General features: G+C 39.6%; 1 long non-coding RNA gene across 1 annotated transcript; it reads left to right on the top strand.

Annotated features, from left to right (window-relative positions):
• The first annotated feature begins 1,114 nt into the window (after positions 1-1,114).
• On the top strand, positions 1,115-40,242 carry LOC129784899 (uncharacterized). Its single transcript, XR_008748110.1, has 3 exons — positions 1,115-1,390; positions 37,253-37,456; positions 37,700-40,242. It is a non-coding gene; the product is annotated as an uncharacterized LOC129784899 (long non-coding RNA).
• Positions 40,243-60,948: the final 20,706 nt, after the last annotated feature.

Here is a 60,948-nt window from a genome sequence, read left to right as displayed (position 1 = left end):
TTAAGCACCAGCCAGCCGCTCGCTCACTCCCCACCCAGTGGGATGAGGGAGACAATCAGAAAGGTAAAAGTGAGAAAACTCGTGGGTTGAGATAAAGACAGGTTAACACATAAAGCAAAAGTCACACACACAAGCAAAGCAAAACAGGGAATTCATTCACTACTTCCTTTGCCTGGCCAGTGTCTTCCCAGTGCTCAGCCATCTCCAGGAAAGCAGGGCTCCATCACAGATAACGGTTACTTGGGAAGACAAATGCCATTACTCCAAATGTTCCCACCTTCCTTCATCTTCCTCCAGCTTTTTATTGCTGAGCATGACATCATATGGTACTGAATATCCCTTGGGTCAGTTGGGATCAGCTGTCCTGGCTGTGTCCCTTCACAGCTTCTTGTGCCCACCCAGCCTGCTCGCTGGTGGGGTGGGGTGAGAAGCAGAAAAGTCCTTGACTCTGGGTGAACCCTGCTCGTCAAGAACGAAAACATCCCTGAATTATCCACAATGTTTCCAGCACAAATCCAAAACATAGCCCCATACCAGCTACTATGAAGAAAATTACCTCTATCCCAGCTAAAACCAGCACATCAATCTACATACTTTTTGTGTTCAATTATATGAAACTATGACCTTTTGTTACATTTATCTCTGTGGTGGGTTAACCTTGGCTGGCTACCAGGTGCCCAAGCCCACTCCTCAGCAGGACAGGGAGAGAAAATAAGTTAAAAAAACCTTCCAGTTGCAATAAAGGCAGTTTAATGAACAAAAAAGGATGAAGGAAAAAATGGCAAAGGCTGTGGGTGGAAGCAAAGCAAGAACAAACAAACAAAAAGATATTTATTCTCTACTTCCCCTCAGCAGACGATGTTCAGTCACTTTCAGTAAAGCAAGGCCTCAGTATGTGTAGCAGCTGCTTGGGAAGACAAAAGCTTTAATAACAATTGCTCCCCCCTCTGCTGCCCACTTCCTCCTTTCTCTTCATTTTTATTGCTTAGCATGACATCATATGGTGTGGAATACCCCTTTGGTCAGTTTGGGCCAGCTGTCCCACCTGTGTCCGCTCCCAACCCCTTGCCCAGCCCCAGCCTCCTGGCCTTTCTGGGTGTGTGGTGTTGGAGAGACAGCCTTGGTGCAGCATCAGCGGCCAAAGTACTGGTGGGTTATCAGCACCCTTCTAGCCACAAGTGCAAAGCACAGTGCTATATGGGCTGCTATGAGGAATGTTAACTCCGTCCTAGCTGGAATGAGTACAGCAATAAAAAGTGACAGCCCTGTGTGGGTGGTTACATTTTTAAATTGTTATTATTAAAACATGCATCTAAATGCTCTGGATCCATGACTTTGCCAAAATGATGCTGCATCTCTCCTTGGTTGCATAACCTTTGATTCAGCAAGGGTAGGTACACTCATTACCAAAATTGTTGCACGTGACTTTCTATCCAAACTAGATTTCATATGTGAGATGTTCTAAATAATCTTCATGGCTTTATAGATTTGTCCTTGTATGCAGATAAAATAGATTGCTTTGGACAGAAGAGTGAAAAACTGAGTAAGTCTCATTGCCATTTGGTTCCTGGGGGAGGTCACTGATAGTGAGCTTACTCTTTGCAGACACTGGCCTGTATGCACTGGTAATCACTGTTGGAAAAAAGAAAGTTGTCATTGCTGTGGGACATTCAGGTCCGTCACCCTGGAACAATAAATCTCTTCTCATAAAGCTGCTATAACGAGCAATCTGTTTTGCAGTCAGAGGGTCAGGTGTGGTTGTCTTATCAGGTGGAGATAAATCATTTAGTGCTATGCTGCTGTGGTAACAGTAATGGGAAGGGAAAGTTCAGGAGATTTTCGGTTGCTGGATATGAAGTTTTGTCAGTTTTGCTATTGTTGCTGCACAGCTCTGGGGTGAATAGGGAAGTAAGCAGAGGTCTGCACAGCTATTTGAAACGTTCAGGAAGCTCCTAATTCAGCATTCAGCAATTGCTGTAGCCATATGCTTGTCAAGTCCTTATAGATACAGAGGCAGATCATTCTTCCTGGTATAAAGACAGAGCTAGAGATGTAAGGCATTATCACTAGCAGAAGAACTTCTCAAGGATTTAGCCAAAGGCATGCTTTTGACAAATATAGTGCTAAATGTTGTCTTTCATATTGCCAGCTGATGGCTTTCAGTTAACATTGCTGATCAGGGCTTGCAAATCTGCTAAGTTTCATCTTTAAATTCTAGACCATATCATAAGCCAAGGTTAGCTGACACCTCCTCCAAGCTGTATGCTACCCTCTGAGAAACCTAGCCCTTGATCTGCTCTGTATCTCTACTTATTCAGTGTTGGCATATTTTATGACCCTGCCTTGGAAATGGAATGCTTGACTGTTTTATGGAACTCTTGCTAACAATCAGCTCTGTATTAAAAATCACCCCTGCCAGGGCTCAGAAATATTTTACTACTGAAAGAAAGCTTATGAGTATTGAATGTGGACATTTTGTAAACAATGCTAGGATGTTTAAACATTTTTTATTAAACTTTTTTTTTTTTTTTTGTCTAGAGGATGGTGCTGTTTGTGGCTTTCAAGGGACCTATATAATAATAGCCATGCAAAAAAAAGAAGCACACTATGAAGATAATTGCATCAGCACAGACATGTAGTAAACCCTGGAGGTGAAAAAAACCTGTGAATTAATTTCACTTGACAATTATAACGATGAAAAAACCATACTAGACATGAGGCAATTTAATTAGTGAAATTAAATAGTTAAACCACCAATGCAATATACACCCTTACATTTTATTTCCTTTTCTTTACAGTAATATACACTATTGGAGGCCATAGTATTAACTGAGATTCAATGCCAGAATTCTAACTTTCTAAATCACTGTTTTATTCAATTTTTTCTCTTCCCAGAGGAACCGCTGAACGTTTCATCTTGAACAGTACCTTTTGCTACAGAAAAATAGCTGCAGCTATCCTTCATACTGCTAGATGGGCAATCTTTGGACTGAGTGGCATCTGGGGGCCAAAAAGCTGGATAAGGAGGGTGGAACTAACAGGTTTACTGTGTGAAAGCTATTTCTGGACAGAAAGAGCTGTTTTTCAGTGATCTCAGGTGGTCACTACAGAGGAGGGCAAGGAGCTGTAACTCAGTTTCAAGTATAAGATTGTTAACATTAATGTCATTTTGTATATAATGATGAACTTCATCCTTAGTTGCACCTATAAACCTCAGGGAAGCCAGAATTGCACCTAGCAAATTCTTATGGAAATTCATTATTCTGTATTTCCAGCTTTCCCTGCCCACCCCCTCAAGTTCTATCCTGTTTCCTTTATGTATACTTCTTTGTCCCTCCCTCAGATTTCTGCAGATAATTCCCCCCCCCCCCCCCCCCCCCCCCCCCAGTTCTTTTATATCTTATCATTTAACTAGCCAGATCTGTCCTTATCACTTAGTTATTTGGGTTAAAACTCTACTGCATGATTGTATTTTCCTCTCTCTTTTTCTGTTTTCCTTTTTATTTTTTTTTTTACCATGAGTAAATTCTTTAGTAAATCTGGGAAGATGTTTCCCCATGTGATTGTATGGGAATCTGGGATTAAGCATTTATAGCCAATCTGCCATAGTCTGTGAATCCATTAAGACAGACCTGTATGAAAGGTCAGGAAAAGTAACCTTTTACAGCTTAACCACTCCTTAATCTCATTAGCTACCTCAAAAAGTTGTGCTTTCTCTTTTGGTAGGCAGGTAGCTGTATTATAATATCTGTCTATAAATAGGTCTTAAATAAGGTGCAAGTGGGTAAAGCATTGTCCCTGAGGACACAAAAGCTTCATGCAATTTCTGAAACATGCGTTTTGACCAGTTTCTCAGAATTGGAAGTAGTGGGGAGAGGGACACTAATGAGGCTCAGCTTACCAGCTGGTGATCCAAATCTCTCATGTCTGACTTTTTTGCAGATTATTCCCTTGGCCATCATCTTTCTGTGGTATCATCTTTATTGAACAATGAACAGATTTCACAATATAATGCATCTTTCCTGAAAACTTGGAACATTCTTTAAATAGAGGGCTATTTGGGTGAAGCTACTTAAGTTAAAATGTTATTTACTTGTTCTTAGGCTACACTTTCAATATGCCCTTGGAAAATCTACTTTCTAACATATTTCATGCATGCACTTTTGCTTATTCCTTTCTTGGGTTTAGGGACTTTCTGCAGAATTACAGTCTAATCAAAGCAAGAGGATTTAAAGTAGAAGTTGAGTGCATTTTAGAGTGATAAGATATTAAGCTTACCTTCAAGTGATCAAAATCTGAGGTCAGATTTAAGTTAAGGCTCCATCTATAAAAAAGCCTCTTCTGTGACTGTACTTTGTTTAACTGTAGCACTGGTCAGGTTTTGGTGGTAATTGTTGTGTATTTGATTTTTTTGTTTCTTGTTCTTTTTGGTTTTCCAAATAGCACTTATCATGACAGCACAATTTTCAATGTAAGAGACCCTGACATAGCAAAAAGTCTTTTGTCTCAGAGAAAATCAGGATTAAATATTTCCTGTTGGGTCTGCCACTCCCCTCGCAGAATAAAATGTTCATCATGCGTAAGTGTCAAACAATGCTGTAATTAATACAAATGGAAAGCTGGTGTGTCACACTGGTGGCAAATATTCACATATAAGTAGTTCAAAATACAATCTTCTATTTTTTTCTGGCCAAATCTTCAGCTAGTAATTTGACTCTGATTTAGGTAGGCTCTTGGACAACTGTATTATTCAGAATATCTGAGTTCATTAAGCAATAAGATTTGTGTCACGAATTGCATTTTTTGTTTGCTTTTTTAATCTCATCCTTTCCCCAGGGAGACAATCGTTTGTGAAGGAGATTGCCTTTGAGGGTTCTGTCTTGATTATTTTATTTATAGCACTGCTATAACTATGTATTCTAGTCTTCCCTGTATCTGGACAATTAGCACCTGTTCTAATTGCTGAATGTTACTTAGGCCTGGATGTCATCCATTATTCAAAACCTTAGTGCCTTGAACCTCCATTGCAGAGCTGTTTTATGAGCATTTTACATTTCTTGTGTGGAACAGTAAATTCCAACAACTTTTACATGAGGTGCAATGTAGTATAAGTGCAGGTTTAGGAGTATAATCCCATTCAGTGTCATATTGGAAGAAACGGTTTAAGAGCTCTGTCTTTGAATTAGCTCACAACTCTGCCCTAGTACTTGGAGAGGCTATTCTCATCTAAAATGTTATTTCCACCGAATTCAGTGAATTTACATGTACTTCCTATTAACCAGGTTCTGGAGAGGATTAATCAGGTTCTGGAAAGTGATCTATTGACATTTGAATTCTGGGGTTTATTTGGAGCTGTGGTTGCTCATGTTTCTGTTTGCCCTGAAGTCTCTGGTAAAACCACAGCCTGAAATAAGAGTGGAAAGAGAAAGATGCTTGTGTAATTGCGAGTGAAAATATTCCTCCGAATAGACTTAGCACCAATATTTGTGAAAGTATATTTCTATATCAGTGGAATGAGTAATGAGGACCAGGAGTTTCTGTCTTCATCACTGCAATGCATTTTAAAGTATTTTATAATAAAAGCCCTGTGTTTGTCTAAGAATAACAACTGTTGTACAATGTGACTTGTGGAATTCTTGTACAGAAACTGTCACTCAGCATCCTTCTGCTACTTGAAGTGTAGGCCTATGTATAACAAGACTTTGGATTCATAGCTTAGTCATGTGAAGGGCTTTAAAAATATGGTTTTAATATTGAAAGAATAGACTGGTCATGAGTTTCAGATGTGTTTATACCCTTGGCTTCACTGTCTGAAACTTCAATTACCTTAAAAAAAAAAATCAGATACATGGGATATTTTAAGCTCTCAGTTTCGATTTCTTAAGGGGAAAGAAAAAAGCATATCTGTGAAAGAAGGGAGGATAAAGAAAGAAGTATTGAATTGCAAAAAGCTGATGGAGGACAGCAAGGGCTCATTTTTATTTGTTCTGACTTTATGAAATGTAGATTTTACGAATGTGTGGCATTATTTTGCTGTATTAAAAGAAATAAGAGACCATCAGTTACGACTGACCTGTAGGTTTCAAGCAGTCTGGTGCCATTAGCAAAATGCAGAGGATTTTCTTTTGCTATTAATTTTATACAGCTCTCATCAAGTGTGCATGTTGAAATCTGTTTAATTAGAGATCTCAAATACTATACTCAAAAATTATAGCTATTTTATGTCAAGTTCTCAGCTACCGTTCTTCATTATCTTTACCCTTTGTATGCCAGTGATGAAAATTAATGATTTCTATACCGCAATGTAAACATTATTTTCTGCCTGCTCTGTCATACTCTGCCTCACAGATACAAATGGCATGGTTCTTAGTCAATATTGTGTTTAGTAAAGCCTATGAGAAAATGTTTTCCTATTTTCGTAAAAAAAAAAAAAAAGACAGAAAATAGTTTTCAAAAATAAACCTATTTTTTTCACCTTCTATATTCTTTCATACAAGGCTTTAAAGAAATTCTTACATATGCCCAAGGCTTCTGACATTACACATTGTCTGGGCTATGAGAAAGCTACCAAGTGGTCTCTGCAAAGAGACAAATGTATGGCAATATTATGGAGAGCTTGTAACCGCAGCAACAGCAAACATATGTGATCCTATAGTCTTGGTTCTTCATTACTATATGCTTGGGGTACAGTAGATGTAAGCTTTGTCCTTTTTATGCCCTCAACCACTTCAATCAGCTAAGGATCTGGCTGTGGCAGGATGGATTTTTTGTAACTTATAGTTTGGGTGATAGGCATCCCCCTCCCCCAAAGCATCATCATGTAAGGGAAGAATTGCTGGCTATAAAGTCACTGCAGCCCTGTTTGTGTGCTGCTCATTCCACGTTGTAGGACACTTGCTTAGGTATGGGCACAGGGGGTCGGAGGGGGCAATGAGGTCTTCATTATCTGGCTCCCTGATTACTTTGTGGTGTCAGATGCGTGTAGATGAGGAGACAAGGTCCTGGCTCCAGCTGAGGACTGCAGGTTCACAGTTGCAGGCTGTTACAGAAAAAGCAGCAGTCTCTCCACGTGGTGTCAGTAAGGCAAAAAGCCTGTTTTTCAGGCCAGCTTGGTATGTTTGGCATAGTAAGCCCATGATCACAGCTGACATTACATCCATTCAAGGACAGGGATGCACACAGGACCTACTTATATCCAGTACATCACAGTACCAATCAGAGCCAGCTCCTGAGGCTGCACCTCCTGGCTTCTAAGCAAGGCAGGGAAAGGAGCGGGGAACTTCCTCTTGTTCCGCTAAAGTCACTGAATGATGATAAACAGTCTTTCTCCTGCTAGAGAACAGAATAGGAGGCTGTGTTACAATAGGCATGCACAAATCACTCACTAAGGTCAGTGACGACAGTCCTTGCCTTCTTAAGGGGTGCATCAGCTTTCACTTGCTCTTTTCATAAACACAGAAGAATTGGATTAGAGCTTGTCTTTTGATAGCTTAGAATTTCCCCCCTGTCTTTTCCATCATCTCCCAGTCTACCCCAATGCTGTCACAAGCCCCACTGTGGGGCTGACTCTTATTAGCAGAAATGTTGCTGATGCCAGAGAAGAGATTCAGATCAGCAAAATATCCCATTCCAGGAATATTGTGTCTTCAGCTCTGGGTTGTGATGCACAAGTGTCTTTACTGCTTAGCTACAGGAAAAGTGGATTTTGCTGTGACATTTCTATTCAGCATCCTGGCCAGCTGGAAAATATTAGGGGTGGAAATAGCAGCCTTTTTTTTTTTCCTCTTTTTATTTTTTTTTAAAATTTAATTATTTATTTAATTGGCCTCTCTGGTAAAGAGATGCAATGAAAATGCTAGCTTCTCCTCACAGCAGCCTGCCCCAGTTGTGCTGACAGAGGGTGATGGGTTACTGCTTCTAATACTGTATCCCAGACTCAGGCTTCTTGGGAACCACAAAAGTTAAAGTTAATGTGCAATTCAGGGATTACGCTTTTGTTGTTTGGAAGCTGAGGAGGATATCACTGCTGCAGGACCCTGGCAGTGGCATTATGGAAGCAGAGATGTTGGGACCTTCAAAAGTTTCCAGTAACGGTAAGCTTCCTTTGTTACACCTGTGAACAGGAAATATCAAGTAGATAGAAGAAAAGGAGATTCCTGACTTTCTTTTCAAATTTTATGTTGGGTGAGAAGTAATGAAGGTTTTAAAGATTAGCTTTTATGCTGGGCATGACTTTCAATTGCATAAATCTAGAAAACATAAACTAACACACCCCTTGGGTTCATGTTGAGTTATGATGTCTCTGTCAGGCTCTTTGGTACTCTTTGCTCTGATAGGTAGTCAGGGACTTGTGTTAGAGCACTAGTCTTTTTTTCAGCCTCTGCTTGACATTTAGATGGGTAAGGACTGGAGAAATCTTTTCCCCTAATTTAATCTGCTTTCCAAGGATCTCCCTGCATAGGGGGCTAATGCAGAGCAGAGGGCTGGAGAAGGATGGAGGAGTAAGAGATGCATTGAGGGACAGACCTGAAACACTGAAATTATTCCAGGTAATATTCTGGCCCGTAAGAGGAAGCAGGTTAGGAGGCTGATTTTAGAGAAATGTTGGTATTGGCACAGGAACCTAGAGGTCTTTGAGAAAGCAGTTTACTTTGTGGGAACAGCTCAGAATGGGTATTGCACAGAGGACTAAAAGTGACCTTAATTTCCTTGCACGCAGGAAGATGGTAGTGAACGTTGGAAGTCTACATTAAGTAGAGTAGAAAATGCAGACCCCTGATTAAATTTGTGAGAGAACACAAGCAAGCATAGTAATCACACGGTTTACACTTGGGTATGATTCTCATACACAAATTGAGAGCTGAAACAGATCACCCCAGAAAAAGTATTAATTTCTAATTGCTGGGATTTGGGAGATGCTCTATGAAATACGTAGCCATGCTTTCTCTGATTTTTCCTTTTTCCCTAGTCATAGTAGAGGCAGAACTGCGAACCAGATGAATGTCTACCCTGAGCTGGTAGGACCACTTCTGCATTATTGCAGTGGAATACAAATACCAGACTTCCACAGTTTGGATGTTTTTCTTCATAAGGACAGATCAACAAAAGAAAAAAGTCATGAAAACATGACAGAACTAAAGCATCATGAGTAATCTTAGTCGTAGGTAAAAACTTTTTTGAAAATGCAGGAAAATAAAGCATATCCAGTATTATTGGCTTTCCTAGTGTATTTCAGTATGGATGAGCCTGAAATATCTCTTTAGATAAAGAAGACACATCTACTGTAAATGAGGGAGATAGAAGTTTTTTTCAGAAATGCTTAGTTCTATTCCATAAGAATGCAGAAATGGATGAGTGGAACAATAGTTTTCTGGAACAAGATGATGGCCATTGCATAGCTTGTTGATTTAACATGCAGCTTAAGCGATGTCTGATTTCTATAGCTTCGAAAAATAGTTGAATGTAGTTCTACCTAAATTCCTTTTCCTTGTGTTTGAAACAACAGAGGGAGGGAAGAAACGCCAACAGAACTTGCAGGAAGACAATCTAGGATGTATTTTCTGGAGAAACTTGAATGAAAGGTGTGGGATTTGTGCGTTAGTTCAGAGCAAGGAGCTGCTCTCATGAAGAAAGCAATCTGTGTCTATCACTGAGGATGAATCATGTGGGCTGTCAGTTCCAGAAGCACAGTCAGCTTTGACCAGAATTGCTGTACTGCATCTGATGAGTGGATTTCACAGTTCCTGGGAGCACATTTTTAGTACTCTAGTTGCAAACCTGGCAGACTGCAAGGGAAGAGCCATCACAGCTTCAGGGAAAGAGAACAAACTTTCCAGTGGGCACCATGCATGAAAATATTTATACAATTTCTTAGAAGACACTTGCATCCGATCTTTTGGTCAGTTGGAGTTGGAGCATGCATAGGAAGAAAGTATGTGCACAAGAGCTGAGTCCAGGTCTTTTTTAAGGATTGTGTTGGACTCTTTAATGTATTCTGTGCTATATGTAAACCAGGAATGGATCAGGATAGTCTAAAACAGAAGACATGACTGGAAGTCATGTTTCTCAGCCTTGAACTACTCCATCATTTAGTGTGACAAGATGATACAATAGCTTCCAGATGGTCTGCTCACTTGCACTGCCTAAATACAGTGTTGAGGCTGTTCCTTGGTGTAGTGGTTTAAGCACCTGCTGGGTCAGAGAAACCCCTTTCCCTGGCTTCTTTTACTCATCCTCCTGGAGACTGATATATTGGCTTTGTCAGGCACAGAAAGATCCCTGTGCCTTGGCATTTTTACGCAGCCATCTGCAGACTTTACTTTTTTACCAACAGCCTGCTTAAACAGCACTCATCTTGTGTCTTGTGCACCCAGGTCCCTTCTACAAAGCTGGCTGGTATTGGCTGCCCTTCAGCAGCAATGGCAGATGAGTTTCTTTGCCTGTTGCCATACGTGGAACTTTGCCACATGCCAAGTACTTGCAGTGTGGGATCCCGGAGCAGCTGGGCAGTGCCCCCCAACAGAGTCCTTGGTTCTGCCTCGCTGGGGCCCTGCTCTACCCTCAGGAGGTGGTGACAGCCTGCCAGCTGGGAGGACCAGGTAGCAATACTAAGCCAGTACTACAAGCTCCCACTTTCGTTTGAGCAGACATCCCTCTCCCTTGCTGGCCTTCCTGTCCTGCCAGAGCTGTAACTGGATCTTCAGACTGTCAGTCATGCATTTGTTTCTCACCCCCCCACACCACACCTGCCCCTAGCCTGACAGCAGATATGCAGGTTGCACTGGAGAAGGTAGCTACATCCACAGGTGGAGGATCTCTGCGTGCCTGTATTGCCATGGTTCTCCTTACCCCATGCCCCCCTCTGCCTCCCACCTCTGGGAGAGCTGCTGGGTGAAGTTCCCACAGCAGGAGGTCCATGTGTGCAGCCCTGCTTGGGAGCTCAGCCCCTTCAAGGGGCTGAGTGGGGAACTGCTGCGTGGTGGTGGCACAGAGGCTGTACCAGTGCTGCCTTTGAGGTTTTGGTTAGCAGGGCTCTTGGCAAGACTGAGGATTTCAGGTGAGCTTCCTCTGCTTGGCCAGGGGCTGTGTCACAGGGCTGGGCACTGCCCCAGCAGACCCTCATGGGGAGCCCCAGCCAACAGGGAACCGCTGGCCCCTGTGACACCCTGACGAAATGTGAGTAGACTTTCATGTGCACAATGGGACACAGAGAGCACTGAAGCCACCATGGGTTTGTTGGTGTGGACACAGTTCATGTATCATGACATGGTTGTAACATGCCAAGTTTAAAAATGTGCCTACTGAGTGGCTGTGGAGATGTTTAAGTTGTCATGTTATATGCATCCTTGTGGGTGTATGTAGCTTTCTCCTTGATGAGGTTGGCAGGGATTTCTGGAGTGGAGGGAAGGGAGAGGGGAGGAAGAGGTTGCCCTTCTTTGTACCATGGGACATTCTTCTTAACATAATTTGAGAACTTCATCTAGCAAGTTGGTTGTAATTGTGGGGAGCTGTGACAAACAGAAACAAGACACAGAGTTGTGTTTTTGTGTGGCCCATTGCAGTGGACATTTAAAAGCCACATTAATGAGGCCTGTATTTGTGCGGAGGTGGTAGGTAGTGTAGGTTGTGGTGGCGCATAGGGAAGACATTTTCATAGCAGTTTTGGGAAAAACTTTGCTTTCCTTTGTGCGTAACTGGACTTGGTGGTTCAGGTGATATTTTCAAGCCACATTTACCCTGTTCTAAACACTACACTGCTGTTAGCTGCAGGCTTGCCTGCCTTAGACAGTACTTAGACCAGGGGACTCATAATGCAGCTCCATTAACATATAATGTATTTCCAAAACAAGAAGTTCACAGGATAAGGATTACTACTTTGGTTTCACTGTACTATTTAATGTACTATTTTTCACTGTCTTGTATCTTCTCTTCTTGTGTAGAAGTGTAGAAGAAGCACACTTCTGCATTTCTCCTCCTTCCCCCCCCCCCCCCCCCCCCCCACCCAATCCTCTCTGTGCCTTTGGCAGAAGAAGGTGGTAGGTCAGATCCTGCAGACTTCAAAATTCATTTGATCTCCAAATATTCTTTCCAACTATTTTCTGATTTTTTCACATTGCCCTTGATAACCCTGACAATGCTCCAGGTTAGATAACATGCAGCCAGGGAATTTTGCAGGTTTCTGTTTTGAAATCAATCACCGCTAATAAATTAATGTAGTTGCAATGTACAATGTGGCTTTGCAAAGGTACGTAACACATTAGGGAATATGTCTGAAAGGAGTGCAGTGTCATTTTTCTTCCTTTCTGTGAGCTACAGGGAGTGGCAGGTTCATCAGTTGTTTCACACATGTTGGTAGAGACAATGCAAACAAGCCTTTCTAAATTTCCGCTCCCAGTAACACTCCTGCTCCTCTTTCACTTGGAAACAATCTTGCTTTACTGCCTGTTGTTTTACTCTGTGCTGTTATGCCCTGTTTGTTTCCCTCTTTTTTGTCACCTTATCTGTCCCAGGAAATTGTGGCTTTCTGTTTTATTACATCAACCAGGAATATTTCCAGGATATGTACAGCTATGCTCTTGAACTTGTGACATTTAAAGGGCAATAGAATGCTAATGTGACTAATAAAACAGAAAAATGGCTTTATATAAGCCAATGTGAAAATGGTTCAACTTATCCTTTAAACGGACTAATTTCAACAACATTCATTGATATGGGCCTGGAGGGAGGCTGCAAAGGTTTGTGGATTGACGTAGAACTGTAGACACAAAGAAAGCTCTTGTCATTCTCTTTTGACACCTTTAAAAGTGATTCAGGCAATTTTTCCTATTACAGGGACTCTTTATCATCTATTTTCTGCAGATGATAATTCACAAGGGTAATTGGCCATATGTTTTTGTTTTGTTTTCATTCTGCCATGAAAGATGTTATAATCTAAAAGCAATTTTATTGAATTTCTTTAACATTGATTTTGGGATTTTTATTTGAACATGTTCAATAAAAGTACTGCATTTTATATTCCAGTATTTCTAGCTAATGCTATCAGGCCTAGCGAACAACTATATCTATAATATTTGCAGGTCATGTCCTTTCCGAACGCTACTAAGGCTGTACTCTTTCTGAGTATATGCCATGTGGCCACTGAGTCCTGATTTGGTGCGTATGGGTAGGTAACAATGGAAAGCATCCATCAGCTCTACCTTTTTGACCTTTTCCTTTCCTCATTAATTAAAGTTTCTCAGTTTACATGAGAAAAAACACCAGCATTTCTGGATTATTAAAACAGACAAAAGACATCAAATAACAAGAACTGTTTGTGATTATAACCCATAGGAATTCTAAGGTATATTGTTATTCTGAATAGGATTGGTTTATTTAATTAAGAGTATACTAATAAAGGAAATATGGGTGTTGAATGTTGGGAGTATCCCATGTATGTTTGCTAAAGTTTTCTATTTGCATTAGAAGGATTATAGGTATTTTTAGTGTTTCTTTAACAACAACCACAAAAAACCTCAACTAGTCAGAGAATTAGCAGATTCAGATCTTATATGACAGTTGTTTAAAAGTACTTTTGACTAATTATAATTAAAAACTTATTAAAATATTGTTTTCTTCAATGCAAGTTATATTCTTTCATCTTTTCCCGTAATGCATCATCTATTAAAACGTTTTGATGTGGAAAATTAGTGCTTCAGGTCTGAAGAGAGTGACAAGAATAATGTTTGAGTTATAATTTCAAGATTAGTAATGCGGATTCACCCTTCTTAGTGGAATAGAAATGTGGTCACCTAATGAACACTCTGTGCTGTAAGTTTTGTCTTAACTCCAAACAACTGCTGACATTCAGGGTTTCTTACGCTTGGATTTTGCAATCTATAGGAAGCGATGTTCTGGCTCCTTTTTGCTCCAATACCTCAAGCTTCTTCGTGCCCTCCCCTCTGTGTGCCCTGTTGTTGTTCTAGCTTAAGTGCTCCCTGCCACCGAAGGAGCTTGTTTTCTTGGTCTTTCCTGCTTTGCTATCCCTTGTGGTCCCACGAGGTTTGTGGGTGCAATGCCTTGCTGGCAGGATGACTTAGCCTAACGTGCCTGCACTGGCCATCCTGTGAGAACTAACTTGGATACTGTGGTTCTGCAGCTCAGGATCTTGGAGCCCTGTATCGACCTATATGAGAAATGTGTGTATGTTAATAAAACTACACTATTAGGTGTGGTCTTTTTAAAAGACTAGCATTTCTGAAGCATATTTGATCACATAGGTGATGTAGGACACCTGTTCACTGAATTGTCATGTACAGTGTAGGCCCTTCATTGAAGAAATTCTTTGAAACTGAATCCTTTAATAAAGCTAGTAACTATTTTTTTTTTTTTTTCACTACAGCTGTTTGTCCCTTTGCCCAGTATTTGTTATATAGGAATCCTTTCTTTTACCGGACAAATACGTCTTCTTGATGTCTCCCTTCTTCTCTTGATAGCTACATGCAGGTTGTTTCCTCTCCTTAATGCAGTTCTTTTTTCCTGTTTTCCATGCCCAGGCTTTTCTCTGGGAACAGGAAGGACAGGTGAGAATGATTACCTTGTGCTGGCTTTTGAGATTGAGAGCACTGTAGGAGATTTTACTGCAATCTGCTCTCCAGTTGAAAACAGCTGGCATAAACTCTCTGTAGAGGTAGTGGCAATTTAAAGATTGCTCATACTTAGTCTTGAAGATTTAAGAATCCTCCAAACTTTTGCAGGAAATCTTTATTGAACAAAATAAAACTAACAAAAATTCATTGTTGTTCGGCAATATTTACCTAGGAAGACTGAATGTCATTCCCAAGATGGGTGGAACTCTAAGACTGCAGAAGAAAGGAGGTTTTCTCCCTGTTGTGTTACAGGGAGGAGAAACTTATCCTGAATTCATGTGGGGCTTTACAACTTAAATACTACTTTTTAATGTCAAAACCAGTCATCTTAATCTCCCCTGGCAAATCTTTTCCATGAAATCTGTTTCCTATCTGTATGCTTTCCATCTTAGTATGCCACAGACATTCTACTTCCCACACCCACAGCTTCATGATGACAGTCCATCATGCTGCAGTCCCTTGAAATTGATTTGGCTGCAATACTAGACATTTCTGGTCATGTCAGATGCTTGGCTGCAATAAAATCAGGTCTGGACCATCTTTGTTATTTTGCTTTGCTGGAAATTTGCACAAGAACTTTTATTCTTCCTCTCCTATGGTAAAAAAACTACAGATGTGATCTCTTTAAAGGGAATTACAAAGACTGCTCAGCATTAAGAAGTTAGCAAACTGATGGATACCTGCTTATCATTGGCTGTGTGATCATCTATGATCTGATACGTGTGGGTGGAAGTGTCCACCCTTCTGTACTTGTTGCACACATATCTGCTGAAGGAAACAGTCAGGTCTAGAAACTTTGTGGGAAGAAAGACTGGGACTTTTACGCTTTGCTCATGTGGCTGTAGACACAACAAGGAAAGGGCAAATTCAGCCATATTGTAATTACTGTGTATAACTTGGTGCATTTTCTGTGGTTTTTAGCCACCTAATCCTAAAATAATATGGTTTTTGGTTTTACAGTGTCGTAAGAAAGAATGGCTTATTATTAATTACGCAGTATCCAGTTTTTCCAGCCATGTAGCAAATATTAATGGCCTCAAAACTGTAACATACATGGGTGATTATTCATTGTAGCAACATCTTTGCTTGAATCTTTCTAAAATAATTTAGTAATTTAGGAACTGCAGATACCATTGATCTTCCAAAAGAGTAATCTCATTTCCTTAAGATCTTTTGTGCCACTACATCTTTCAAAGGTAGATAGTTTTAACAGAGGTGTAATAGTTCTACTTTAAAATTTGGGCAGTAAAGCCACAGGAGATAAACTGGAGCAAACTAGTTATATACTTAAACCATAATTTTTGTCTAACAGTGGTAAGAATCTGAAAGTCCAAGAAGCCCTATGATGAGCGTGTATGTCAACAAGGCAGCAATTAAAAAAAAGGAAAAAAAAAAAAAAAAGAAAAAAAAAGAAAAAAAGAGGGCAATGTGGTTGGCAAGGAGTGCTAGGCTGCAGGAGGAATGAGTACATTCCTGTGAGAAAGCAGCTCCTGGCTGCCAGCCCTGAGAAGTTCAACAGGAGCCAGGCTGAGGCTTGGAGTGGTAACTGTGCTGTGCATTTTATTGTTTTCCTTACTGGTCAAGGTTCATATTTGATTTACTGCACTCACTGGAGCAGGAAGATAGCAATAAAGTGTAAGAGTTTTGGAACCTTCTCAGTTATATCCTGTTTCTTATAGGAAATCAGCTGATGTGATTTTGCTGCTTTTCTGACCCTAGAAATAGGTGGGGCCTTTCAGCCAGTTTTGACAAAGCTTAGTTGAAAGAGGGATGGGAGTCTCTAGCTTCCTACCTACAGTGGAAGTTTTGCAGGGAGACTGAGAATATGGTTTGGTATTGAGGTAGGAAGTGATGTTCTGGGTAGGAAAGATACAATTTGTAGGAAGGCAGACTTTACTAAGTCTACTGTTCATGAAATAACATACAGATTTCTTCTAAATATTATAGTTCATGAATTTTCATGGCTTCTTAAATTTCTTCAAAGAAGAAAAATAAAAAATACATTTAAGGATAGTTATTTTTGTATTTCAGTACTGCCTTATTGAGATCAGTGCTATTTATTTGTTCAACGTTGCCTGAGTTGTGCTCTAAACCTTAATTAAAAGATTGTTATTTAACTTGGCTCGTATTCAGCCATACTCCAAATATAAGCTATGCTACAGATTATGGTTCAGTTTGTTTTGTTTTGTTTTCTATTGTTCTGCTAGGAAATAGGCATCTCATAGATACTTAACTACTTTTTAGCAATGAGGTTTGCAAAAGAGCATCTCTCTTTTGCTGTCTCACCTGTCACTACATTTGCCTCAGTCAAACGTGTCTCTCTGTCATCTTATAGTTGGTGATAAACCTCTGCAGGGTAAGTGCTATGTTTTTGTTAACACATCATCTAATATAGTGGGGTTCCAGTCAGGGAACTCTTGCTATTTTGTTAAGTCCCCATGATTGCTCTGAACGATTGAAATGAATAGCTGTCAGGCTTCAGGGGTGATAAACCAGTGCTTCTGCCTTTTTTGCTCTTTCCTTCCTGACCATGTGAGCTTCTCAGCTGAGTTTTTCTACAATGTAAAACTGGTGCTTTTTTTGTTTCCTTATTTTTATTTGTCCTAATAGTTCAGTTATTTTAGAAAACCTCTATGCTTTCTATTTGCTTAAGCCAGATAATGCTTATTTAAATTATGTTTGTATAAGTATATGATGTATACATGTATATGGTGCTCCTAAGTACCTTAACGGTACCCACTAGGGAGAGAAAGTTTAAGTCGGACCATCCTGATATTGTTCACAGGGTCTTGCAGAGATCAGTGTCCCCTGAATCTTTGTTCGAGATCAGGTTTCCAGACGTTAATTTCTCCATTTGCAGTGTGTCTAACTTTCCCTAAAAATGAAAGGAAGAGACAAAGGAATGTAAATACATTCCAAATACTGTAACTTCATAAACACAGTTTTCACAGGGTTTTTTCAGCTGCCCTTAATGAAGGTGCAGCTGAAGGATGGGTTGTTTTCCAGAGTATGAGGAAGGTCCAGAGTGTGTCAGCAGCTGAGTGACAGGAGGTCATCCTCAGCTTTATGCATACCTTCATGGAGTCACCTGGTGGAGAGCTGCATGGGAATTTTTTCTTTATTTAAAGCCCACTTTCCATGAATAGCTTCTCCTGGCTGGATTACGATGTTGAAGAGTTAGAGCTCAGAAAACAGTGTGTGGAAAGTGAGGGAACGGATGTGGGAGAGTTGTCAGCTGCAGCAAAGTGACATGGACACACTAAGGTCAGGTGAATCATAATGACATCCTCAAGAGACACTGTCCTGAAGTCATGTTTTCCTGTGGGGGTTAAAGAGACATGCCAAGGATAGGAAAGACATTGTCCACATAAGCCTGATCTTTAAATAGCTTCATCTGAGTGCCATGGACTTTTTGATGGATACTTTAGTTTTGAGGAAGCTGCTGCACACTGTTATTATGCAAGACTCCCTCAGGGGAGCTGTTAATCCTGCTTGTTATCAAGGCTGCTAATCAAAATGGAATAACCCCATCATGCCGATAAATATGGTTACACTACAGGGCCCTTTTCTCCAAAGAAAAGTGGAAACGCAGCACTATCACTTGAAAAGACCATGCGTGGGGAACAGGACCCTAGAAAAGGCGTCCAAGGATGGTGAAAACTATTACTGTACTGAGATAATACCTCAGTGTTCAGGTACATACTTTTAGGAACAGCCTGATGAGAGAATAGCACACTTAGGACAAGGAATGAAAACCCCAGATGCACAGGTTTTTTTAATGTATCGTTTTACAGTCAAATTGAGCACTGTTTTCAAAGTGAATTAGCTTTCTGTGGATACAGTTTATCAGAAACTGGAGTTATTACAAAAACAAATAAAATACATGAAGGTTACCTTTTTTCTACTGTTCCCCAAAAGAATATAGCATATAAATGTAAAAGTGTGTTACATGTGTAGCAATTAGTCTTTAGCTCACAACAGGGAAAGAGCTCACTTTAACAGGATTCGGTAAAAGCAGCTGCATCTTGCTTTAATGGACAGAGAGGATTTTATGCTTCTAGAGTACCTTGATGTGCTGGTAGCAGATGAGGTCTCATGTGGGATCTTAACTGTAATCCAGAACACTTTTTGCTTACCAGATATGCAGTGGAAAAGATATGCAAAAGCCAAGTTTTCAGGTACTGTGACAAAGTCTCTAAAATTACATCGTTAATGTTATCACGTGAAACTCCATCTATAAAAGTTGAATTTATTTTTAATTGTTAAGAAATAACGTATAAGAAGTTCCCTGCTTGTATCATACTTTGGAAGCCAAGGTAAGCTGTAAGAAGAGGTTTGCAAGTAGTAAATGTGGCTCTGGTTGGTAGACTGTTCTTTGGGCACTGAAGCTTGACCGGCTGATTGAATAACTCCAGGTGGACCTGCTGGTGGAGCCAAGGGCATTCTTGTCCCAAATGTTCTTCCATTCCTTGCTTCTACCTGACAATTTGTTCAGTCCCCAATTTGTCTTCAGTCAGGGCTTTTACCACATGTATGGTGTTTCAGGACAAGAGAATGTCTCAGTGTCCTTGTTACAGGGTTTCAGATCCCAGTCCACAGGGACAGCAGATGTATAAGTTAAGTAGAAATGTTTTGAGAACATCATTGCACCAAGCTCTAGATATCTGCAGAAGTAAACATACAAATCTGTATGTAAAGTCATATGAAGCAACTGTGATAAAAGACGTACCAAAGCTTGGAAGCTTAGAAAGAAAAGAAAAATTACAGAAGCGTATGATGCAAAGAATAAGATTTTTTTTAAAACGAATGTTATGTAAACGTACTTAAGAAAATAAAAGCACCACAAACCCAGCCCTCTGAACAAACAACAAGGCATCATGCTTTAATAATATGGCAACACTCTACAAAAAAGAGACATAAATGATGAATAAATTGTTAAATATCAACAAATAAGCTAGATTAGACAAGATAAAGAAAAAAGAAAAATAAAAAAAAAGCCAAATTAAAGTTCTGTTAACAAGAAACAATGTCATTAGGATGCTGTGAACTACAAGGAAATTCTAAGGAAAAATACTCGTTCTGAGAATTCACATTGTGTAAACATCATACAAGAGGCTGCTTTCAGCCAGTGTTTCTTTGGTTCCCTTTAATGACATTAGAACCTCTCAAATCTTTAAGGCAGTGCTCTTGTTTAGATTTTATTTAGAACAGGGGTCTATATAAAGCATCACTGAAATGTGAAGAAGTTTTTTGGTCTTTGAATAGGAAGGGCTATGAGACGACATCTGCTGCTCCTCTCTGCCCTGACAAAGGGCTGGCAGTGTCTAACCTGACATATTTATATACCCTTGGTTGAAAGGCTGCACTGATGTAGATTCCATGCGCTTGCTTTGCAGCCTGGTTTGCCACTTGATTATTCTTGTAGTTAGAGGTTTTTTCATAATATCTGATCTAATATTTTTTGGCTGTGAGCATATTTCTATTTGTCATGATCACAGTGAGCACAGGGGACCTTGCTCTTTTTACCTCTAATACTGGAAGACTTCTATCTAGTGAGCTACTGGAATGCTGTTTCCACGCCCTTCTTCAGTCTTCTCTCTCTCTCCCTCCCCCTCCTCCCTCCCTGCACATACCACCACTACCACCATGCTCCCACAAAGCGATTTCTTTGTCTTTCCTAACAAAGAAAATCCCCAAAGCCCAACAAATTAATGTATTTCATGTGGCACATGTATTGATACAGTGCAACAGCCTGTCAGTATTTGAAACACTGCTGCCTTGCTAGTTATTTCCCATTTTGTATTTGTGAATTTAGCTGCTTCTCCATGGATCTAAACACTTACCTTTGTATTATATTTTTTCTTATTAGGAGAAGGAGAACAACATTTAAACAGGCAAAAGACTGTGGAGACCAGATGGCTCCCCCCAGTACCAATGAGGAGATCATCAAGAAGATGAGAGCCAGACTCTTAGCAAAGATGGGAGGATGACAGGCAATGCGTATAAGTGGGAATAAGAAAGGCTGAGACTGAATATATGGGAAAACATTCATAGTGAGGTCAGTGGAACAGATTGCTTATGGCAGGTTGTGAATGTAGTTTCTGCTGTCTCCATACGTGGCTTTACTCAGTCAGGTCTTGAAAATCTTTCTGAGCAACCTGGTCTGATCCTTTGAGCAGGAAGTTGGACTAAAGATCTCTTGAGGTCCCTTCCAATCTAAATTTTCCTATCGTTGTTTCTCTGATTCTCAAAGTCATTCTATGTTCTGACTTGCTTACAATCCTTTTCAGCACGTGACTACTCTAAATACTCTAAATATAATTTTATTTAATTTTAAGTCACTGTTGAAAATACTGAGTAGTGCTGGATTCAGCAGGTCCCTCCAAATCTCAGCTTGAGGTTAAACATTTTTAGTTAACATTTGATCCTATTTTAAAGTCAGGTATTCATGCACTGATATTTCCTTTGAATCATATTTTCCTGATGTGAAAATATCATGCAGGTGTGTGAAAAAAAATAAGTAAAAGACATAAATGTCATATTGGTTCCTTTCTCCTTGTCCTGTAGACCAATTATCCTAAGAAATATACCAAATTAAACTGGCATAATAGAATTTATCCTTGTTTTATTATTGCTTTTTGTTAGCCTATTATCTTCTTTGTCCTAGTAACCAGTAATTTTTCTTGCTGGTATTTTTGTTAAGCACTGTTAATAACTTAATTAATGTATATTGGAAAGTTATTTTAGACAGGCACCGTTGGTGCTGCTTTGCTTTTCTCTGTTTCAGAGACACTTTTGTCCTCTGACTTATTAGGGATTACTTTAGCTGGTTCCTGAAATACTTTAAGGTGAACTTCATCAGGTCCAGCTATGTTGAAAATATCTGTCTTGCCTTCATACTTTTAAGATGTCCTTTCCTTATTCTGGTCCATGTTCCTCTCCCCTTTTTTTATCACTCGTGTCATTCTAAAAAGAGAATGGCAATGTCAGTATTTCAGTCATATCTGTGTCATACATTATTTGTTTTTCTTCTATGGTATGTGGTGTACCTAATTTTTTTTCTATTCTTTCCCTTATATGCAATGAATAAGATAGAAGTGTTTCTGATGCAATCTGTGAACTTTTTCTTGGAGTCTTTTATGTTCCTTCCTAGCCGTAACTCATTTAGTATCTTCCTCTTCCTGATTTTATTCTTATGGGCTGTGTTTCTCCCTCATTCATTCTTAGTCATGTGTCCTTGTTTCCACTTCTTGCATGGTTCTTCTCTAATTTTCAGTTTATTAAATGGTTATGTGTGAATCACAAGGCAGACTGAAAAGAACTGGTGAACAATCTACTAAAGATTTACAAGTATTCATGTACATCATTCTCCCTGAATAGTCTGACAGCTAAGATGAAGCCCACCTGTCTTTCAAGGTTACTGGAAATATTAAGATGATTTGAGTATATATAGTAGCACATATAGAGGTGGTTGGGTCATAATGCCTAGATCATAGAGAACTCCTTGGGTTTTTTCCCCAAGTATATGTATGACCATTCTGGAATCAAAGCCTGCCTCTGGAAACCCAGAGGGGCCATATACCAGTCAAACTTGACCAAGTCTTTCAGAGATCTTAGAATTAATTGCAATTGCAGTTAAATTAAATTGTAATTGCCATTTGATTTAATTGCAGTTAAATTATATGTAGGCCATATAGCAAAAAGAAACAATAAAAATAAAAGACATTCCCAACAGACCTTGGAAAAAAGTAGGAAACGACCTTTCCATTGCAAATCATGCACACAGCCTCATTATTTTAGTCTGCTCTGTAGAATTCTGGGAACTGACTGATTTCTTGGACTTGAAACAGTTGTGGATAAAGAAAGAAAATATTTGGGCAGGAATGGAGTTTAAAACAGTATGATTTAAGATCACAGACCCCAGTGTATTCACAGCAGGTCTGTACAATTTACCATAAAATAGAAATTAAGCCGTATCTTACTGCCATACAAGAACAGCCGCTCGCTGCTGTTAAACTGAGTTAAAACTGTAAAGGCTTTATGAAAGAAAACTACAAAAAGCAAAGGAAATATATGGCAAACCATTTTGGGAGTGAAAAGAGATGCTACCAAAGGCCTGTTTAATCTGCAGCTTAGCAGAGCTGGGTACCACGTTTTTCTGGTGTACCAGGGCTCAAAACGATGGTAGAAAGGTTATATCTAAAAAAGTATAGAAGACTAAAGCTTGCTGCTGCTTCTACTAGATTTCCATGAGCTATAACTGGTTAGGTTCAAAATGGTCCTTTGGGACAATTCAGGTTTTTGCTGGGAAGTAGCATTCATTTAACGTACAAGCAACCATTCATATTAACCTCGTAGTGAGTAACAATACAAGTTTACTTAAAGGACAATTATATTGGGCAATCAGGAATGCAAAGCAGAAATGTAATTTTGAGGGTGGTGAAATGTGCCCTCCACTGGGAGTTAATGAGCAAGAAGGAAGAGGTCAAGAAGTTATCAAGACATCCATACAGATTTGCAAAATGTCATACAACTAAAATGACATAGGGTGTGGTGTGTGGGTGATGGTGGTGTGCGTGGGGAAGAATTATCTTTCCATCACATGAAAACCTGTTACTTGCTTCAACACAAATTTGTTTAAACTATCCATTAACTTGCAATGCCAGCTAGTTTTATCCTGTGTTTGGTAGACATGTGAGGAGTGATAAGTTTGATTACCAAAGAAGGCAAATTATTACAGTACATTTAATTTTGTTTCTCCGAAGTTATTTATGCCATTATGCCATTTTATGGACCTATACATCAAAAAGATTGGAAAAACATAATTTTAAAGACTATATAATGCTATCTAACATGTGAGGTACCAATCAATTCAAATTACACAGCTAAAAAAAAAAAAAAAAGCTCTTTGTAGCCCAGCAGCCTGAAATTGTAAAAATGTGGCGTTTTTTTTCTCCTCACATGAATGGTACAAAATTTAAAACCATGTAACAGAATGATAAATATGTAAGTAGGCCATGGTATTCCTGTTTAATTATAATGTCTTGAATAAATGTGCCAAAAGTAATGTTCTGGTGGATAGTCCCTCAATAGGGGCATTGTAGTGTGATCACATATTTATGTACAAGACGATGTCTAGGAAGTGCTGAATAAGAAGGGACAGTCAGTGGAGGAAGGAATAAATCCTGAGTGTGGCAGTGGGTTGCCTGTCACTCTTATTTATGCTAGAATGCTGAACACTATCTGTGCTGTGATTTGGACAGCTCGGCTGCTTTGCCAGTTTTGAAGCATGAACAGCACCTGAAGTGAATCCATATGCAATGGGAAGCTTTCCTCCCTGTCTCAGGCTTAACGTCACTGCTGCCTTATTCCAGTAAGGCTCATGCCTGGGAGCCACGTGCAGGTCTGGTTATTATTACCATCCCTGAATTTCATCGTTGTGAGCTGGTGCTGGTGCATACAAGCCTCATTTGCAATGTGGTTGTGCGCAGCTGAATGTTGGTATTGTATCGGGCAGCATTGTATAAACTCTATCCATTTAGTGAAGTCATCTAATATAATTATACTTTTAAATCTACAGGCCTGTTGCCAAACCATGTACTCACGGAAGACAGATGCTGTGAATTTTCCATTCTGTTCTGCAGAAAATCCACCTTGCACAGAGAGGGAGCAAGGTGCATTATAAAACTTCCCCCTTGTCTTTTATAATGCAGGAAGGCTTTAATTAGACATAAATGAGTTTGATCAATGAATCATTAACTTCCATTAAACTTTAAGTAGATTGCTTGACCCGGCTACTTCATTCTGAATTTAATCTGGTATACACTTGATAATTAGAGTTAAAGGGACAAGGGCTGGAGGCAATCGTTCTCAATCCTTCACACAAAATGGAGTTGAGTCAGCTAATAAGTTAATTTTATAGTCAGTGTGTAAGGACAGAATTGGCCATAAAACATAATTTTCCTAGAAGAATGGATCAGGAAACAGACTGCCACTTTGTTTTGCTTTCAGAATTACCTGAGGAATTACCTGCCCAGGGTCTTCAAAGCCTTCACAGATCCTGTCCTCCTCAGCACAGCATCTAGAGGATTAGGGCATGAATATACACTCAGAAACCAGGTGGCAGAGCAAGAAATCTTCTCATGGCTTTGTGAAAATACTGGTGTAGCTCTCCCTGTGGCTGAACAAATTGTTTTGGCTTGCCCAGGTCCATAAACAGTGGAAGGAGTGAAAGGATGCTGCTTTCTGGCAGCTTCCAAGGTTAGGAAAAGTAGAGTCTTTGATCTGCTGGCTTTACCAGCACCTCCATCCAGAACAGCAACTGGCATTTCCTGTGTGCGTTTACTATTTGTTTTACCATTTGGAAAATGCAGACTTGCTAGCTTGGGTGTCTCTGCATGGCACTGTGCTGTGCAGTAGGGATGTACTTTTTGGGAGGGCTGTATCAAGTCACATTTGTATGTGAAATGTTTGAATCATGAAAGCTGACTTAAAGGACTAGAATAGAAGTTCACTACTTGCCTTACTTCTACAGAAGTGAGTTGTCTAACGTCCTTCTTATGAGCATCATCTTCTCTACTTCCTGGGTTCAGATCAGGCTATACTGAGGGGTGCTGGATGATCCAAAGTGGATTCCCTTTATCTTGTTTAGAATTCACCTTATTCATCTGATATGTGTGTCTGAAAGTACTTGAGGAAAGAACATACCAGTCTGTTGAGTTGGATGCCGTGGAAACAAAAAGTAATTATGCTGACACATAAAGCACTGTGATAGCAAAGTGTCCAGCCACTGTTGTGGGCATTCCTGTTGTTGGTGTGTGCGGCTGCTCACAAAATGCTGATTTGGTGGAATGGAAGCGTTCCCCAAAGATGGGCATGAACCCATTTAGGGAAGAGATACTTTGAAACCCAGGCCTCTTCAGCCTGGTGTGAATGCTCTGACCAGTGTGATAAAGGAGAGGGCAGGCACACCGCCTCTCCCTCTGACCTTTGTAGTTATTTATGACTATATTACCACAGTGGACCACAGAGGTCAGGAAAGAGTAAGTATGGGATTTCTTCTGGAGTGTAGTTATGAGATTGCTGCTGAGAAGTGTACTGTTGCCCAGGCACAAGCTCCTTTGTGTACGTCTAGAAGCAGGTGCTTTTTTACCAGTAAAGGATTGCAGGCACAACAGGTTAAAAGTGGTGATGCAGAGGTTCTAAGTTTTGGACTCTTAAAATGGCAGCCAAGTTTCAAAAGGGCTTTAAAAATCTGGCTTGTGCCTTTCCCGTTTTTTTTCAGTCTCAGCCTTGAGATAGTATTTCTGAATCCCCTAGGAGTGCTGCAGCCTGGGGTCACCAAGAGCATTGCTCTGGGCTTGTAATGACCTGTAAAATAACAGGCAGTTCTGGGGCTGGGTTCATGTGGTACGTGTTAGCTGCTACTCTGAGATACAAGTTGAGCAAGGGCGAAAGTAGAAGCTGATTAGCTACCTATTTAAGGAGCCTTGTCCATTCTCTGCAGTCACATAATGTGACACTGAGGGAGGCTGAATTAAGGGTTGCTGAATTAAGGTCATGCGGGTGACCTTAATACTGCCATTTTGCGACTTTTGAATGCTAGATTATATGACCTTAATGGCATTATTTTTAAAGTATTTTATTTGGATGTGATTTTGTATATTTAGGTCAGACAAAATTGCTAGCAATGTTCTCCTATGGCTCAAAAATTCACAGATCTATTCTTTTTAATAGTGCTGCCAGGATGCAGAGGAGAATTCTGCTAGAGCTGATGAAGACCTCTAAAAACCAGTCCTTTTCCAGTGTTTTAATGATACTGTTATTGACATATGCTTGCTAGTATGCTGTTATTTTTTCTTTCGTATTCTCCACTGCCAGACTCCCATTATAAATGACAATAGCTGCTGAGGTCTGGTGGCAGAGGGCTCGGGGTGCCCTGTTCCCATACTGCCTGGCTCACCCTCAGCCCAAGTCAAGACTTCTTGCTGTAGACTGTTTCATGTTGCCTGTACAGCGTGAGGTGTTTGGTTCCAGGTTTCTGTAAAACAGAATTCCCAGTGCAGCCTGGTATCAAATAAATGCTTTTCCATCAAAAGAGCATCTAACTTTTGCTCCAGTAAACGGTGGCTTCTGATGTTTTGGCTGTGTTTTATTTTTTTTTTTCCTATGAGAGACCCTTTCCAGATGGATGTTTGCTGCACATTTTGAAGAATGTAATGGGGAAAATATCCACTGATGATAACCATTTTGTGCTGTACTGAGTTAAAAATATGAAGGCTTAATTCCTGTCAGTGAAGAATTGTTCACACCAGTGCTCACCGGCTTATGAATGTGAGTAGCTGTTTGCCATTGGTGGTAAGGGATTTACAGTCTGTCTGGGACTTGAGAAACTTATTCTCTCTAGGGTATTCCATCCTGAACCTTTTTATAAGCATTTAAAAGTCAATTCAAGTGATAAAACCTGTTATTTATTTTGAAGAAAACATGTTTTAAGACATCAAATCTGCTTCATTATTTGAAAGTACATTTAGAATACATACTTGCCTTCCACAGAGCTCAAAAGACAAATTTCAAGTAACAAAAGCCTTCCTAGCAGGTGGTGGATAAACATTTTATGCTTCCAGTAGAAGCCGGGCTTGTCTCTCTGCTATAAGGAGTCTGAACAGATAGCTGTTTTACCAGCCAAGTCTGACAATCAGCTACATCTGTCAGAATGCAACGAAGGAATTTCACAGGTCTGTCTAATAAAAGTAAACTTCCTTAACTATATTTAACTTTCCTTAACTATCTTTCATCCTATCATCTCTAACTTGCAAACTTTGTCTCATACAAGTCCTGTTGATTCATGGCTTCTATTTATTATTTTATTTTTTATTTTTAACCTGCAAATAAAGGTTCAAATGATTTGCTCAAAATCTAGCCTCTGCCAGAATGAAGCCTGGAATGCACCCGCACCTGCTACTGCACGGGTCTCCATAGCAGCTGTATCCAGCTGGTCTGTACTTGTGTGGTCTGGGGAGTGTTAAGCTTTGCAAGAAAATGAAGCATGTCCAGTTCAGACAGAACCCTCAGAGATTTTGCTTGCTGGGTTTTATCTGAGCGTATATGAACTGTGACATTTTGAAGGCTTGTAACTCACCCAGGTTTTGGCAGTCTTTCACAAGGGTAGGAAAAAGTGTTTTTCTGACCCAAAGCAGACCCTGTCAAAATTTTTCATATTGGTTGGAATAATTATCTCTACTTGTGTGCTCAGAAATGGCTGAATCATTTTGACTGAAGTTTTCCGCAAAGGTTCAGCTTGAGATGGATGTTGACAGGGGACACTAGCCCAAGTGCTGCCAAACAGTAACCAACTGGAAAAACAGAAAAAAGAAATAATGGAAGAAGTAGGAGGCAGCCTTAATAATGGTAGCATTAGTCGCAGCTACCACTTGTGTGAGATTTGGTGGATAGTGGCAAGTTTTGAAACACCATATTAGACTTTTTGTGGGTTGAAAGTAAAGGTAGATAACATCTTTTTAAAGCACAGCCAGCAAGTCAAAGGAAGTGATTCTCTTCTATTTAGTGATTGTGAGACTGCATCTGGAATGGCATGCCCAGCGCTGGGACTTCTGGTACTTTAACAAATTGGAAGGAATCCGGTAGATGGGTGCAAAGATGGTTAGTGGAAGCATGATGACAGGCTGAGGGAGCTAGCTAGGTTGGTTCAGGTTGACCTGTGCCTGCAGAATAGATCTGTGCCTTGCAGAAATGCTGCGCTTTGGCTTGTTGGCAAGTGCCTTTTCTTGATGAAGATGAAACAACATGACATTTTGGCTTTGCTGCCTTTCTTGCGGTGATGCTTACCTTAGTTTTTACTAGTAAGTATGACCTGGGGAAAAAATCACATATGCTAAAGACTACAGAATAAGAAGCCAGCTTTTGAGCTATGTCCACATACCAATTTATTTCTTTGATTAGAAATCACACGTCTTTTGCTGTCCACCTTGCAGTGCAATGGCGTATTGCCTTCATTTCTGGCTATAGGTTAGTTGTAAATAACAAACCACCTTCATGTGTAGTGACTGCTAGCTGAGAGGCCCTGAAAAGTGGTGAAACACTGATGCACGTGAAGCTCTTGTGTCTACACTGTGTGCATGGGCAGCTTGAGCTCAGATTGCAAAAAACAGCTATCAAGGGATGGGGCCTTTCTGGGACCTTCTCATCTTTTAGGTGGTTTTAGCTGCCATACAGTGGATATAAGACCTCAGCCCCAGCGTGGCTGGAAGCTGCTGATTAGACAAAAGAAGTTCAAAGCCCTTCCAAACAGCAGGGCAATGGGTCCCAGATCCTGTAGTATGACTGAGATTTTCTGCTTGAGAGCCACAGCTGTGCTGCCCCACAGCTGGCCTGCAGGACATGCCTGCATGTGAGTGCTGGTGGCAAGTGGTGAGCATGGTCTGCAGCCTGCTGCCACCACACTGCTCTGGCAGCACCGGTGCTGCTGCTGCCACCGCAGACAGTCATCCCTCACAGGTCCAGAGCCAGCTTTTTTTGCAAAATGTCCTCCATCAAAAGAGCAGTACCAAGGAGGGGAGTATGTTCTGCAGCTGCAGAACCGAGGGCAGGGAGATGGGAAGCTCCACAGATCAGACAGGAAACCTGTCAGAGCTGGAAGCTGAAGCCACATATCTTGATTCTTTGTTCAGTGCCTTAGGTGTCAGAGCATCCTTCCTGAAGTAAACATGCCACTGTGCTAGCTAGAGAACAGTTTTATCAATCTTCTCTTTCTAGTGTGTTTAGTAACCTTTCTCTCTTTCACTTGATGATTTTGGTTAGAACAATTTGTTTCTTTTTTTCCTACCACTTACCAATGGCATCTTCTTCTGCCTTTTGTTGTATCTGTTCCCTTTAGGCTAACTGCTCCTCCACTTTCTAGCTCTGTAATGTATACCTGTGGCTCTGGTGCAGCCAACAAGCTGTCAGAGTAGTGCTGGCAGAGCCTTCTTTTTTGAAAGCAGTCCAAATTAGATACAGCTATGGTCACAAATGGTAAGTAGAAAGCACACAAGACACCAGAGGTGAGAGATCCCTATTTTCTTTTCCTCATCCTGTCCTTCTGGCAATTTCTCATACTTTTCAGTGGACATCATCATTAGTAAAATCTCTTCTCAGGTAGAGTATGCTTCTGGGCCAATAGACAGATGTTCTGTAGCTACAGGTCTGAACCTGTGCAATGTACCTGCCCAAGGATGAAAGCACCGCAGAGCACTCCCATATCTTCTGCTCCACAGGTAAAATATCTCCCTTTGACCTCACCTGAACTAATAGCAACATGTGGTAATGCAGATTTTTCCTAAAGGAAACTATCAGTCTCCCTTGTCCTTGGCAGAGAGTGCCTTTTTGCTGCATGTGAGGATAGTGTACGCTACATCTGTCACAGCACAGATATAAAGCTACAGCATAAGAAAGGTGAGGTAGCTTGTGGGAGTGTCAGTCAAGAGACAAATGGTCACAAGGAAGCAAGAGGCTCTACGTGGGGAGGAAGCCCAGAGAGTGGCCTGACCTGGTGCTGGAGGTGTTTGGGATGACAGGTTAGGACTGCTGGTTTTCCCTTCCTGTGTGCTATTAGTGGTGCTGGTGGCAGGAACATACAGAACTGAATTGTGTTGAGTGGTGCTGAAAAGATTGTTCTTTTCTCCCCCACCAGACCTCTTCCCATCACATGCCAGAAATGCATCTGACTGACCTCTCTCCTCTCTTTCCTTTATGCCTGCAACTAGGAAATGCTGGAGTAGGTATGCCTGCCTATTTGCTTGTCATGAAGGTTGCCCAGGGGGTTCACAGGTCTGGTGTGGAAGGGCTTTGCTGTGTAACTGATATCCAGCAAAAAAGCAGGTCAAAAAGGCCAAGAAACCCTACAGGCTGTGGCCCTTCTGTGTGGGTCCTGCTCCTTTCCAGTCACTGTGCCTTACAAGGGAAGGATTTGACAATGCAGAAGGTGCTGCTGCTGCTGCTGTTGGGGTTCTGCACAGCTTGAATCCTGTTGGAAGCTTACCTGATTAGCAGGTTTGATGGCTGCATTGTTCACTGGTACAGGGAAGGCTTGTGGGCCACACTGCTGGTGCAAATTACAAGATAAGCCGACTGCGTGTGCCATGTAAACTAAAGCTCTCATTGTATTCCTTTGGAAGGAGACAAGATATTTGGCCTGTGTGAATAAACACATGAAGCCATGGGGAGCTTGGAAGCAAACTTCGAAAGCTTTAAGCTGTTTGCTTTAAAAGGTATTTTCTTCAGTAAAAATTTTGCCCAGCACAACGTGTGGAACAAAAGGCAACGCTTTGCAATATAGGAAAATAATTTCAGATCCTTAATGAAACAGGTTCTGATTTTTATTTCCTCTGCCACCCTAAATGTGACTGACCTGCTGAATGACTTCTTGAATACGTCTATTCTGTACATGCCTATGTGTCTGCAAATGCAAGCTGAGTTCCCTGTGTGTCCTATATTGCTCACTGGCGGTATTCACTTTCATAGCTGATTGCAAGCATAAGGAAATCGTGCTGAGACCAGGAGCATGCCACTGTTTTACTCTGCAGAGCATTTCTGTTTGGTGTGAGCTCTATACAATTAAGTAATGCTAAGTAGTATAACTTACAGAAGGCAGTAGAGTTGACTATAAAATACAATGTGAGTTGCCAGAGAATACTGTAAGATCAAGAACACAGTGAAAGAGAAAGTAAGATGCAGATGTGGCAGAGAGCTTAAATTTTTTAATTTTTATTAAAGAAGTCAATGAAGTCTAGGGAAAACTCAAAGCTTCAGATAATGTACTGGTGTTGGGAAGCACCTTTTTAGATGGCCCTGTTATAAGAGTAGAATGTCACCTCTGAAAACGGCTTCAGAGTATTTTCTTCCATAAACTCAGTTATTGTCTGGGGTCTATTGCACATTAGATCTAACAGGAGATTGTGGCTTCCTGGAAATCAGGGTAAAATCTTCCAGGTATGTGAAAATGACAAGTGACTTTGATTAGTAGTGACCTTGATGATCCTCTGCTATGGTTAGAGTTCTGTAGCTTTGAGTGATATTGGCAGAACAGTAGAGAAAAACTCAGTAACCATTTTACAACAGGTTTGGAGCAGCAATTTCCACCTTTTATCCATGACCATAAATGATATTATATGGACTTGGGAAGATATTTGTTGCCTCAGTTTCCCCACCTGCAAAATGAAAATCACACAGAGGAATTTCTGAAAGGGATTTTATGGAACACAGTGATCATTAATTAATTTGAAGATAGGAATTCTGGTAGTCTGCACAGATAGCTTTTTTTTTTCTTTTTATTTGTTGACAGTAGTTTCCTGGAGAAATGGACCTTTTGTAGACATACTTTGGTTGTTAAACATCTTCCTCTTACTATCTAATGATTCTTTTGTAAAAATTTGAAGCCAGCCGTATTTGTATGGTAATAGAGACCCAATAGATAGGTATTTGCAGAGAGAAAACAGCCAATAGAAAAGGAGAGTGGTCTTGACCTTAATTAAGCATTTGAGGAGTAGAAACCACATGCAGTCAGCATTTAAAAATGCTCCAGCCATGGAGAAAGCATTGACTGAGGTTTTCGTTTTTACACATAATGAAATTCAGGCATGAGGCACACATCCCTAGGAATATTGGCTTTGTTAGTTCTACTGCTCTCAGGACTAGTGTTGCTGTGAAAGCCATGTCTTGAGCAGATGTGTCTTGATGTCCCTTCTGTTGTAACTTATGACAGTAGTACCTCTGAGCGCTGCAGAAAATGGAACCAGGACCACAATTGTTCCTGGTTTCCTTTCTTCTCTCTCCATTAATGTTCTCCCTTCACTTTGCAGTTAGTGGTAGTGCTGTTCACCCAAGATGAACGTTCCCAGCTTTACTCTGACTCTTTTTACCTGCAGAAATGCCAAGTACAGGAGAAAGTCTTTCCCTTTTCCTAGGACCATAGTAGGTAGATTAAAAGTTGTCACTGCACATGAAAGAGGTGGCAAGAGAAATGGCAACTGCAAGCAGAGGCAAGATTGTTAAGCTTAGCAGCTTACCCCAAAATGCAGAGAAATAGTGCAAGAGGCTGTGGATCAGCTGTCTAGAGAAAACAAAAGTTTTTTCCTTTTATGAATGTTGTCTTAGGGCTGTGGAGAATTTCCATGGTTTCTCCTTCCTTAAAAATGTTATTTTAAAAATCAGCATCCAGATTATATGCAGGAAACAGTCACACTGCAGTGTCACACTTCATCTTTGCCACATGGTGCAAAAGGAGAAATGGAACTGAATAACAAGATCCCTCTTCACTTTTCCCCGAGCAGTCATAGCAGTGCCATGGCATAGGTGTAGAAGGCCATGATCCCATTGCCCTGCCTGAGGAAAGCGAGAATACAAATACACCCTGTTGGATATTTCTGCCTGGGATGCTAGCATGAGAACTAGCAGTGGTGCACCTGCTTCTGCTTCTTGTCTGCTCAGGGGAATAAAATGCACAGAAGGAAAGAGAATGTGAGGAATCAAGGCAGCTGCTGCTGGGCAGTAAGGGTCTAAATGATGCTTCTGGAAGTTCTGAGCTTCATGCATAACAGCAATATGTCTGGAAATAGTACAGAATCCTTGTCTTTTGAATTCATTACTGCTGCCAAGAGGCAGCTGCACCAACTGCAGTAAGTTGACATCCTCTTTCCAGGTATAATTGGGCTCAGTACACGTGAAGCTTATTGATATTGCATTGTTTGGCATAAATGTTCCACTGAGGACTATGTTGTAGCAGCTACAGATGCAAATGCTTGCACAGAAGTAGATCTGAAACTTGTTTTATCTCCTCATTCAGACTAGAATACATGTGTCTATCTTTACCCTGTATTGCTTTGGCTCCACATTGTTGCCAGTCATATATGCTCAAGCACAAGAGATGCTTTGATGTGGTGTAGGCTGGCAAATGCCTGCAGAATAACCATTACTTGATTCACCCAGTCATTGCAGATACGTTGTTTTGACTAAGATTTGCCACACACAGACTGCAAACCCTGCAGCCTTTCAGAAGAGGAGATAGTCAGCCTTAAGATCCTTGTAAGGTTGTTAATGCATCTCTAGAGCATCTAGGCCACGCACTGTAGTGCTGGATGAGAATCAAGGTGTGAATCTTATTTTATTACCTTGTTACACAAAACCTATGCTGATTCTTATAACATTTTCTAATCGTTACCCAGGATGAGAGAGGGCTGCAAATTATCCTGTACTGAAAAGTAGGTAAGGTCTTTTCCCATGGCACACTGCTACAGCTTTTCTTTCTCATTTCTCCCTATAGGTCTCTCTTAGTCAACGGGCAGTTCTTTCCAACCAGCCTTTTTTGAGACTGCTTGAAATTATGCTGCTGGGTTTTGCCCTTACATCTACTAGCTGGAGACATAGTTCAGATTTGGGTTGTGGAATGGGTCTTGAAAAAGCACTGGGTAACGGAGTGTGTTATGGGAGACTCCTTGTTTGCAAGGAAGAGGTGGAGATTTTCAAATGATTTGTTTGGGGAAGGAGTGGATCAGAAGATAATTAATCAGGTAGGAAGTTGCTCATTTAGCACCTTGGTGAGATCAGAGGTAAATGTAGATAAAATAATTCATTACTGCTTAATGAATCAATGAGAACAGCTAACTTATCTTCTGTCCATGCTTAGACAGGGCATTTGCAGGGTTAATTGTGGCTGACTTAGTATGTGGCATTAGCAATAAAACATAAAATAGTGGTTTAAAAAATGTCCCCGAGAAAATAGTTCTGTATCCAGATCTTATCCTATGACATGTGTTTCTGGCACTGTCACAGGACTTACGGAAACTAGCTACTGTCATGGAAGCCAGCCCAGCTTTAAATGATGAAATTGCATAGTAGAATCTCCTTGATTGCAGTACTCGGTACCCTTGTAATCGGGATGCTAGACAATTTAAAACTGGCATAGGTCCATGGGTGCAGAGAAATCTCTGTGACAAACGTGCCAATATTCTACGCCATCATGCACTCGTTGCCAATGGTAAGTAATGTAGAACATCTTTCAAGGTGGATTGATCAAGAGGAAAAAAAAAATCAGCTGTATTTGTGAAGATTTCATTTCTGTTGCAGGCTGAAAAGGAAAATTTATGCCATGCTAGTTTTCATTAAAAAGAAAGTCTACACTAAAAAATAATAAATAATAATCACCCTGTTTAGTTGGGTTTGTGGTGTTTGGTTTTTTTTTTTTGTTTTGTTTGTTTTTTTTTAATACAAGAGAAGATATTCAAGTTACTGGCAATTGATTTTAACCCCTCATGACATTAGGAGCAGTCTCCTCCTGGAGCTCTGGTCTTGGGATTTGATTAAAGAGAGTTATAATTTTTCAATCCCAAGAGATAGTTGTTGCCCCAGTATGGACACCCTTGATCAACCTCTGAAAGATTGAATACACGAGGAAAAGTGAACCATGCCACAGATTCTAAAGGCAGAAGGGCTGCCAAGATAGCCAAGGTGCTGACCCATGACATATGAATAAAGCTGAAGGAACTGGCCTGGAGAAGAGGACTGGGGGAGATCTTGTTGCTGTCTACAACTACCTGCTTGCAGGACACTGATAAGATGGAGTCAGACCCTTCTTGGAGGTACCCAGAGAAAAGGTGCGAGACGGTGTGCATCAGTTGCAAGATGTGAAATTCTGACTGGGTGCTAAGAAATCCTTTTCGTGACGAGGGGGATCAAACATGAATTGCCAGAGGAGGGGAGGGAATCTCCATCCTGGGAGGTGTACAGGACCCTGGACAAGGCCTTGAAAAGTGTGGTCTGGCTAGATCTGCTTTGAACTGGGGGTTGGTCTAGATGGCCACTGGAAATCCTCCCAACCTAAATTATTCTCTGAGTCTGTGATTAGAGATATTTGGGATTTAGCACAGTATGTGCTTAATGACTTTGCTGTGTCATACAAGATTTTGAATATGTGTCAGTCTAGAACGGGGTTTTCTGCCAGTTGTTGCTTTGTGATGAAGACTATTGTATTCACTACTGGCAAGAAATGTCAAAGGAGGCAATGATCTAGTATCATTCAGAAAACTGGGACAACTTAGCAGATATCCAGCCCTGCCTGCTGTAGGCTGTATGCTATTCAGAGCAAGGTATGATTGAATGTGACGAATGAGGATCAGGGACAGATGACAGTGTGGGGTATGTCAAGAGGATTGCTCCACACTATGCACTTCAGGCTAACTGCAACACTGTGTTTACATGGTGCTAAACCTGAGGTAATATACCTTTTCCTTGGATCGAGGTATTTTTCTTGGGGTTCCTACTGTGCACATTAAAGTTGAGTTACCTTTTGTTGGTTCAGGGTGACATCACAGCAAGCTTGGAAGTATCTTTAGTGACTTTGTGTGGCTGTTTTAGATACTGTAGCCATGTAGTAAGTAACATTCCCTAGACTTTGAAAATACAATATTTTTGACACATTGTTAGGTTTCCTGTTGAAATGTTGATTATACCATGTCAAGCGGGGTGGTTTATAAACAATAAATGGCAAGAGAAAGGAATAATGACTCTCATAGATAAGGAAAGCCTGGAGGAATAAAGCAGTCTGCGCAATGTCACACCAAAAGTGGATGGAAATGCTGGACACTGCATCCAGAGTCTTGAGTTCCTGCTCTGGGCTCTGACTGTTCTCTGGAAGAGAATAAAGTCCAAAATTTGGAATTACATTAGCATCACACAAATCAATACTGCAGTTCTCATTAACATAATAGTGCAGCAAAAGACTGCATAGATCAGTTATAATACTGAATTTTGCTGATTATTTCATTAATAATTTAATCTACTGAAAGCAGGTGTTGGGTTGTTTGAGGTTTTTTTACCTTCAAGATGCATGAACATAAACAAACTTCAAAAACTTCCTAATGGTTTATTTGCTGTTTTTAAATAATTCCTCTCTTGATTTTGCATCTGATGTGGCATGTTTTCTGATGCCTCTGATTTTTGCTAGGAACAATAAAATGGCTACCCAAAAAGCCAGCAGCTGATCCTCATATTCTATGTCAGCCTTAGCTCAGATTACAGAAAGCTGGTGTAACTTCTGTCATGTATGATCTCTAAGGAACCATATAGTGGCTAGGGGTTGCTGCATTGCTATGGTTTTGGGCCCTTCACACACCTTTTGGGGCTTTTTTCTTGACTCTATTGTCATCTCTCTCCATCAAAATACATCTCTCTGTAGCAGCTGCTGTAGCATGGGGAGTGTAAATAAAAGCACTGATGTGTTTGTGGCTTTTCTGTCTATTCCTCTGCAATTCCTTGAGGAGCAAAAGATTTTCAGCAGGACACACTTTGTTATGCAGACTGTAAAATGGAATTCAGGTAAGAAGATGAAACATGATGGTTTCCATCTTGGAAATGAACACTTTTATTCTGTTCATTTTTCTCTTTTCTATTCTTCCTATATTTCCTTCCTGACTGCAAGTTTGGCTAAAGACTGGCCTAGCATACGGAGCTGAAAGTTTTGCTCTGCAAGTATGGGTTCACTGCAGAAATGTGAATGATGTTCAACTGATCTCTGGTTCTGAAATCCAAAAATAAATATTATTGATTTCTTTTCCCCTATTGTCTTATAATTTCAGAGCCATTCTAATTCATGGAAATGATCAGGAAAAAAACAGAAAACACAAACAAATACAGAAATATTGTTCTTTTCCCCACCTCTCTGCTGCTTTTTTTATATGACCTGTTAAAAAGAACATGGTTTTCAGAGCATGGAAATGGAAACCTTGTTGTCTGCTAACTGTGTGGATCACTTGTGATCAGCAAGATCAAGATGACTTCAGGTAAGCAAAGAGGGAATCCATGCAAGATATTTACTTGGGGCATGTGCTCCAAACAGGTAAAGGTCTGGGCTGCAAACAGATGTTTACTTTGCTGCAGTGCACTGTGCTGCCCAGCTTGTGACTTACTTCCAGGTCATAGGGCTCAATTGTGGAATCTCAGAGTATAACTTTTAATTAGCCTTTATTATATAACCTCACTAGGCTCGTTCACACTTCTAACACCGAATGGTCTGTCTTTTTCAGGTGAAGAACTGAACTGAAATCAAGCTCTGGCTTGTGGTTACAGCCAGGGGTGTCAACTCATTGGATCTGGCAGCATGATTTTATACACCATAAAAAGAGAAAGGAAAAAGGCAATAATCTGTGAAGAATGATTTTAACAGAAAAGGGACTGAGAAGGATTAAATGGCTGTTATTCAAATGCCTGTGAAAGTTACATGATAAAATGAATTAAGAAATGGGATGTTTATGTTTTTTCTTGTGCTTGTTTTTGTTTGGATGAGTACAACTGTTTCAAGTCTAAGTTTTGGGTCTTTCAGAAAGAAAATTATATTTGCAAGAAGATTACTTTAATATAAAAGAGATTAATTAAAGGCTACTTTGCTGCTGGCCGTCTAGAAAAGCAAATGTCTTGACACTCCTGATTAGTCACAAGCATTTTAATTTTCCGTAATTTCTGTGACTATCAGATTTTTAAAAGGTTTTCTGTGTATTATTTTGTTTGCTTGGGCAGAATGTGGTAATTGGGAATAGATGCTGACTTCTAAGGGCACTGCTGCAACAAAGCATGTTAATATTTCATTGCTTCTGCCTCCCTTGAAAAGGCAGAGAAGGTGGCTTAATTCTGAACACTTGCTGAATTATAAGCCTTTGTATGTGCTACACTGAGCTGAGATGCTGCTTTGTTCTGAAGTGAGAACGGGAACTTGATGTTGTAATATCATCAGTGAGGGGGTCTGTCCTGAAATAACATTGAATTCAAATCTTTTGGTCATGATATTGCATCATGACACAGTCCAAGAGCTGAGGAAGAAAGGGCTGAATTCTTGCAAACTATCCAGAAGAAGGAATATTTTCAGTGGCTTTCAGGGGCACTAAAAGGAATTTTCTACAGGGTGCCTTCGAAAGTGTGGTATATGTGTATCAGTTTTCCAGAGCAGACTCCCTTATGGGCCGTCAGTGGAGTATATTAGCACATGACTCTCCTTTTAGCTTTCTTCTTTCAGCGATATGCACGGAAGGGGTAATGCAAATTTTTCACTGGGTTTCCAGTACTGTTTCTGATGACCACACATCTTTTGCAGCTGCTGAAGCACCCTTAGTACTGACCTGAAGCCAATGCAGCTTTTCTGTGAATAATGACAGTTCCAGATACCCCCTTTACTGATGGGATCACGCCAATACTGTGGCGCCTGTATGTCTTCAGGAGAAATCTTGAGCTTGTCCTCTGAAACAAGTGGAGCTGAGCTTTTCTAGGGGACTATCAGGTGTGCTGTAAACTAATATTCACATGGAGATACTAGATCTACCTTGGCATTATGTGGTGTGAGTATTGTCAGTGAAGCAGTTTTGGTGACATGAGGTGGTGGCAGGTTGGCATATACATGCCAGGTAACGTGGTGAATAAAGATGCTGCTGGAATCTGCATCTTATTGACTCCCTACACCTGTTACGTGGATTAAAACTATAATATAGCTGCAAAATTTGCAATATCACCTCTTGATTTTGATTGTTGGCTTTTCTTTGTCCTTGATCCATACAGCAACTTCTAAGAGGAAAAAGTTAGTAGAGGTTAAATCAAGCCAAGACAAAGTTCATTAAAAATTGGTATGCTAAATTAATGGATGCTAAGAAAGATGCTTCAGGTGTAGCAGAGTATGAACAGACAGGTTTTTCATTTCCTTTTATTTGTTTTGCTTTGGTATGCATCTGAAGCACAAGGTTAACTACTACAAAGGCTGCATCTTTGTTTTTTAAGACAGATATGTGATTGTTTCTTCCGAAAAAAACCCAACAAACCAAAGAAGCCTTACCCCAAAACACAAAATCCTAGAACAACAAAACCCCTAAATAAAAACGAACACAAGCAATAAAACCTAGTTTTGTCTTGACACCTTGACACCATGTTTTAATCCTCTCGTGTAAGGGATTACTTAAGCGCAGGGTTCTAGCTTCTGTGTCCATGCAGCCTTTAGCCTGTTGTATACCCGAGCAGAGTGGCAGCTACTGCCATCAAGAAATGGTCATTTATGTGTTGCATAAAAGTAAGGAAATAGATGTTGCTACTGACTGAGGTCTCATTTGGCAATTTATATAAATTCTGTTTGCACTGTGTTCACAGAAACTTGTTCTGTTTTTTTAATTCCCTCCTCCCACTCCAGCTTCTGATCAGGAAAAAAATCAGTGAATAATAAACACTTTGTTTTGCATATATACTAAACCTAATTTTTAAAGAGATATGGTAGAAAATTCAACATTCTTGATGTTAAACCCAACAGAATGTTTTGATCCTTGCCTGTTACAGTTTTTCTTTGTTCATTTCTGGTTCATTTTTGTTCATTTCTTGGATTAAGACCTAACATTAGTGCTTATTTCCCTGCTTATACCATTAAAGCAGAAAAGTTTGTTAACATGAAATAATTTATGTGTAACTATATTTTTGGAAATGGCTCTAATAAGTTTTATAATAAGGAAGATTTGGTAGTTCAGGAGATTAGGAGTGAAAATATAGACTATAAATAAACTCTAAATATAAGGATTAATATTGGGATACCATTCCTACCTTGTAATAGCCTGTTGGTTTTTTTTTTGGTTTTTTTTTTTTTTTTTAAATTCGTCTAGACACAGAAGATCTGCTGTTGCTATTTAACATCTTAATTTGTTCCAGGCTGACAAGTATGACTTCAGATTTTACAGTGAAAGCATAACTCATGAACAATGAATCAATATTTCTATGCTCATGGTTAAGTAAAAATGGGTTTCATATCAGTAAGCAGATCAAATTAATGCTTACATCTGTAGTTTTGTAAGCTACCAGCTACTGCAATTTTAATTGTCACTGGGATCCAGCCAGTGAATGGCTCTTGGTCTGTCATATAAACTTGCATGCATGAGGTTAACAGGTGAGTTTCGGTGTTCACAAAAGATAACTAATACATAAACCTCTCTGTTTTAGAGAGAAATTTATTCAAGGATGCATATGCTTTGATTTTTTTATGTGTCTTTTTTTCCCCAAAGCATTGAGTAAAATATGGGAGGATAACAAGTCGGCACCATAGCAGAAAACATTACAAGGAGATTGATGGATAATTTCTCACTGTGCAGAACAAACACTTTTGCAGATGTTAGTTCTTGCTTTTTTTTTTTTTTTTGAAAGTGTTGACAATGAACACGATGAACTCCGGCTTCCATTTTTCTTCAGCAGAATCTGACACAGGCAGCTGTTATTGTACATTTTATATTAATTTCTTTTAATTTTTGAAAACCCAATGTAAGTAAAGCTTTCCTTCCCCTCTTCCCTAGCCTAGTTCTTTGAATTTCTTAATTGTTTGATTGTATTCTGAAATTAAATGGAGACCCACATGTTCTGTGCTTTTCTGGGAAATGAAACTGTCTAATACAAGGCTATATTTTCTATTGGTTGGGTAACACTGCCTATCTATTTAGGCAAAAATGAATAATGCAAAAATAAATCAAAGTTGCTAGAAGACAATTCATATATGCTGTATTTGGGCATGCAGTACATTGCTTGTACTAAATCACATTAATTTTTTTTTTCATTTCAGTTTGCAGTATTTTTATACTGCACATGTAGGGAGGGTAAGGCCCACATGCTCCTGCATCTATAGCAAACACATCTTTAGAAGTCCAGGTGAAGGCTATGTGTGGGAAGGCCAGCTAAATACTTTGTTGTTCTACTGGTGTATTATGTAGCCTGGTAAAAATAATCTAGAAGAACTGCCAAATCTTGGAAGAAACTGTGCATCAGGTTTACAAATCTACTTGATATTTTATATATATATATATATATATATAATTTTTTAAAAAAAAGGGAAAAAAAAGGGTTCAAGTAATCTGAGGAGTATGTACTCAATGAATGCTTTCAAGGTTTCCTCTATGATTACAGTGGCAAGAGTCCCTTTGTGTTCCTCCAGGACACGAAAACAGATTTTTGCAGAATCTTTTGGTTCGAACAAGTGATTCCTCAAGAAAAGCATGAAATATTTCACAAGTAATGGTAGGTGAAAACCTGTCTGTGATGGGATGACGCTTGGATAAACTAAACTGCAAATTTGTTTTCCATTGAAGAATTGGCTGCTGAATACTGTTTAATACCTAAATAGAGTATCTGAATACTAGCAACATAGGTACAGTGCTGTTGTGGCAAGTTCTGGTGTTCAGTGAAACATAAAATCATGAGCCATACAGTGAACCTCACAAGGTATCTTATTGCAGCTCTCGGCAGCCTTTGAGTGTGAAAATTAATTTAGATGGCTAAATGTCTTTACATATGTGAGAACTGTTGCCTTTTAGCCTGAGGGAAAATAACACTGCTGACTAAAAGGGTGTTTTGGGTGTATTTGTTGCTTAATGTTGCTACAGGGCTGAACACTCTCAGTCTTTAAACATATTTCTTTTCTGATTTATTCTCACTTACCTCACTTTTCTCCTTTGACCTAGTTATCACAACTGCCCTTCCCACCAAGAGAATCCTTCTACCTGTTTCAGCACAGTGATGAAAGCCATGTTAAGGTATTTCTGACGACTGTCCCTAGTGACTAAGCACCAAACTCAGTTGCGCACACGCTTGATCTTGTGTGATAAAATGCTACATCTCGTCTTCAACTCCAGTCTCAGGTTTCATTAAGGTCAAAATTAAATTGAGCAGAATACAGTAAAGATGGAAACATATTTACAAAGATTCCATTTTGCAGTGAAGTATGTTAAACATGATGAAATATATATGTGGCAAATCTTGCTTATTTTCCCAGGAATATATAAAGTAAATTGAACCCCATTACTCTTGAGGCTCTGCGTAAATTCCCATTGCCAGGTCTTGGCTGCAGGGAGTTCTTCTGACTTCATCATCTTGTATGATATACAGAACAAATGCTGTGGCAGTGATGAAAATACACAGTAACATTAGCTGGCAAAAATGTTCTCCTTCTCCCTTTCTCAGACTTTTGTTTTTAACCATAACTCCTACTGCACAAGTGATATCCTATGTGCCTGTGTGGATAATGATCTGTGCTAATAATGTTGCAGTATTTGAATTAAATGTACACAGAAATAGCAGTCTCAGTACCGAGGATAATTCAGAGAAACGAGCTCAGATGTTTGCTGGTTTCTTTCAAATTCTGACAAAATTGACAATTTCTAGTAAATAAATCAGTACCATAGTTAAGACTCTGAACGTCTTCACAGTTCAAAGGGTTTACTTAGGTTTGCATCTTACAGTTTCAACTCACTTTCTGTTTTTATTTCAGATGTGTCTCTTTGCTTATCCTAAGTTTGTTTGACTCAGTCCTTTTAAAAAACTAAAAATAAATAGAGAGGAAATGTTCTTAGCTCTGAAAGTGAATAAGTGCCTTAATGAAATTACAGAGAGACTCAACACATTTATGAACTCTTTTCTTATGTAAGCAGTAATGAAGAGTACAAGGAAAGTTATATATTCTGAAGAGTGCCTGAACTGCACATGTTTTCCTTGATGAAGGGCCTCATAACCCTGGAGAGACAGTGAACTAGAAACTGAATGTGAGCACAAGCTATTAAAGAAAACTCTATTCAACCAAGAAAATATCTGAGCCATACAGGACAGTAATAACTTCCATGACTACTCAACATTTAAGAGAGAAGTTACTTAACATGTTTAAAAAGGCTTGGCTTTCTCATCTGAATTTTCCATTACACTAGATAAAAAAGTTGACAGATCAATTTTGTTTATGGAATAAGCTGCACAGAGCTTCATTGAAAATTACTATGAGAAATTTTTTTCTTAGGCAAGAGTTCTGGGTATTGTGAAAAATTCTGAATGTACAGCACATGGCAAAGAAAGACTCCACTGCTCTCTGCCATTCTGTAGCAATCACATGAGTATACTGGGTTACTGCTTATGAGAAATTCACATTTAAAGCAACAAAATAGCTGGAACCAAAGAGAAAAATCTTAATTTGTGTGTTGGTGGGTGTTAGTTTTCCCAGCTTTTATTAAACATAATTTAAGATGAAGTATGTGGGAAGCTGGATGAGAAGTTTTCTTTCTAAAATACATTAAGGTGCACATTTGTCTTTGGTTACTTAAAATGCCTTGCCCAGCCTTCTGGTGGTTTAATTGCCTTTTGACCTAGTCAGGTCCAGACAGCCTAAATGACACTGAGCTGTCTCTTCCCCCTAGTCAGATTGGTGCAAATTAAGGATACTGCAATCCCTCAAGATTAATTTGCCAGTTTTGTTCTTACTCATAGATTGTCCCTATATCTATGCAAAAATGGCACCCAGGTAACCCATCCAAACTTGACAATCCTGTAATTCTGTGCAAAATGTGAAGTAAGTAAGAAATAGGGTAGTGCAAATGCTAAGAGATGTGATGTCCTCTAAGCAGCTGAAGAAACCAGAGCAGAAATGCTGTTGTTAGACTCTGAAGAAACAATAAGGAGACATCAGCAATATGATTTCTGAATAAAGGAAAACACTGTGTAATTCAGTTTTGGTGCTCGATGAAATCAGTTGCCAAAGATTAATGAACTGACTGGCATTAGGATCTATGAGAATTCCTGGACTGTATGGTTTTGTGGTATCAGTAAACAACTGTTTACCTACTGTAGGAAAATCACTGATTGAATTGCTACGAAAAGGTAAAAAATGGGTCACAGGAATGCCAAACTGTGTGGTGCAGCTACACAAAGGTTTGTGTATTCTGGTATTGTTTTATCTGTGACCTTGTCTTGTGGTGCCTTCCTCATGGGACCAGGAGCTGTGATCGCACACTGATTGCCAGATGGCAGCGGGAAGCCCAGAGCGCGTGTACTGACAAACGGTGGGGAAAAAACAGCCGTGCAGAGCGACTGCATGCTGCCAGTACAGAGGCAATGAGCTAGAGCCTAGAGAGAACGTTAAGATATCTGCCAAGACTGAAACCCCAGGTGTGAGCAAGGGGCTGCAGATCTTTTCCAAATGACACAAGGAAAAATGGACCAGCTTTAAAATGTGCATGTAACCAGGACAAGTAGCTATGGACTTGCTGTTCTCCTTGTTGATCTCTGTAATGGGAAGCTTACAAATAAGCTAAATCTGCATGTGGAAATGCTATGACTTTGTGTGTATATATGTAGGGCTATGTTTTCTGACATTTAAACTAGCCCCAGACAGGGAAGGGTTGGTTTGTGGAGCATGGAATAAAACCCTAACAATCTCCTGTCTGTGAAATGAAAGGCACTCTCTTAACAGTCTTTGGTCAGGCAGTAACTTTGTCCTGATTGAATGACACTTCTAACAGGTGACTATTGGTTCATTATATCCGGGGTTTCTGGAAGATGGCATTTGTGAAGGTCGGAACAATCCTGGCAGATACAGAAAAGTGTCCTTATTTCTCCTAACAGGGCAGGTCACAGTCATCACTTCATGTTAATGTAATCTTTTGGTTTTTGGAGACCTTTTCTTGCTTCTCCAGGAATATACAGTGTAAATGAAGGGAACCAGAGAGGTTGAAGGGGAAGCTTACAGCTGTTGTGCACCCTATTCTGCATTCCCATTTGGTTATCTGCATTTTATTCTGGTATCCTAAAAATCCATTGTAATTGTATGAGTTATTCCCCTGTTGCTCCTGCCTCCAGGAGCATCCAGATGATCTGTCTTCATGTGCAAGACTACTCCTCTTAGTGCATATTTTGGTACTCTATTTGCAGGCAGCAGTTCCCACAGTATCTAATTGTCTTCTGCTAACATAAAGAAAGTGTCTTTCCCTGAGCTGTTCAGGTATTTCTTTTTGATTCTGTAAATGTCACTAGGTTTGATCCATCAAAAAGAGGCATGTGGCACTGGAGTGGTAACATTGTTGTCTGGAGGGAAGACTTACTTCCCTGGAAAATGTGGCACATGAAGATATTACAAGTTCTTCTAAAAATGCCTTTGCTTGGCACCTACAACCTGCCTAGAAACAAAATTTTAACAGCAGTAGAGAAATTAAACTTCTTTTCACTTTGCTCCTTTTCTAAATGTGAGTTTTATACTGGTGGGAAAACATCAGACTGACTCCTTTATAACCTCCACACAGCTTATTCTCTAATAAGCTTGGGAGGGGAATAGGAGGGGAAATAGAGCCACCCGAGTTTCTAGAGAGACTCTTTTAGAAAAGCTTTGGGGAAATTGGTTCCCTTCTGGAAATATTCTCCAGTTTCTCTCTGCTGCTTTACTAAGTCCTTAGTTGTCAGTTGTCTTTTAGCTCTTATCTTTGGGGCTGACCTATGGATTGCAGAGAATGAACCCAAAAAGTTTATGTGCCTGGATTAGATGCAAACTCATGCTGCATGTGGCGTCTCAATAGGCGTATAGCCAGCATTGTGCAGCTGGGAAAACATGGCTATACTTGCCTGTCTATAGTTAATGAGGCAGTATTCAAAGGAAAATAAACAGTTGACTACCTGAAGCTTTCTTTTTGTCCATGAGTCAGATCATAGCTTTGACTTCTCTGATGAGAGAAGGAGCAGAGAAGCAGCTCTAACTCTGCTCTTGAGCCCATCCCACTTGGGCTCAACCTGAAGTTTCAGGTTATTTTGGGCTCAACCTAAATTTTCAGGTTATATTCAAGTACTGTTCAGACTGGACTTCAGCCTAAAGTAGAGGAAATGTTTCTTTCTAGTGCTAATCCTTTGAGACCTTTCTCTTCTGTTTCTTCTGATTTAGACAATCACCAGTATAACTTAAGATAAGAAAATAAGTATTGATTTTGCCAAAATTTTGTATATATCTTTAAAGCTTAAAGTAATCCAGCCTAGACTATGTAAAGAAAGACAGATTATCTGATAGTACGTGCTGTTATTAACTACTCTTAGGCTTAAAAAAGTTGTGGGCACAGCTTAAATTGAATAGGAACTAGGTGCATTGAAATTTTTTATCCACCAGCCATATCAGTTCGGTCCTTGCTCTGAATATTGAGCTGGGTTGATTTAATCGAGAGTAATACAATCCTACTCTAACTGTATTTTGCTCCTCATGACACTTGTGCAACCCCCACAGACATAGGTGCATTTCTTCAAGTGTAATCAATTTAATTTGCACAGCAATGCTGTTGTTCCAAAGGACAGACTATGCCTAACATTTCTGTTCACTGACCTGGTGCTGCAGGATTAACAAGGGCTTTGCTCCCATAGCAAGCTGACATGACTGGATGTGCAGCTGGCATAGTTTTGATGAGAAAAAGCGGTTTTGTCCTGTGCTGATCATTTACTTGCATCCCTAATTTTAGTTTAAGTTGTTCAAATTCCCCCAAGTTTGAAGCTCAGGTGTTTAGAAGTTGTTCTTCAGTGCGGAAAAACTGTCCCAATACAGTAGGATCCTGTCAAAGAAGATCTAACAAACCTGCCAACTGATTGAAACATAAAGAGTCTGCAGGAGCTGCTTCAAGACTTCTTGCTGTTCTTTTCACTTTTGCCTTGCCCAGAAGATGAACAAAAAGTGACTGTTGTCTAGATGGACTAATTAAAGTCTGCAGACTTCACATGTACTTTCTATTGTACAGAGGAGAGAGGAAACTGGTGACACTGAGGAAATGATGGTCAAAGTGGGGGTGGTTGTGACCTCCTATTGACCGTTATCCTGCCAGGATGTTGAAGGAGGAAGACAGGAGACTTGCTGTTTCAAAAATGAATGGCTAGTGAAACAATCACAATTCCCTTGGCTCTCAGGAGTGGAAGTCTAGTGTCAGAGTAAGGGGTATCTTTTGCAAGACCTTCAGTACTTGCAAAGTGCCCACTAGAGAGTAATATGAGTGTTAAAATACCATTTTTATTTCTAAATAGGAAGTGGAAAAGCTAATGTAATGTACAAAAATGACTCCCCTACAAAATCTACTTCAACTGTGCTTTAGGCATGGTTGCACATTTGTGAGTAAATCAATGTTAACACTAACGTAACTGAATTCAGTTACAGAGCTTGGGTTTTTTTGTCTTGTGGTATTTTTTTCCTTGTTTTTGTGTTTGTATAATTATATCAACTTTTTTTTTTTTTTTTTAGGAGAAAATCCTTCTTTCAGATTGTATTTTTTATTCTTTTCATCTCTCTCCAAATCCTTCCTCTTCATTTAGAAGTCTCATGCCCCAAGAAGCCAAACAATTTATCTCCAGCTTTCTAACACAGCCATTCTTTTTGGCTAAATTAGAGCAAGTTTTTTTATAATCATAAGCAACAAAGTGGGTAGCAAAATGGGTTTTCTGTTATTAAACTTCATACCCCAAATGGCCAAGGACATCTGGTGCAAGTTAATACCCTCCTTCTAAGGAGAAGAAAGCCCTGCTTCTGCTCAGTGCCTCTTCTTTATTGTCCCAGCTACAAGGACAAACAGGGTATGTGACAACTTCTCATATTCCCTTATGAAGATGAAGAACTTTATACACAAAAATCACCGTAACAACAACAAACAATACTGTGTTATACCCAAGGTTATTTGGGTTGCATAATGGCCTATTAATCCCAAACTGGTGTTTCTTGTTTTCTGGTGTGCTACCAATGCAAAATGTCCTACTTTTTCTCACCAACTCAAATGTTATCTTGTGAGTATCAACTCTGAAAAGCATAATTTTCATACTGAAGGGGGAAATTTGAACATCATCTTTTGTCCGAGAGTTACATTTCCTTCTTCAGGACAGACTCCTGGGACATGTGAGTTGGTTGACAACAGTGGTAGAAATGGAGACTGTTACCACCCATTTGCCAAGATAGGCTCCCCCTGTTCTTCTCTTAATCCTGGAAGCACTGAATGCAAATTAATTTCTAGCAAATTCATTTCTACTCCCCATTCCTACAGCTTTGTGCTATCCTTACTGCAAATTCCTGCAGAGAGTGTGTTCCCTGGTTTAGTTGCCCTAGCTTTGTATTATGCCTTGATGGAGTCTGGTTTTAACAGGGGAGAAAAGTTGATCGTCTCTGCTACAGGAAAAGCACAGAAGACAAGACAGACTGAATCTCAGAAGAACTCCATTTTCCTGCTCAATGCTGTGTCTAGTCAAACATCGCTGTGGCACAAAGGCAAGGATGGCTGTTGCTGGTGGGTGACTGGAAAGAGGGGTGGCAGGGAAGAGATTTGTTAGCTTTCACTCTGATCTCTACTGCCATCAGCACTGGCCTGTTGGAGGTGAGTCTCAAGGAGGGAGAAAAGCAACAATCTTGTTTTATAGCTATGTATTATTCAGTTGATTTAACTATGGTTGTTTTCCCCAGCATTTTTAGAGATGTATAAGGACTACTTCTGGTAATTAAAGGGCCTCCACAACAGAGCAAGGAAGGTGTTTTGCTCCAGACCTGTTTTGAGAAGCTAAAGGAAGGGGAGAGCTGTGACTCCTTATGCTGTAATACAGCCTAAAATTTGTGAGAGAATTAACTTTTTGTTGGGCTTTCTGAAACTACTGTGTGTACCTTCTGGAAAAATTAATCAGCAGTTCTGTGTGAGTATAAATGAAACCCTGTTGAGAAGTCTTCCCAGATATTTATAGAGTTGATACTCCATCTTCCTCCCAGTTTAAAACAAAGGAGTTTAGATCTGTTCAAGGTTAATGAATACTGGGAAGCTTGGCTTTTCTCATCTTCTTAATAGTATTAATTATTGATTTAAAAAAATCTTATGGGACATAGAGGGTAATGATGTTTCATCTGAGAAAAGTTTGGATATTATGACACTGCAGAAAGTTTAAGTACATGATCAAGAGTTCAAGCTTAACAGCTTCTAGGAATGTCTGGGAAAATGAAATTGAATGGCAAGTTACCAAGGGAAATTTCTATCCGTAAGTCAAATGCAAAGACTGAATAGAGTTGAAAAGAATTTGGCATTTCATGCTAGCTTACTTGTGAATATTCTGAGGTGGAAAAATTATCACTTAATCTTTTATGATAAGTGTATTTGGAAAGATGTATTGCTTTAATAAGAAGCCATTATAATGATAAAATACTTCACATGAGTAGGGATGGCTAGCTCCTGGTATTCAGTGGGGCCAGGAGACCTATGTACACAAGTGATTGTGAGCAAGACACTACTGGGCTTTAAGTTTGGAGGTACAGCAGTGTAAGCTGAAAATGTTATATCATACTTAACATCTTCACAGGCAAGAGCAAATGTAATGCTGAAGAAGTGAACCTTGGTATTCTTCTGTTCATTGATGAGGATTCCTTGGGTCAGATTTACACCTGCTTCATGCCATATGACAGGTGTATGGGTGTCCTGGGGCAGGGAGGGTGGTACTTGCTGACCCAGCTGGTGGAGCTGGCTGTGGCGGTGATGCTCCTGTGCTGTTATACAGCTGAGCAAATGTGCCGTTGCCTCACTTAGTCTGAGGCTGTATTGCACCTCCTGCTCCATTTCCCCCAGAAATCCAAGATTAATCAAATGTGCTGAGAGGAGATAAAATCTGAAATGATAAACAGGAAGATCAGACGTATTATCACAGAGGCAATGGAAGATTTTATGCCCAGAGGACCACTCTGATTTTGTCTCCAGACTGTGCAGCACAGACAATGCCACTCTGAATGGCTGAACTAGGCTTGCTGTGAAGGTTTCGATTTATATACGCATTAGTTATGCTTTCTTCTTCAGATCCAGATCTTTTTTTTTTCTCAGCATCACTTGAGATTTCTCCCTCTTTAATGTTTTTCCTCCATTTGGCTTTGACAGCCTCTGAAAGATAAGGGCCTTAAAATACAATGCTATTTTAAATGTGATCTAACCCCACAGCCAGGTGGGATTATGGGTGAGATTGCTGGTTTGTAAACTCCATTACTGCAAGGTGTGCCTGCAAATGCTAAGGAGGGAGTGAGAAAAGCAGAGAGACAGATGCCAAGGGCTGGAAATGCTCATACCATTAGGTAAAGGGCAGGGAAAACTTGTTCTCTCTTTTTTATTCCACGCAACACTCTTTGACATGCAGTGTCTTAAGATAAAGTTGTCCATTATTAAGAGCATTGTAACAGTTCTTTGAAGAATGAGAACACCATGGTCAGCAGGTCTTTTGCTCCTTAATCATTTGAGCCTTTGGAAAATTCAGTCAGTTGCCTAGGCCTTTCAAAGGTAAAAAGTCAAGTCTCAGGCATATGGCTAACCTTGTGTCTCACCAGGCTTCTACTCATGTTCAAGGGGACAATTGCAACTGATTTCTGCTGAAGGGTTCTTGTGAAGGCCTGTTTGATCAAAGCAAACTTTGATTTTCATGCCTAAATATTACTTCCTGATCTATTTTTCCTTGAGTGTACCCAATTTTGATGGTCAATGAGACGTGAAGTCATCACAAGGCCTTCAAGTATTTTTTTCCTTAACTCCTACACTGCCTAGACTATGGTAAGGTTCTTTGCTAGAGAACTTTGACCGGTTCCCTTCATGCATGACTCATCTTGAGGGCAGAACGGAACGTCTTTTCCTTTTTTGTAGCTAATGTTTTGTTCTGTACTCTGCTAATAGTGAAAGCTGATTTTTTGTTCAACTTCCATTTTTTTGTTTCATTTGCCTATTTTACTGTGCCAGTTCCCTCAGTCATAGTGGAAGGTTTTAGTTTGCCTTGTTTGTTTGGGCCTATTGTTTCTTTTGTGGGTGTTTTTGTTTGGTGGGGGTTTTTTTGTTGTTGTTGTTGGTTTTGTCAGGTTCTTTTCCTTTTTATGTGTGTGGCATTTGGGACATTGCTTTAAGCTTAATTCTGGTAAAAGCTCACTGTTGCCGTATCAGGCTAAAATGGAATAGCTGTCCCTTCAAATAAGGCAGTTGCCTGTGGAGGTATCGTAGGTGAAATTCCTGCCAGGTTGTTCAGCATCTATGAATGTTTCATTGATACTTTTCTGTAGAAAAATATCTTTGTTACTAATTTGGGGGGGGGGGCATAGCTGAGGCTAGGGGAGAAGAGAACATTGTGAAGAAGACAGCTGCAGACAAGCCTCAAGTCAGTGATGAGGTATGAAATTCTCTGTAAGTAGTAATGCATTAGTGTGTTTTCCTTCAGATGAGTTTTAACTCTCAATATAAAGAAGGTATTTTTTTCCCTTCTCCAATGTATTCCCAGAATTCCTGAATGAAAGGTTTCGTTTGTGCAGTCTGAATGCAAGTGACTGTTTTTGTAATATGTTTCCCCACTATGAAAATTACGTGACTGGCCCAATCCACTAACTTTTATTGATATAAATTTTATTGATTTCAGTATGACTATCCACGCAGGCCAGGGTTGTGGATCAAAAGCTGAATATACTGTGACAGGTGTATGCAGTCTGTTCAATGGCTTTCTGTTTATTCCCGTATACTGCTTGCCATTGTATAGGCTTAATTTTTGATCTGGTCACAGATATTAAGTACCTGCAGCTTTTTATTGTGCTAAATATTATGCTTTAAGGTTTGACAGTAATCAGTATTTAGCAGATTGGAATGCTCTTTAGGAATGGTGTATGTACTCCGTCCTCTCCCATCCCTGCATTTCCACTGAGTGAATGCCTCTTCAGAAGTCTCAGCATACGGTGTACAATTTTAAGCATATGTAGGAAGCTGATGTTTCGTCTGTATTGGAGCTGTGATTTTTCCCTCTGCAAGGTCTCTATACATTCATTATCACCTGATGTGTGTTTTATTGATGTAAGTGGTAATTTTGCAATGCAGAGGCACAGTGAGATGCAGAGAAAAAGAATTCTATCCTCTTTATGACCCTGTGTCTCCCCAATTCATTTCTTATCCTAGGATTTTCATGCAGATTGAGAATAATGATGGCATCTAAGACCGTAACATAAACAATAGTGCAATAGCACGTTGTTCTGTCTTGTGTTACAGAGTGTATAATGGCTGAGCTGAAAGTTTTAGAAAAATGGGGAGAAATGAATTGTTCTTGGCTCCTTGGATTATTTCAGCAGCTGAATTTCTTATGAGTGCAATAAAAACTGTAATTAAACATAAAACGGGGGCAGCAATTCAAGCTGCTGCTTGAAAAAAAAACAAACCAAAAACAGCTACCCTGATTATTTTACTATTCCTGGCCTCTGGTTTGGCTGCAAATTTTTTTTCCTTTTTTCTATTCCCTCACCCCCATTTCTTTCTCTCCTTCCCATTGGTGCTCTGTATTGCAGTCTAGAATGGCTTTGCAGTTTCTGTAATGACAGAAACACCCAGAACATCAGAACTCAGAGCTGCCTTGGAAGGTTTGATATTAATTGCACAGAACATTGTTACTCAGAGCACAAAGCAGCATGACTGACAAATCTGGCTCAAAAACGATTTGAGCAATTTTCTTGTTGAAGTGGTGATTATAGCATGGAACATTATGTACTTCATTTAGGAAGCTTATATTTAGGAGATTTTTATTATTGTTTAGAGCAGTCTTTAAAGTCCTATAGAAGGAAAAAATAGTTCCTATTTTTGGATTTCAATTAGATTAGCAAATGTTAATGGTCTACTTCTCTCCTTTTCCAGCCATTCACACCTGCCCACTTAAAATAGTGTGCTCCATTTTTGCAGAAGCCCTGGAATGGTGTCTTGTCAGCTGCCTTCCTCTTTTTGACATTAGGTGTCAGAATAAGGAGTTTCCTTAATTTAAGGACCAGACTGGGGTAAATTCTATTGCTAAGTCCGGTCCAAAGAGTGGCGCAGTGCCCAGTTCTTAGTTCCGAACACTTTAAACCTTGCTTTGAATCTTTCATTCTGTTTTGGCTTGAACTTGGGGGACACATAGTTGCAAAAATTAAAATTTTTTTTTGGAGTACTTTGAGGATGTTAAGTCTTGGCTTATGGATAAGAAACGGAGCTCTGGAGATCAAGAAGGTCCATTTCCCTTGTTTGGATGAAGTCTGATGATCACAGTGATGAGAAGGACTCAAATACCACCTGCATGCTTCAAGCCTTGCCACTCTTTCCAAACGCAGTGCAAATTAGACCAGCCTTTAGGCTGTCCTGACCTATTTGTGTTTTTTCACGTCACTTTACTGGCCACAAAAGCAGCCTCCTAAGATGACAACTCTGCGGCCAGATATTATTCTTTTTTTCCATTTGCAGTCCTTATCCTGGTGGCTGCAACTGATAAACCAGCTCCAGGTCACTGAAAGCTATCCAGTACAATGGGTATATTTATTTGCTGAAGCATGTTTTAAAAAATACTGTCTTACACTGTAATAAAAAACCTGGATTGCTGTTACAGTGAATTTGAAGGCTCTCCAAATATCTACTTCCAGGTAACAGTTTTAGTATTCAGCAGTATTGCTTTTGCAGTTTGGCTGTCTAAGGGGCCATCTACATAGGGTATGTCTGACAGTGGAGGTACAAACATCAATGCATTTTTCATGGGGTAGCTTATTGAAACCAATGAAAATGAAGCCTTGATGGAGATCATAAAGATCTCATTTTGTCAAAAGCACAGCAGTCAGAGGGAAAAAAGAGACTATGTCACAAGGTTCTCTAGAAGAAAATGTGGAGAGTAAATGGGGTCTATTGAAATTGTAACTAGCAATGTTCAGGTAGTCCTGGACCTAATGCACTTGCAGACTTTCTGAAAGGAACACAGTTAATATGCTAGTGCACTTGTCGGCCAGTTCATTGAATCTGCAGTGGATTTTTAATCTGAAGATTCTGTTCCAGCCTTATAACTAGAGTGATAACAGTGCTTCTTCTGCAGTGTGGATGGCCATCTTTGGTTATTCCTATCTTATGCTCTCTTGGTCATAATTTCATGCATTGGTGACTTTCCTTTGGAAATATCTTTATTTAAAACAATGGACTAGTCATTCTTGTTTACCAAATATAGCAATTAACACGTTTGCTTACTTCATCTCTACAGTGTAGGATAGGTGCCTACAGCTTAACTTACAGGGTGGTAGAAAATTAAACCAGTGGTGACTACTTCACTTGTGATCTATGTCAGAGGTTGTGCCTCTTTTCAGAAAGACCAGACTGACCCATGACAGCTATCTTTTTGGCTTAGTGTTGGATACGCCTTTCTCATGTTAAGGTACGTTAAGCAAATGTACAGTAGAATGTAAGAGGCTACTCTGCTTGGGAGTCATTGGTGTGGGTGAAGTTCTTTGTCTGCTCCTGTAATTCAAAGGTTTAGTATATTTACATGGCCACTTTGTAGTGGATGTTACACAAAGCACTTTTCATTAAAAAGCATTCTTCCTGGTGCTTGTTTCTCTGTGAGCATGGTAAAGCAGTCTATGAGCAAATTAGCTCAGTGAACTGCTGGTGGAACACATGCACTCTGTACACTAATGCGCTTGGTGCAATGAAGCTAATTTACATGTTCCATTCAGTTGCTATATGTGCCATTCTGCTTCCTTCTTTACCTTTCCTAAGTGTTGGAAACATCTGGTACTATGTAGCTCAAATATTGATAATGAATTTTGGGTGCGTATTTAAAACTTTTCATTAAAGTATAGAATTTTCTCTTCAAACATCATGTGCTGAATAAAGGACTAAACCCAGCCAAACTCCTGATTGTTTTTGGCAATGTTATGCCTCAGCTGAGAAAAGGTTTGGCATCTAGGACTGTGGGGTTTGTCCTCTGCTTTCTTTAAATCATTCAATTAAAAATAATAATAATAACCCACATGTATACTGGATAGTTAACTACAGGAAGCTAGAGCAAAAGGAATCAACCTCATTAGGAAACTCTGGACTGGCTGCCCCTTCACCTCTCTTGTCAGCTCTTTATGCTTGGAGCACTGTGTTTTTTCCTTCCTTCTCAGAGTTTTTTATTTCCTCTGGTAGCGGATAAAGCCAGTGTATTTTCTGTTTTTCTAAGAGGAAATATTTCTGTAGTCTGTTAAATTATATTTTTAACTGAGATAAAATGCTGAGCTGATGAGTAAATTTTGCATAAGGAGAGTCCCAATAAGTATGACTCTCCTCATGGGAATGGCTCTTCTCCCTAGAAATAAATGTGGTGGGACATTCAGGGTGCATTTCTACCTTGTCTACTCCAGGATCAGAAGGAGCCACAGAGGAATGTAAACATCCTAATAAGCTGATTTTCTATGCTTTGGAAACTTCTGGAGAACATGTCTGCTTGTGATAACTTACTGATAAGGTTATCTTCACATTTAAAATTATTATTCCCTTTTGGAATACAATGGAATGTATCTTTAACTGTCTTTAAAGTTTTATTTTTGATTCTCACTGAAAAACTGCCTTTGGCTGACAGAAATTGCCCCCGCTTTTTCTTTTTTTTTTTTTTTTTTTTTTTTTTTTTTTTTTTTCTCCAGAAGTGTTATAATCACAATTTCTCCCTTTTCATTTGCTTCAGAACCAAACCCACTCAAAAGCTCTCAAACTCTTGGCAAAAAAGTTGGACTTAGATTTGGGAACAAGGTCTATATGTGAAGGTCTTTCTCACTGTATTGCCATAAAGGAAGACAAAATAGGACCCTTATACCAAACTGATCTAGGTCAACTTCAAGGTTTATCTTTAGCCCTCTGAAAGGGATGACAGAAAGCAGATTTGTCCTAGGAAGAGGAGGTCCAGATAGGGACTGTAGCTTGGAGGGACCTTTCTCCTCCCCTGTCCTGTAGGAAGTGAAGGTCACAAAAGGAAAAGGTATTAGTTAATCTCTTTGAGACTCTCTTGCTACTCCATTAGTTTTTCCCTGTGTTAAAGTGTAGTCCTTGCTACAGTTATGTTCTTACAACATTTTCACCTAAGCTTGGTGATCTGGATTTGTTCGGGGGTTTTTGGTTGTGGTTTTTTTTGTTTGTTTGTTTTTTTACAAGAGGGAGCCTCTTCACCATTGTCTTCAGATAACCGAGTTAAAACATGTGTGAATCAAAACTTGCAGTAAACCTCAAGATCCCCTTCTGTGACCCAGGTATTTGTAGAAGCATGTGACATGAACACTGTATTTCAGCTTCTGGTTTTGAGTCTGTTTCATGCTGGTCATGTCTTATGCTATTTTGCTATCCTGAGATGCTACTTAATACATCTCATTAGAGGACCTTGTCTTGAGTCTGTCTTTTATTTTTAACCTCTCCTTTTGGTTTTATAAAACTTCATCTCTGTGCTACATGAAGGCTGTGACACTTCTCAAAGCATTTTGATTTGTTACACTCTGTTCTGTACTCTCTCCCCACCCTTGGCTCTGCAGGTAATTATGCTAAGGGGTCTCATAATGGGGAGACTACAATTTGAAGGCATCACAGTGATAAAATTGCACTGCTGAAGATGTGTGTGTTGTTTCTGTCTCCCACTCTTCTTGGGGCTTTAAGGAACTTTAAGAGGCTTTAAATTACTAGGCATGGATAGCAGCACAATTTGGAAGGCAAATGGCTGTAATTTTACTGTGAAATTTGGAAGGTTCATTTGTTGGACTAGCAGATAAAGGGTAGGGGAGTGCCGTGTGTTGGTCACACTCGGGAGTGTGAGAAAGAGGAGTACTGCTGAAACCAGCCTGAAGTGACTTATCTAAATTGAATAATTATTGTTATGCACCTGATTGTAATGAGTTGGGTTTAGTTTCATTACTGGACATATATTATTTCATTCTAGGGGATTTTCAGTGTAATCACGTTGTTTTTCCCTTGAGATTACCAAGGGCAGAGTATGAAAGAAGAATCTTCTAGGGCCCTATAAAAAGAGAGCTGCATCACTGCAGTAATCAAACATTGTTGAATGGCTCCTTAAATTATAAAGTTTTCTTTATTTACAAGTCTTAGACTTAGATTTCTAATTGACATTATTCAGGCTTTGTTCTTACCTACTTGCCATGGACAAGAGCAGTCTGGTGCCTGCACCTCTGTTGAAATGAATGACTTTGAAACTATAGTAATCAATCCTTCAAATGTTTTGATAGATCAATAAAACTACTGTCAGTCTCTAATATGTTCCATAATCAAAATGTCACTTTATTTACTCAAACAGTCAGATGTGATGTGAAATATTAAGTGCGTGAATGCACAAATAGTGCCTGTGGGGACAAATTCAGCTCTTTTTTCAGCTATGCATCAGTTACCGATGATTTCCAGTTTCCTCTGAGGATTGCTGGGTATGTATGTTTTGTAGTCATTTATATAATGAGCCAACTCTATGACCACAGAAGTCACTGTGGTGGGGTAAATAAACCCCATCTAGCACTGGCAAGAAAGGAATGAGTTTTCTCCTGTTTTGAGTGAAGGGATTTGCTGCATAGTAGTGTTGTGTTGCCTTGTGCATCGTGTGATATATATCTCAACAAACACAAGGCTTTAGAGATGACAAGTCAGATAAAACAAACCAGAAAGGAAGAGATGTGGACCTGAGAGTGTGCTAGGACATGGATAAAGAGAGTGTTTTTTAGGTACTGTCATTTGCTTTTTTAGCAATTGTAATTGTGTGCATTACACAGAGGTAGCAGGATCTTTTCATATTTACTTAGCTAAGCTTCAAATCTTTTACCATAAAAGATGCTGAAGCCATTATTAGTGAGGTATGTATAATCCAGCCAGCTTCTTGCATGTCCTGTCCATGAGAAAGATTCTTTACAATGATTTCCAAGGCATCCATTACTAATTTTCTTGCATGTCTTTCTTAAGTGTCAGGGATAAGTTAAAGGGAGATTATCCTACCTCAGCCTTCTATAGTTTCATGCACCTTTTGCTGCAGCAACTCAAACCAACTATTATAGACACTAGTGTGTTGAGAGCAGCTACAATTCTGATCTACTGATGGCAGTCAATATGTTCACATTTTGCTGCAATGGTACATGGGGATCCTATCTGAAGCTCACATGTAACATCAGTTCTTGTTTCCATATGAGATTAATTAGTTCATCCACAAAGATGGGAGGATTTTTAGAAATGTATATATTTATTTAGTTGTGTCTATTTATGTTCTGTAACTAAGCTAAGCTGTTCAAATCCTGCAAATCTAGTGCAGGAGTTTCATTAAGCTGTATGTATAAGCTTTGAATTGCAATTCACATATCAATTCTGCCAAATTTATATAATTTAAGAGCAAAAATATCTTGGAAATATGGAATTTTAATTTTTTTCTTGTATAGCTTGCTCTCAGCAAAAGATATGAGCTGCCAGTGAAGATCAAGATTTTGGATTACATTTTTTCTATTTTTTTTTTCTTTTTCTTTCATCATCACCTTCTGACGACCATGGGAGTTATATCCAAGGCATGGCTGCGTTGTGGAAAAACAATCAATCAATCACAGCTGTATCAGTGCTTTTTTTACCAAACAGAAAGACTTTCACTTGCTGCTTTCATTTTTATGCCCCAGTTCTTCAAAGAGCTTTAAGTAAGTCAAGCCTGATTGACATCTCCTACTCTACAAACTGCAAAGTGTTTTATCATTCTTCCTTGCTTACAGGTAATATGATTTGAATGCACCTGAAACCATCTTTGGGCGATTAAATAGTGACAGTGTAGATTTCATCCATTAAATTTGTGTTAGTTGCTTAACTGAAAATAATATTTTACAGTTTTAATCAAAAACCTGCATTTATTTTCAAATAATTTAAGTTTAAAATTATATATTTTGCAGAACTGGAGCTTTGCTTGTGTTGTGGGTAGTGGGCATACTTGTGTTTCTTTCAGAGTAAAACCATTCAGTGCATTATTGACCATACGATTTTGAAACAGCATGGTTTTGGGTGTCATTTCAAACTGTATTCATTTATTTCCTTATTTCTTCACAACTTTGTTGCACCACTTAATTATTAATATATTTTGTATCTGTAATGTTACAAAATTGTATTAATTTGTATCTCTGTATGTAGATTTTTTTTTCATTGAGTTAGAATAATTGTGCTCCCTTTTATGAATTAGCCTGCAAGAAGACAGACTGGCAACTGAGATGTGGATATATGTTTCACCTGCTCAAGCAGAGGTTCTTCATAAATATTTAACCAATAAAATTATCAAAGAATGATCTTTTCAGAGCTGTGGCACCACTCTACAGCAGCACCTTTTCTGAAATATGTGACTGTTTTGGTGGTTTGTTTCTTTTTTATTCTCTCCCTTCTTACAGAGGCTCAGTCCTTGTTTCTGTGTGGACATACAAGAGAATATAGTCAATAGCACAAGATGCACATAATGCAGCTATATATAATCAGAACACTGAAGATATTATCTTGGATTATTTATTTGAAAACAGTTTTCTCTAGTTATTTCCACAAGCTTTTGGGGATGCTAGAGGTAAGGACTAGAGTCCTGGAGCAATCTCCTGTGAATAACCTGACAAAATAGATTTTCACTGAAAAAATTCTTTAATCACATAGATGTTAACTATCTACACATGTATGTATGTAACTGTTCTAAGAACTAATTCTAAAACTTCCTGGAGAAAGGCAGAACTGTCATCTAGTTTTTAGAAGACTATTTCTCAAATCCAAGGTTTTTGTTCTGAGGAAAATTAGTGCCATTATGTTTGCTTCTAGGTAATCAGCATTTTAACGTTTTTATTAGTATCAGAAATCCCTTTACTAATCAACTTTTAGGCTAACGGGTTTTGAGGTTAGAAGGAAACATGAGGTCATCTGAGTAAACATCCTCTGTAAGCATTTCACCCTGTGTAATCCTCAACATTTACAAGCATTACTGGTATTGTGGCAGAGTGTTGTGTAGTTCTCTGAAAGGGTCAACCTCTTCTAGGAGCCAGGTGACCACATAAGTACACATAAATATTGGAAAGAACCATGACATGCAATGTCAGCACCTAGCTGTAACTGCAATTACAAATTCTGGGCAGTAGCCTGGATGTCCTTGCTTGTGTGTCATATTGGAATGTTCTAATTATTTTAATCTATATGCTAAAATGGTGTAGCTATGAGAAGCAACAGATCTTCTCTACTTCCATCCTGTGTAGGCTTTCAAAGTAAAGATTGAGAAAGGCAGAGATGTGGGGTTAGCAGGAGTGCATCAGGACATTGCAGGCCCTGAGGTCTTTGGCCTGCTCTCTCAGAAGAAAGGATAACCCTGAGCAGTAGAGGAGTGCTAGGGCCATGTTACCAGAAAAGTAGGCTTTTCAGTGATTTTCTGGTGAATTCTCTGTTTCTCCATCAATGCTTACAGAAACTGGCAGCAGAATTTATTGTCCCATTTAGGATATTGTGCATTGATGGAGCCCATAGGTGACTTGTTCTTTCCCACTTGCATCTCTACTGATGTGACTCAGGGCTCCCTTTGGAACTAGTGCAAAGAGGTGTCGTGGCTTTCTCTTGGCACTTTCTAAGTGATTACCAGTGCAAAGGTACAGGGTATAGCACACTTTCTTGGTCTCTTTTCCAGCAGCTGGCATCCAGCTTCTACAGAGAGGGGAGACTGATTTCCAGAATGTCAGATTTTATGCTGGTGTTGC

The sequence above is a fragment of the Falco peregrinus genome, chromosome 7 (genome assembly GCF_023634155.1).
Source record: "Falco peregrinus isolate bFalPer1 chromosome 7, bFalPer1.pri, whole genome shotgun sequence".
Taxonomy (NCBI): domain Eukaryota; kingdom Metazoa; phylum Chordata; class Aves; order Falconiformes; family Falconidae; genus Falco; species Falco peregrinus.
Note: the sequence above shows the minus strand (reverse complement) of the source record. Positions and strands in the feature narration are given on the sequence as shown.